This window comes from Aquila chrysaetos, chromosome 26 (genome assembly GCF_900496995.4).
Source record: "Aquila chrysaetos chrysaetos chromosome 26, bAquChr1.4, whole genome shotgun sequence".
Classification (NCBI taxonomy): domain Eukaryota; kingdom Metazoa; phylum Chordata; class Aves; order Accipitriformes; family Accipitridae; genus Aquila; species Aquila chrysaetos.
In genome coordinates, this window is record NC_044029.1 from 6,162,476 (window position 1) to 6,234,564 (window position 72,089).

Genomic DNA, 72,089 nt, shown 5'->3' on the forward strand with positions numbered 1-72,089 from the left:
CCTTCGGGGTGCCTGGTGGTCCCTGAAAGTGCGGGGATCCCACCCGGCACCAGGCAGAGGCCATTTTCACCCAGCTCCAGGCCCATGGGAACGCACCCACCACCTCCTGGTCGTTTGCTGGTTTTGACGCGAACAAGGGAGGGTGAGGAGCACCACCCAACCCAAGGCGCTTGACCAGAACTTGGTTTCTTGCCGAATCGTGACCTGGCGCACACGTAGTGCCCGCAGTCACTGCGATTTCACGTTTGTCTTGCGTGTCAGTAGGGTGTCTCAGGCAGGCTAATCTTCCAAAGAAGCCTTCTAGGGGCGGAAAAGCCACTTTAACAGTAATTAAAATATAGATGAGCTAGTACAACCAGGGAAGAACACATGAAAAATGACACTTTCCTACTTTCAGGCTGTAACTGTGGAGAGGGCCTGACAAAAGTCTGCGATAACGGGCCTAGAGCCAGAGGAGCCAGAAGACCTGCTTTTACAGCAATACTGAATCGAGTCCTAGTCAGGAATAAAATCCCATAGTCCCGGTGGCTTCAGACACACAAAACTGAGGAAGAGAGAGTCCCTACATGGGATGCTGCAGCCCAATTTAAGGCAGGAATTGACAAGGACATTGAACAGACAAAGAGGGGGTGGCAGCAAGAGGAACATGTGCTAGCACAGATTCATCATGCTTGCCGTTGCCAGGCTAAGCAAAAAAAAAAAAAAAACCAAACAATTAAAATTAAAAAAAAAAGGTATGCCAAATCAAATCTGTTTGCATTTACTAGGTGTCCCTTCCAGGCCCGTTCTCAGCAGGAGGGACGTGGGGATGCAACTCAGTGCCCTGAGCCAGGCAGGAGAACGGGCTGGGGCATCTGGGGTTCAGGGCTCCCTCTCGGCGGGGAAGGAGCTCTCGAAGGGGGCTGTTTTCTTTGCTCTGATGCCTTAAATGTTTACCCACCAGTGTCTGATGTTTTTGGAGAGGGAGGACTGTAACTAAATGTGAGCTACTTTTGTTGTTCAAGATATCGTACCTGTGTGGCAGCTTTACAAAAAGGATATTTGACTACACGCTTTCGATGCTGAGGATAAAAAGACCATAATTGCTGCAGTGTTGTGAATTGTGTTTGTGAAGGAAAGAGTTTACCAAACAGCAGCCAGGAAAGAAGATAAAGCAGGGTAGGTTTTATGGTTAAAATTAGATCGAGTTGAGCTTAGATTATAAATGTCAGAAAAAAAGTAAATGTGGTTTGGAAAGGGAAGGGAAAAGGTGTTTCCAGGAGACATGCTTCAGTTTCAAAAGATGTCGTACTTTTCGCAAAGAAACAGTCTGTGCCCAAAATATTCAGCAGCTTTTCTCCCTTGTGCTTGACACATGCTCTTAAATGTAGAGCTGAGATCAGATGTGAGGGAGGGCAGGGGAGAAGGTTCCCAGCAGCAGGTGAAGCTGAATCAACAGAGTCATCCTTTTGTATTTCAGTAAACTCGGCCAGGGACTGACGGTAATCTGCAGGCTATTTCTTCCATCCCTCTCCTCTCTCTCCCTTCCCTTCCCCTTTCCTCCTCCCCAGCCCTAGCACTGCTGTTCAGCCTGGTAGCGAGCTGTTCGAGCTGTTAAAGCTGTTTGCTGGAGCTCTGGGTGCTCTCTTTAAAACTGAAAATCATCCTGCCATCATCCACCTTGCTTTAACACCCACCCACTTAGGAAATCTGAAATCTGTGTATCTTCTCAGAGGCTGCTAATGCTATTAATTCTCCTACCTCAACAGTCTATCCAAAATGTGAAAGCAGGTTTTCTGCAGATTCCTGGGCTACAGCACATTCTGCTGCATTTCCCATACACATTTCAATGTCTGTTTCCCATGGTTAAAAATAAAAAAGCCTAATTCAACACTCTTATTTCATTTTTACATGACTGAAACACCATTGTTTTTTACCTGCATAGCATAAGCCTTCACTCCCTAAACCTTATTGTGATTCTTTCCCTGTTTCTTGCCAGGCTAAATTACCCTTTCTAACGACAACCAGACCATTTCCCAAACTCCAGCTAGCTGATTTAGAGATATCCTGGATCTCTCCAGCTTGCAATGTAGACATACATGTGTGAGGGGCACAACCACTGTTAAATGTACTATCCAGTTGCCATGGGTCTCACACAACTGCCTACCTAAGCAATGTTAATGATTTACCTATCAAATTAAGGTAATTGCTGAATGATCAGACGCTTTAATTGCCCACCACATTTTAACTCTTTTCTACATGAAGAAAATAGTCTTAAGGTGCCAAGTTTAGCCCCACCGCCAATATCACCAGCTGGAAATGGAGCAACACCTGCCTTGCTCTTAGAAATTTTTCTCTCACAGCTTGATATTTCCTTCCACAAGGCTCTGCTGTCCCAAGGGGATACAGAAAAGCACGTACTGAAGCTGATTTGCAGTCACACAAGGGTCTTGCTGTTGAACCCTGGCTTCAAAAGGGGCCTTTTAAGAAAGCCAAAAAAAGGGGACATCCAATTCCTATGAAAGCAGTTTCAGCCATCCTAGATTCTATACAAGAGCCTTGGATAAGTTTAGTCCTCTGTGTAGAAGAATGTGGGTCCGAGGGGAGCCAGAAAGGATGAAGGCAAGGAGCAGGAAGATTCTTCTCTGTTGGTGACACTCTGCTCCTCGGGTGTGATGGGGGCAGTGAAAGCAGACTGTGCTTCAGCACAGAAAAACTCAGAATGCTATAGGTATAAATGAGGCAGGCAGGCCTTGGCACTGCTTCAAAAAGGCCTCAAAATGGCCTTACAAACCCAGTTTAGCCTATACCTCTTCCCTGAGTGTTCTTGATTCAAAGCAGAGAATCTTGCCTGAGAACCAGAGCATGGGGCCAATACTCTAATGCAGATACAATACAGTATGCAGCAAGGGCTCCACCACATTCCCTGTGTAGAGAGAGATGAAAATATTGCAAGAGTTTGATTGAGACAGCTTGAGCAGCCCTTACATTATAAATATCCTCAGTCCTAGAAAAACAGCACATTTGACAACAAGGCAGAAGAAACTACGTCGGGAGCCACGTGTGTGCTGTTCATGACGTGGCCAATGACCGTACTGAGGTGAGAAAGCTGAGAAGAATTTGATTAAGTGAACTGTCTTCATGATTGTTCTGATCTAGGGAGACACCTGACAATATTGATCAAAGTTGGTAAACCATAAAATGCTAACTAAACCAATAAAATGACCAGATGAAACACAATAGCATGGGAATGGCTTAATGTTTCCAAAAGGTTTAGTTAATTCGAAAGGTAACTAAGACTCAAGCGTCCCTTGGGAGCCAACACTGTAATACTCCATTTCATTCCACGCACTATGACTGAGACAAGATCTAAGGAGGTCATGAGCAGCATAATAGGAAAGATCTTATTTTAAACCTCAGCCACTGGTGGAAATAAACGTCATTCTTCTTTGGAGGAATGTTAAAAAGTAGGTTAGAGGTTTGTTTGCAATGAAAGCTTTTTGTTTGTTTTACCTGATTTCCAGTAATAGTGCCTTGCTCTGTGTTGTAATAGCATGGACCATTCTTTCCTTCTGTGGTGACTTCATTTAAGCAGCATTATTCAGCTTAAAAAGCATTAAGTAGCTTTATGAATAGGTTTGATGTAGTGGATCTTCTTCTATACATTAAAAAAGAGGAAGCTACTGAGTGTACAGGCATGGGAATTGTACCAGGCTGGGGAGGACCAGCATAGCTCCGTGGTGGTGCAAGGAACCAGAAGGAACATGGGTGGCTGGCAGAGCAACAAGCCCCGTTTCATTGCTTCTGTCATGCCTAATATGCTGCAGCAGAGCACTAACTAAATTCACAGCAGGCCCATCACTATAAAGGGGTCTTAAGAGTGGATATAAACGGTCATGTCAATGAGAGCTAAGGCCTTTATTTTCTGGCAGTCAGGTCAGAGTCTTTTTTCCCTTTGTACAGCTGACTGTGAGGAGCTCTTTTAAAGTTAATGATGTAAATGAGGAAAAAATTAGGCTCAAAAACCCAGCTTTTTGTAGCTACAGATTTCAAAACGATCCAGAAAAATTACTGTGAGCTGAACTGCAGCATTTGGAATATCAGCTGAAGACACACATGACTGCAGAAAGCAGATCAAGTAGCTTGCTTCCTGGTCTGTGCAACATAGGCTTTCGAAAAGCTAACGGCATGTCTACGCTAGCACTAGGGTGACAGCCAAGCTGGATCTGCGACAGCCGTGGTGGTACCCAGCCCTGACCCCATGGGGACTCCACAGCCACAAAAAATGTGGCAGCAATGTATCTCAGAGCGTGAGAGCAACATTACCTGGAGGGGGATACTCACTCCTCCTACTTCCCACCTTCACTTGCCATCTGTGCTTGAATTAGCTGGAAGCAAGATGGTCTCAGGAGGATATTATCTGCCTTCAGCCCCAAGCTAGTTGCTGCTGACTGCAGCGTACTATGTGTGCACTAGCCCCAGTCTGCCCTAGCTCAGGGATCTCTTTGCTGCATTGCATTCGGGTGTACATACACCCTAATTATCCCTTAGCTTGCACCATCCCTTTAATGCCAATGCATCTACACTCACAAACTCATTAAGGGCTCGACACTGTGGCCATGAAAGAATAAATAATCCCAAACCTGCAGTTGGGTCTAAAGATGCTTAAATAATTTTCCTGTCCCAGATGAAGTCTCTGCTTTGCTCTCAGGGTTGCACACTCACTGCTGAGTGCTGAGGAACAACTCCAGGGCTGAGGGGAGACAACTTTTGAATGTCGTTACAAGTGTCCTGAAATGCTGACAAATCAGAAATCCACACAATTATAATTTAAATATTTGATCACTGGCAGAAGAAAACATGCATCTTGGCAAACATCAGTCTGTTTCAAAAACAATCCCTTCAGGTAAGCCCCCTTCGTGCCCTGAGTCCCTACTTACTTTAATAGAGTGTTTTGGAGTGCCATGGGCTCTCCCTGAACCTAGCTGGAGCCAGGCTGCTGAGCCATAATGTTCAATGTACCCATTTTTCTAAATTAAAAGGCCTCTAATCATCATCATCGTTATCATTGTACTTAGTCTCTGCCCACTCTACAAGGAGATCATTCCTCTTTCCCTGTGGGATAGAGATTGTTTTTCTTTTTTTTTTTTTATCTCCAGGGACTGAACAAACCAACCCACTCAAATGATAGGGACTATTATTTCCCCAGATAAGCCTATCATGACTTTATTCTTTCTTTTCTGGAGAGCACCCAGTGGTCTTCCAGGTTATCCTCTCCTCACCCTACCCTCTTTTACAAATATTTCACCATTTGTTTTGCCTCCATGCATTTACCTGTAAGGCTCTCCAAGGACAAAAGGATGGCAGCTACTTGAGCATAAAGGTAGTTTAGCTCTACAGGCAAGGGCAAAAATGGAGATGGAAATGAGATCAGCAAAAGCACTGCAGGTCTATTTCCCTAATGAAGCAGAACTCTCACACGGAGCTGGGCTTACTCACTGTAATCAAGTACACTTCTCACAATGCTGGGGTTATGGAGAGCCCTGCGCAGACCAAGGTAATTATCAGCTGCCACGGCTCAGAAGGGCTCCATTCCCCTCTCCATTTTGCTCAGTTGTCAGCTTATAGTCAGGAAGAAAATGAAAAAACCCTGCCTTTTTGGAAGTGTCTGTAGCAGGAAAAAGACATAAAAGAGATGCTCAATACATATGTATCCCCCCCACCAAAAAAAATAAAAACAACAAAAAAACAGCGGTTGGGAGAGGGGTATCAGAAGATGCAGCATTGTTACTGCGGTCACCTTTGTGAAACATGTTTTTGCAAGGATGAGCTAAGCCTAGCTCTCAATCCCATTTCTGAAGGACTGCATTGTGGAAATGACTTCATAAGTGATCAATAGCACAGAGTAACTTCAAGTGTTTTGAGAAGGATTTTCCCAGTACTGAAAGGCAGGGGCTGGTAGACAGCCTAGAGGAGAATGAAACTGATGGCGAGATAAAGCGAGGCAGAATACGAAAAAAACTGTGGACCCCCAGAAGGCTTTGGAAATTTTGCTGTTCATTTCACCAAGATTTTATCTTGTTCTTTAGGAAATCTCTTCCCACTGGTTTTGTTAAAATTTCTTTCTTTCTCTTCCTTCCTTCTTCCCTTCCTTCCTTCTTTCCTTCCTTCCTTCCAGCTGGTGCCCCACTCCCTCCTTCAGAGAAGGAGATGAGATTCACAGCCACCCACATAAAAGCCCTGACTTCCTCATAGGGAAAGAACATCAGTACAGATACAGGGGTGTGGTTCTGATGTCATTTAGGTAGTGATGGTAATACAGAGTTATTTTCTTCTATCCAAATGTGCAGAAAGTGCTCTGTGAAGAGTTTGTTTCGAAGCTTCTGTGGGACTGCAGGACCCGAGACAAAGTAATGCTTTGATATCTGTATGTATACAACTTTCCAGGCACTGCATGCCATAAAACCTAGCCAGGCAACCCATGCAAGCAAAAGGAAATGTCAGTGAGAAGCAAGTCAGAAAATTGCACTGAGCAAATTGTTCTAGAAAAATGAGATATATTCAGTCCAAAAAAGCACCAGAAAGCTTGATCAAAAAGAATTTGACTTTTATTTAAGAGCGTAAGCAGATGTGAAAGAAAGAAAATCACTAGGCAAACTGTTCTCAAGATGTGACCTGTGGCAAAACAAAAGGCTTGTTCCAAATCACACCAGCATGTGATGTACACACAAAGCCTCTTGAGCTGAACAGTCTCGGAAAAGCAGACCATGAAGGCATGCAAAATGAGAAAAATGTTAGGATCTTATCGGAGTATGAGGGAGAATTTCAGAACCACAGAATGGTTGAGGTTGGCAGGGACATGTGGGGATCATCTACTTTAACCCTCTGCTCAAAGCAAGGTCAACTACAGCAGGTTGCTCAGGGCTGTGTCCAGTCAGGTTTTGAAAACCTTCAAGGATGGAGACTACACAATCTGTCTGGGCAAACTGGCCCAGTGTTCAATCACCCTTACAGTAAAAAAATGTTTTCTTATGTTTAAATGATTTGTGCCCACTGCCTCTTTTCCATTCATTGAACACCATTGAGAAGAGTCTCGCTCTGTCTTCTTTATCCCCCTCCATCAGGTATTTATACACATTGGTAAGATCCCCCTGAGCTTTGTCTTCTCCAGGAAGAACAGTCCCGGCTCTCTCAGCCTTTCCTCATATGAAAGATGCTCCAATCCCCTAAACATCTTTGTGGCCTTTTGCTGGACTCAGTCCAGTATGTCCATGTATCTCTTCTACTGGGGAGCCCATAAATGGACCCAGCATTCCAGATGTGTCTCATCAGGGCTGAGTGGGGCAGGGAGGAGTCAGTGTACTAACTCAAACGGAAGAAATCACTGGTAAAACATACAATAAGTTGATACTGGGGATAAACTAAAAAATATCTGAGAGCAGAGTGCTGCAAAAGCCAGATTTCCCCAAAGACACTGAATCTGGGTGGTGCCTAAAGGATTCCAATGGTAACTTAATGAGCCCAAGAGAAGAACTCAAGATTTTTGTGCTTGTACTTCAGGAACTCCACAAAAAATGAACAGCTTCTGAACTTTGTGAATGTGGTTGGCTCAAAAAAACTGGTAAAGGAGCATGAAGTTATTACGAAGTCAAGATTTTTCTACTTCTAATCAGATAAAAATTATCATTGAGCAACTCTTTTAAGGCAAGTTGCAAGCCAGAATGTACATGTGTATGCACACATAGGAAAATATATGAAAGCACACAAAAAATGCAGCTTCTGCATGAGCTTCTCAGTGACCTGGAAAGAATGTTTTTGAGAAATATTTTGCCTGATGAAAGCAATGCTGTCAATGCTTACTTCATCATTGGCAAGGCAGGGTGGGCAAGTGAGATTTTCATTTGACTGAACCATGGTACAGTTAATGGTCAGGGAACTACTCTCAAAAATACACCAGCGCATCCCTCCAAATCCATTCCCATCAGAGGATACACACAAGTTGTGACCTGAAAGTACTGTAAGACGTTAACAAAATATGTAATCGGCTCCGTGTGGAAATTCAATTACCTCCATCAAAAAAGCATTTGTTAGTCATGGTCCAAATGCTAAGACATAAGTTTTCATATCTGAAAACTGAGCAAAAGTGGAGGGACTAGAGGAGAACTGAGGTCATTTACCTCAGGTCTCCTCTTTTAAGAGGCTAGCTGGAGCTCTGCAATTACACTGGAGTTCTGTATTACACTCATTACCCTATAATACATGTATTCACAGTCCCGACCTTTGCCATATGTTCTTAGGACATCTGTGTGCTCCTGACTTCCCATGTACTTTCATAGTAGCCTGATTCTACTGTTATTTCTTAGAAACTTCCTTTCCATGGCAATTAATGTAGCTCAGTTTTTGCTTTGAAAAAGAATGTTTCAATGCTTTAAAAAAAAAAAAAAAAAAATGCCTGGAGAATCTAAACCACTTGCCAGGAATGAGAATTTGGTGATGAGTGGAGGAAACGAGCAGAGGTCTGTGCACACAGGATGCTGGAGGCTGGAGGAAGGAATCCTGCAGGGAACAGTTTCACCCCACTTTGGTTTGCAAGTCAAATACAGCTCCAGAACTGAATCATAATTAGGCTCCTGCTGAAAGTTTAACTCTTGGTTTCTGAATTGGGTAGTGAATGCAACCAAATATGAATAATGATGCATCAACACATCCCTCATCAAAAGCAGCACCAAGTAGCCAGCAATACTGAGGACCCAAACATTTAAGTGGGCTAAAATAAATATCCTCAGAACTTGACCTATTCAATCTGGGCAGGTAGCAGCAAGGCCACATCACCCTACATTTTCTTTGATCATCTTGGAAGAATTTCTTCTCCAGATGTATATATTCCTCAGGAAAACTATTGGCATTTTATTTTTATAGAAAACAATTTCTGGCAGAAGTCCAACAATATGAATTTAAGCCTGGGTATCTTCCAAAGAGTGGTCTGGTAAACATTCAATCTTTGTTTCAAGTTTCCAAGAAGCTGTTATTTATAATTCAACAGTTCCCACTAATGAGACATGGCAATAAGAAAAATCAGACTTAGCACTGAGTGGGGAGAAGCCCAAACTAAGAAACTCTGCTTGAGGATCTGAGTTGGTGGAAGTGGGCTGAGAAGGAGCTAGCAGCAGCCCAGGAGAATGGCAGAAGACAGTAAAACTGTGGGAGGCAAGGAAGCAGAGGCACATTGCTTGGGGACAGCAGGATACCCAAGAACTGGAAGGAAAAGGAGAGAAAAGCAGAAAGCATAGCAAGGGGAAAGAGTAAGGAAGGGGTGAAGAGACAGAAGATTGAAGTGGGGGCAGGGGGGGGTACACAAAGGAAGAGGAAAAAGCAGTGGCAGTGACACCTAGCCATAGAATCATAGAATCATTTATGTTGGAAAAGACCTTCAAGATCATCGAGTCCATCAACCGTGCCCACTAAACCATGCTCTGGAGTACCTTGTCTACACGCTTTTTGAATACCTCCAGGGATGGTGACTCAACCACTTCCCTGGGCAGCCTGTTCCAATGCCTGACAACCTTTTCAGTAAAGAAATTTTTCCTAATATCCCACCTAAACCTCCCCTGATGCACCTTGAGGCCATTTCCTCTCATCCTAGAAAGGCAGGGAATCACTTCTATAGGTAACATCGAGAAGAATGTAGTATTGATTTTAAAGCTTTAGAGATTAGAAAATAGTAATAATTTTAGCTAAAATATAACTCTCCTAAACCTCTCCTCAATCTCTAAACTGGGTGAAACCCAAAAGGTGAGCACATTGTTAAATGAATGAAGAATTGCAATAACAATGGTATTGAAGGTGAATACCAGTCCTGCAAAAATATAAAAAGTGGTTATTAAGAGCAGCTGGGGAATGTTTCTGAAATGAAAGGCAAATGCACTTAAAATTTCTTCCTGATGAACCATTAATTCTATCCAATCAAATAACTTGTTTCTTTCTTTTTATTACTGTATTTCCTCATAACAACCAGGGGGATGCATTATTTCCATCAATGTGTATGTTATGATGTTGAAGCATATGGAATCATGGCTTTGTGGGCTGGGAGAACTGGTATTTTGCTATGATAATAACACCATTTCTGCATAACTAGCCACTGACCTTTGTTCTTCTTGTCAGCAAATAGACCATCTTTGTAACAAAAGTAAAGCCGAGGGATTTGAAAATGTCAAAATAGCAGAGCAACAAAGAGCCCTTGGCCCATATAAATATTTACGTTTGAAATATCCATTTGCTGAACTGAATATTTCAGCTGTTGAGGGCAGCCTTAATCTCATTACATCAGCTCCACAGGCCTATTGGTGCTCTTGCTTTGAACACAGACAAGAGCAGCACTTTTATTGTGTGATATGCACATTCCAAGCACCCAGCACACTTACAAAGTGGGTTGTATTCCAGCAATGCCATGTCTCTGCTATTCAATTTTTATGATAGCATCCAGACTCCACAGCTGTGTAGCTTTCTAATATTGAATACAGATCCCTCACAAGACAGCTGTCTTGGATTTATTTTTTTTTTTTTTATTAACAAGGAGGGAAAAAAAAAAACCTTCTAAAACCAGCCTCAGCAACACGTTGCCTAGTGGAAAATCCATTTTAATTCACTAATTATTCTGATCTGGAGCTGCAGTGAATAAAACACTGTCCAATCCTTTCAATTCAGGAAGATTAGCGCATGCAGCCCTTCGTCTAGATCCAGCCAGCTCAGCCCCCCTTGAGCCAGTCTTCCTCATGAAGGTATTCAAAAAGCAAGTGGACGGGGTACTTCAGGACATGGTTTAGTGGGCATGGTTGATGGTTGGACTCGATGATCTCGAAGGTCTTTTCCAACCTAAATGATTTTATGATTCGATGATTCTATGATTGACACATAGAGAAGAGCCTCTGTGTACAGACCTGGTCCTCCATCCTGCCAGAGATCTTTCTGCCCCTGTGCCCTTGTGAGGCACCACGTCTTTAGGATAAGACTAGAGGAGAAGAGGGAAGAAGGAAGATGAAGGTATGTCTTCTCCCTTTTGACCTTGCCTTGCAAAGAAAACCCATGCAAAAGGCATCCCAGCTCCTCTCTGGGAATGTCAATATAAGCAGACTGCAGGTACATCTGCCAGGTCAATAGTCCTTGCAACCACGGCTCCGTTTAAAGTCTGCGTCCCAGGAGAAAGTCTGGGGGCAATAGGCCACAGGTGTAATGCTGGGGACAAAGGGTCTCCAGTGGGGTCAGCCTGGCCCACCCCACAGGTGTTGTCACCCTTGCCCTTCCACTGGAGGCAGCCGGCCCCAGGAAATAAAACAGGAGAAGCCCAGGAGAAGAATGCAGATGCATTTCTCTCCATTATGGGTGTTATTTGATAGTCAGAGACCCAAACTGGCATTTTTCATGTAATACCATGTGGTTGCTCTATAGGTCTTCCAACTTCAGTGTGTATTTTGCGTTGACTACTCCCAACTATACGTACATTTACCGTTCCAGCTCATTTGGAAGTGTTTTGTATAGGCTGCTCTGTTACTTCTGTAGATCTCAGTATGCTAAACAAATAGCTGCGATGCTGCTGTGGGCCCCTTTTTAGTATCTGCCTGTCTGTTTCCATACACATGTTAAATATGTTCACTGTGCTGCCTTCACTTCAGGAAGGGCTCTAAATCAGGCAATACTGGCTTGAGTAACTTGATTCCTCAAAAGTCCTGCACTTTCACTTATTTCTAATAGATTTCACTCAATTCTTCCTGAATATCCTGGTAAAAGGTGGAGCTAGAGAAGTTTCCCAGTCTTCAGTTTTATATTCCAGTTTTTGTTTTCATTTCATCTTACTTTCTGGCATTTCTATGACAAATAAATTCTACTGTTCCCATTAATATTTTATAAAGCAACAAACAGCTGTAAAACAAATCAAACCCAAGTTTAGTGAGTCTATAAATGGTAAATAGGCAATATATGTAAAAGTTGGCCTAATAGTGATATTTCCATCTTTTTCTAAAGTTCTTTATAACCAACATTATCACTGAATACCTCTTAAGGGAACTGTGTGATAACATAATGATCCTCAGAGACTTGTGGCTGTGACGATGTGCCAGAACATGGAGTACGTTTACAATGAAAGCATCATTCTGGCTCGGTACAAGTAACTATGAAAGCTTTGTAAGGATGCTTTGCCTGGGATGTAATGGACTACAAATAATTGCCCGTAGTGTGCTTTAGCTTTGTCCAGGTTCTGTGAAAACACTCTCTTCCTTTAACTGAGCTGATTTTTTTTCTCATTATCATAGATTTTTTTCTCACCACTACCTAACTGATTGAAAGAAAACATACACTCTCAGATGGAAAAACACAGTGGCTGTGATTAGGACTAAAAAGCAATCTACAGCTCACTCTAGTCACCAATAGATGACATTCATAATAAGGTTTACCACTGTGTCTAAGTACTTTTCTATTAAGCCATTACTTTATTGTCTATGTTTAAAAGTATATAGTTATATAATGGAAAATCCTTCAAAACCAAAGTTCAAATGTACAAAGTTGCCTTTATTGCGGCAATTAAGTAAGTTTTATTACTCATACCAAATGCGTGGTGTGTGAGAGCTAAAGAAGAGCTGGTAATAATAAAAACGTACAGGGGACTGTTGGTAAGTGTTATAATAGCCAAATAAAGGAGCAAGCACCTAAACACACATACACACACACACACCAGCACACATGGGGCTACTTAGGTACTTTAACACAAAGGACAATTTTGCAATTCAAAGGCTAAAGTTTATGTATCTGCGAGCAACTATTTGAAAGCTGTGTGTCACGGCTGTAAAACGTAACAGCTGCTTGCAGTTCGCACCTTTGCGAAGCCAGAGGACGGCGGTGCGCGCACCCGTTTACACACGGTTTTACAGTCCCGCGTGCGGAGGCGCAGCACAGGCCAAGGTGGAATTGGAGGTTCTAGCGGGCATCGTAGTCGCAACCGCAGATTCATGATGCAGAAGCCACAGCTTTTACAGCTCGTTGCTATTAATAGCCTGGGTTATGTTGTTCTTGACCTTTCTCTGGGAGGGGGTGTTCGGGACACAGTGAGCTTTTTGTCTTACCCCCTCAGATGCTTTCACCGGGCAGACCGGGACTTCCTCGCGTCGGTGGATCGGGAGTCCCGCCACCTCCCGGCTTCCAGGTGGGGAACCACAATGAATGTTGTGTCTTCCAGCCTTCCTATCAGCCCACAGAAGGCTACAACAGCAGCATCTCAAAGCACGTGCTTCCTTACAAAGGGGGTAGTCATGGACGAAAGGGGTCTTTTGAGGCACCACCCGAGGGGAGGAACCTGCACAGTGTCCCAGCAGGAAGCTAGATTCGAGACATCACTTACCCTGCTCCTCGCCTCCCGTCAAGGCACTGAAAGACACGTTCAAGCCAGCTACAACAGGATATCCCCATTATTGTCTGGAACCTTCCCCTCACAAGGACTGACCCAACCTCACTCTGATTAGCCTGAGAGATCTGGTGTCACATGTGTACATGAAAAGCATCTAGGCACTTATTAAATATGCATTCCCCTTCCTACTAACATCGTTCCATCAATATTTTAATGCCATGTTGCCTTTTAGATTGTGTTCCTACTGTAATACGAGGTCCCTGCTGGGGCAGACGGACACCACGGAAATGGATGTGTTTATGGAGGACAGTTGTTTCGGTATGAAGAGTTGTCATCGGTGGTGATTTTCTGCTGCAAGCACTTGCAGTTATTTCATCAGGAAATACCGTCTCTATTCCCTGCTACCAACAAGGCCAATGGAGAAGCATGAAGGTGTGCAAAGTAGGGCTGAATGTATTCAAGCAGCGAAAAATATTTATTGCCAAAGAAGAGAGCTAACTTGTGATCAAGCTCATTAGATTAAACTTAACCCAGTGTAAATGTGCTGACTTTATTGGCATATATAAGGAGTAAATTTGATCATTGACTGTTTCTGGAGTGAAATTCATGTCTATATGAAGTTTGTCTGTGGGTTTTATTTCCTGGGTTTTTTTACAGTCTCTTTCTCATTTTGTTTTGTGTTTTTCCTCTCCTCTGGTTATAGACTAATCATCGCCAAGTCTCAGTCATTTGCTTGAAAAACAATAGCTGGCAGTCATTGTGCTAAACAGCCCATTTTGTTATCCTTGCCACAATCTGCGGTGTTCTCAGTTATTGCACTTGATAGGCGTCGTTAAGGTTTCCATGTTGTTAGTCACTTTCCTGATCTTTCGTGTTTCTTCTGCTCAGGAAGCAGCTTTTCCTGGAAACTTTCAAAGAGAAAAAGAACTAATTACAGCCAGCACCTTGGGGTAATGGCATCTAAGATCCAAATCCCACACTTTTATTTTTTTTTAAGCTGATAACTCCAATTATAAATGTGAAAGGTCAGATTATGCCACTTGTGTTCACACTAAGTCATTCCACAGAAGACTACAGAACCAGTTATGAGAGAAACTTTGTTCAGCGTTAGTAATTTTTAGATAGCGCAGTCTAAGAGTTTGTAGCACACTGTATTATCATGAGCTGGGATGTATTAATAGGACATTAGACTGGCATAGACCTGCCCATCTCAAATACTGTGAGGTTACTCTATGCCACCCGCAAAAAATCAGTGAAGGTGCTGTGTCTCTCAGAAGGCTCTCAGACAATTTTAAAGCTTTGTTTGAGGGATGGATGTGTAGCACCACACGGGGAAGGAGACGTTCCCATTTGCGGGGTGAAGGCTCTGTCTTTCCTGTTGCTGCCAAGAAGGTCTCTGGCATCTCTTGTGCAAAGCAAGCGAAAGCAGTATAAGAGGGTGCAGGAGGCTGATGTGGGTGCAATGGCACCCATGTTCGTGTGGAGCCAACCAGGGTCCGAGCATGTGCTGGGATCCACCTGCCCATTGCTTCATCCTGGTGTCTAGATTCCAATGCCGAAACCGGAGATTTGCTGAATCAGTTCAAATCTAAACTACTTAGAGCACATGAACCAGGCTGCCCTTCCTTTGGTGGGAAAGCACTAACTACAAGGAGAGTCGGTTCCCCAGGAAAAAAGTTAGGGGTCACAGGAAAGAAGATTCAGGCTCATATCACTTCGGCAAACACTCTCTCTTCAAAAAGCGCTACAGGTTTTTAGTACCAAAACAGGAAAAGCAGATCTTGGATTAGTTTATACTGTTTCAACTCCAAGCTTTGCACACAGTAAACTGGACCTAGTGTAGCAAACTCTAAGGGTTCAAACTAAAGTTAATTTGCAATCCTAACATGAGCAATCTCTTCCCCGGCAGCAAAGGATCAAGACTTCAGTTAGGGTCTTTTTGATGATTCAGGCAGAATATTGCAATTTGAAAAGAGAAATTCCAGACAGCTGAGGTTACTTCTTACCTCATTTTTTTTTTTTATATGAATTTACAGGTCTCAAGAGTGTCTTACAGAAATGGCAAGTATACGGACAAAACTTTCATCTTTGCTACAAAGCTGAGAAAATAGCCCATTTTTAGTTAGTAATGCAATAATGAGATATAAGTGTTTTCATTTCTATTGCCATTTATATCCCAAACAGCAGTGGGATGCCAAGCACTGCATTAGCATGCACCATAAAACAAGTATACATTTCCTATCCTCCTCTACCATTAATACTCAAAAAACCTTTTCATGTTGCTGTAATCTTTTTGTGCCCAGTTTTCTTAGGAGGTGACATTTGAGGAAGAATGAGGGAAAATCCATGCCATAATTTTTGAATTGGGCAAGACTGTCAAAGAGAAAAAAAACCACAAAAACTCTTCAGGGTGAGAGAGTAACACCATATCTTTCTCCTTTCAGGCACAGATTCCTCCAAAAATGACATAGCTGTGAAACTAACAGCTCAGCACAGAAACAGTTCCTGGACACCTCCTGCGTATGCATATATATAGTACACACGCAGTTAGGGACATACTTATGGGGAGTGATACATAAGCAGCAGAGTCACCGTCAGCTGAACTAGTAATTTCAAAGAAGGTGAAATACTTCTCCAGAAGAGAATATTTTAAAGGGAACGTGCAGCCTTTCTGTTGGCCTTTTTACTGGAAGAAGCCCATCTGGGAGGCTCAACAGAACAGGGATACGGTTTGTATTTCACCAAGAAGAGAGGGGTGAGTGGTGTGGCTGTGGAAAAATCGTAATCTTACAAGGCTGGGAAATATTCCCTCAGTTCCTCACTGGTTAAGCCTCTTTCTGATATAAGTGTAAATCATCATCTTTTTGTTGGGGGGGTGGGAGAAGGGAGAACTTGCACTCAGATTTCTCCTTGAGAATCTGCCAGTGCATTTGCTGTTAGGAAATGACTAAAATAAGCCTCTGCACATATGTCCTTAAAAACACTTTGACTGCATTCCCCTGTAATTATTAAGCTTCTTCAGAGTCTGTAAGCCAGTGAGAAAGGGATTAGAGGGGTTACTTTGTGCCTCTGTGCCCATAAAAATCCCTTGGCTACTGCAGCACACTGCTCAGAGCGTCCTGAAAGCTTTCATATAATCCCTGCCTCCCAGCCACCGCCACCACTGCATTCCCTTTATTTAGACACATTCAAATTTCATGCTGTAATCCAAAAGCACTCCAACACGGAAACAAGATCCACATTATAAATCACATTTAAAAACTAACCTGCCAGTTAGAGCGGAGCAGCAAGGCAACTGTATGATAAAGCTACCCTCAATTTTATGCAGGAAGGAAAACCAGGAGATGTAAATTGGCAGTTAGCATCTGCTGACATTTCCTATTCTCCTGGTAGTTCAGGCTATGGATCATATTCTATACCTGGCTTGTAGGAGAGGTCACAATACGACACTGATCCTGGGCTGGAGTTGCATGTGAGTATAAATACAGGATAGCAATAGTAAAAGAGAGATCTGCTCCCTGTCACCGTTCCGGGGATTTTCCCATCAGAAGAGAACGTGCAATGCTCCGTGGTGTTGCACTGAAGATAAGTCATGTATCGTAGGCAGCAGCAACACAGGACTGCAAGCTACCATCTTCTGGGTCAGAGCCTGGTTCTAGTGCCAGCATGCTATTATAAAACCCCTTTCGCTAACTCATCTTTAAGAACCCTAATTTTTTTACAGGCAACATTTCCCCACAATAAATTCAAGGCGGAATTCTGGGCTGTGGAAAGGTTTGAATGAAGCAGTGCTGTTAAACCCAACAACAGCTGTAAACATCCAAAGTGAACAGCTTCCAGATCATGATGTTAAAGCAGAGAAACAACTGTCGAATGTGCGTTAAAACAACATCTGCAAGACAGAATCGAAAAATCTCTTTCGTGGAGCCAAGCAGTAACAAATACTTCCTGGGTAAACAGGAACCTGGCACCGCTTGGCAGAAATCAACTCCGAAGGCAAAAGCGGGGCTGGAGCCGCTCGAGAGGAAGCTGCTCGTCATGCTCTCCGGTCCGGGAGCGGAGGGAAACCCGACGGCTCTTGGGATCGCGGCGGGAGCAGCGAGGAAGAGTGGTCACGGTCAGGGCAGCCTGGTAACCCAGCTTCAGCGCTTGGCTCGCTCCCTCCCTGCCCCCTCACGTTTGCGTGTGTCCCTTGGCACATCATATCAGCGTATCTTGGTCACCATCTGTGAAGTGGAGATAATAACACCTCTTGTCTGCCTGGCTATTTAGGTTGTAAATGCCTTCCAACAAAGACCGTCTCTTACATTGTTTACCAACAGTATGTAGTACATGGGCTCAGTCTTGTATACAGATCCTGGTCACTAGTAATCAGTCTTTTAATAGTGGTGATAAACATAGTAATTATCCAATATGAATCTAACAACAGCAGTCAAGCTGCTTTGGTTTTGTTTTTATCGGAATCGTTATCCTAAGTACACGAGGCCACAGGAGTCAGAAACACAGAGCGGTTTTGCCTGTTGCGGAGGGGCTGCTGGTGTTCTCTGCCTGCACACAGGATGCACCTGAAAACACGGTACAGATACATAAGCGTGCAACGAATACAGGAGTGTTCAGACGCTGACCGCGTCTGACTATTTAAAGCTATCATCTTCTATGTACTGTCTCTTTGCAGGGTGACCTTCATATGAAGGTCCGCAAAATGGGATATCTGAAATATTATTTTATGACAATGTCACAGGACAAATAAGCAAAGAACATGCATTACAAACAGAACAGACCGTATCTTTTCCAGATTAATTCACTCACCTCTTTCACTTTAACAATAGTAAATGACCAGGAATACCAATTCTTCCTTATTCCAATACAGGATTTGATAGATCCATGGTGCAGAGCAGAAGTTAAAACAGTAGTTAAGAACTGCAGCCTGATACTAAAGCCCTCTGGGGTTTGAATAAACTCAGCTGGCACTGCTTGGCTAATTTTAAAAATTGCTACAATTAATTTTTTTAAATAAATGAGCTCCCAAAGTGACATATTTCAAACATAAAATCTTAATATTCCTTTCTAGTGAAGTGTGTGCCATTGTTCATGGGGAAAGAGAAGAAAGCTCTGAGCTAATTTTTAAACCCAGGGGAATATCAACAGCCAGCCAGCTGCTAAGGGTTTTTGCTTGATCCCTTGCAAATTCTCTTCAGCTATTCATGGCCAAAATGTGCCATGTGCCAATCTGAAATCATGTTGGAGGAACTGGTGGAAAGGGTCTCCTTTTCATACTCTCGGCAGGCTTATGTCAGAAGGCTGTGAGGGATAACCATTGCTATTTATAGGTAATCCCCCTTTTGAAAGGTCACCCTTCATTGTGTGTTCATTTCGACCCATGTCTATCCAAAAATCATTCTCCTGCAGCTCATCCCTAATGAGTACCTTTTAAGCAGATAAAAATAAAATAAATCATGCAATAAAGCGGAAGATAGCGTCTGTTTTACAGCTGACAGCCCAAGGAATGCATAGCACTCACATTATCTCCTGTGGTTTTAATTACAACATAAGCAGTTTTATGTTGTTGGGGGTTTTTCTAACAACTTCACTATCTTCATCCAGGAGCAGGCACTTACTTTACATGTTGAACATTCTTGATAATAGGGCATTTGGGCACTGAATCACTTCCCTTGTCATGAGCTACTCATGTGCAAGCACAGAGCCACTTATCAGCCCAACAAACTGTAGCTTGCAGCAAGCCGGAGAGCAGAACGGCGCCTGCTCTGCATTTCTCAGCACTTCTGATTCTGAAAAAAAGAACAAACCAGCTCCCATATTATGAAACTAAGCTTTTGCTCTTTCCATGTATTTGAGTGGTCATCCTGAGCTGAAAGCTGACTGCCTTTCCCACTTTCTGCTGGGCTGCGAGTTGGGGGAAGCAAGTAAAGCGATGACAGCACTGAGCGCTAAAATAACAGAAGCGTTGAATAGAATAAAGAGAAAAGTGTATTTTTATGGAAAGTGGTGCACAGCAGTACACCAGCACAGTGATACTTTCTCTATTTCGACACCATCAAAGTTCAATTAATGGAACCGAGAGGATCGTCACTGCGGCAAGAGGTCGATGCAGAGAAGAAGAAATATGGGAGGGGAGGGGAGATAAAACAGGGTGAGGCTTTGTGAAAGAAGGAGGCCAGCGTCACCTGAAAAGAAATGGGCAGGGGATTTAAGAAGATATGACTTAAAAGCACACAGATAATGTATAATGTTTCTTTCAAAAAACCCTCTCTCATGCTGCTATCCTTCTTAAAAGAAAGAGGTAAAGGTAATGAGTGAAGCCTTCTCATCACACTTCTAAGAGTGGGAAGACAGGGATGTGGGTTGGCTTTCCTCAGGATCGACAGTGCTGCCTTTTGCTGAGCTTAATCATCATGTCAAGCAAAATGGAGCACGCTACTGCAGGGAAGGCAAAATAGCTTCAGGTTATGCAGGGCTGCGCCAGAAGTTGTTCTCAGTGCCATTATTGTGTCTTTTCTCCTGATTAAATTTTGAGTATAGATGGCAGGGTTTGTTCCACGGAAAATAATGGCTAGACTGCAGAGGTGGACAAGGGAATTGGTGATCTCACCAGGGCCACCACAATGAAGCTAATTCTGTAACATGTACTGCAGCTTCTTTGTTCTTGCTGTTCATTAAATAGGGCCTGGCTTAGAGGCAGTCTTTACGTTTTCAAACTGTTTAAACAATTAAATCATTAATCAAAGCAACAACTGCGTTAAAGAAAACAGAAAGCACTGAAGTTGTTCCTCAAAAGAAATTGAAAGGATTACAGAGATCATGTTTGAACAGGAAAAACAGGACTATAGTTCTTGGACTATTCATGTAAATGACTCATCTGCAGGGGAAAAAAACCCAGCCTGTAAATGACTGATTACTGAATGATTGTTTTTGCCAGCTTCCACTAGGTAAACTGGTATTTCCAAAATTTCTTTATGGATCCCCACACCCAAATCCCATCTTATTTCAGTAGGTACGTGGGTTTAACTCAGACACGTTTATGGATTAACGTGCTTTTCTAGATACAGTGTGGTTGGAATTCAAGTTTAGATAGGGTTCACCTCACCTAACTGCAGCCCTGTAAAATTCAAGCATCTAGTCTGAGATTGTCATCTAGGTTACTTGAACAGACAGTGCAGAGAAAATTAGTCCTCTAGAGGGTTCATCTATTCTACACACTTAAATTTTGATTATATGAATCATCCTTTGGAAATGCCTGTACCTCTCAACTAACTACAGAGGGAACATATAGTGCCCTTTGAGAAGACGCTTGTCTCTTAGAGGGCTGAAGTCTCATCTCCTGCAGCCACTAGTAAACCGATACACTCACATCAGGGTTGCCTGCATTTTGGATCCAAGAAGAGCGGGGAGAAGGATGCTGTATGCCCAGTGTCTCCCATGCCTGAACTGACAAGTAGGGTTGAGAAGGGAGGAGACGACTGCTCCCACCTGCAAACTGCCTGCAGGAGTCAGAGGTCAGCAAGAAGGAGAGGTGCTCTGCTGTACACGCACCTTATCTTACCTCTTACCTCCCTGCAGGTGGGAGGAAGGAGGGAACAACCTAGAAATCTCTGAACAAAGCATCAACCTAGTTTTCATTTTTTCTGAATTAGGCTTGATTTTAGACAGCTCATTATTGTGACAACCATTCCTCAATGTTAAGGGAAGAGAATAGTTGGAGACTGTGTCACAAAATGTGTTATCACCCAATAAGAGCACATGTGACGAGCAACAGGGCCTTGCCCTTCCAGGCGCTGGTATAAAGCTTGTGGAGAAGTTTGCAAGACAATTTAAATAGACAAATAAAGTCATTAACTGGCACCCAATCAAGTTAATGTAGACATAGTGAAGCTTCTCCTCTCATTAAGATCGCCGTCTGTCTTTCATTCTGGAAGGGTTTTTTTCAAAGTGGGTGCCAGGCATGACTTCAGGAATTATGTCTTCATCTTTCCTTTCCCTATTAGGAGCTCCTTGCAGACAAGGGAACCTTCCTGGGAATAACCCTCAACTAGTCCCCCAAGATAAGATTGTGTGACTAGTCAGAAACCTACCCTATATGGTTTTGCCTACATTTAATGGGTCAGTAGATGTCTTCTTCCATTGGAGTAGTGGAATAACATTATACAGGTGACGTCTCATACTCCCGGGTGGTTCTTAGTATATACTCAGCTATTTTTGTATCCTCTGTCACTCAGCCTTTAATACCAGTGGGGTAGGAGACACTTTCTTTTAATATTGTTTCCAATTTGTTATCAGCAACCTCACTTAGAATGAGGTTGGATGATTGTAGGATTTTTGTTTGTCTTCATTTGATGGAATAAAACTGTCTCAGAGACCTGCAGATGGTGTTTGACTTTGAGCTGTTAAAGCGCCTAACAGGGAGTCCTTCTCATCAAGAATACAGTTTTGGTTTCCTGGTGTGGTACAGCAAAGCCTGCTTTCAGTTCAAAATGAAGCATGTTTTCTCCCTTACCCTATCAAATGGAGAGGAGTATTTAACTGAGAATAGCATAGTTTCTGGGTGACATAAATATTTCAAATGGTCCAAAGATTTCCATACGATTGTACTCCTCAGCAGGCAGACAAAGCATCTGTCACTCTTCCATTACTGTCAGTTTAAGCTAAAATCACCAATGCATTGTAGGCTTTGGCATAAGTAACACCCAAATATGCTGATGGTCACCTAATTGAGAAGGAACCTGTAAAAAGTCTCTGCTGGTTTTGTTAGTATTTTGCAGAAGATTGATGGATTTTTTTATTCTATAAGTATTTTAGGCCCCTAGATTCACTTGTTTTGAGATTTTGTGCAGCCCTCTGGCTGTGCCCCCTTTCCCATGTCCAGTGAATCAGTTACAGTCTCAAACTTGGAGTTTAGTTTCTTAATATATTCTTCAGAGCTAAGCTGTGATTTGGTCTTTCCTGTTGAACAAAACATCAGCACTTCCCCAAGTCTTTGGCCTTTTCAGCCCCTGCCCCTATGTGGGCACCTTACATATCTGCTGTCAACACATGGGAGGATACACAGACACGATTTTAAGCTCATTAAATTTGCCATATGTGCTATACTTATGCCACGATACAAGGTTTCCTTTGCCTATCAGTGTTACCAATGGGCAGATAACTGCTATTGGAAGCCTATTCTTACCAAAATTGCAAATCATTCTCATTCTATCATGAGAAAGATTTCTGTTTAAGGAAAGGATTACACTGCTTTAAACCCCAGACCATTTTAATTTCATGCAAGGAGCTTTAATCATTCACTCTGCTGTCCAGTGCTGAAAACAAGCAAACAAAAAAAGCTGTACCTCACCTCTCTGTAATCCCAACATTTCTTTTGATCTTTTAACAGGAAGGGAGGGGTTAATAGAACTTTAACAAAAACAAACAAACTAAAAAAAAAAAACCAACCAAACAAACAAAAAAAAACCAAACCCAAACTTTCTAAGGTCTATCTGATCTGTAGCTCATACATGAAGGAGATTTATTTCATCGCACTTAATCTTCATCCGTACTTCACAGCATGCCCTACAACGGAAATGCATACCTTTGGTTGATTTCATATTATGTCTCAGAATGCCTTTAGAGTGCTGGAAATGTACTGGCAATTTTTCTAAGTCTCTGCAGATCTTCTTGGAGTGCTTTTAGAAAATACGCTGGAGCCTGGGGGATGATTCACAGATTCCTAAGTGTTTTCTTTAATACATAGCCTCATGTCTGTACAAGGCTGAACACTGCCCATGATTCCTCCAATCTCTACAACCATAGGCAGCACAGAACAAAATTTTGATATCCTGCCTCTCTATAAACAATACTCCTCACCTTTCTATAGGTCACTATGAAATGAAGAAAGGAGGAGAGAGGAAGTTCTTACATTTTGTGCTGGCAAGAGGTACAAGCAGGCAGAAGCTGACTTATATATGGGCCTTAACATTTTGTGCACCAGCTATAAAAAAAAAAAAAAAAACAAAAAAAAACCAAAAAAACAAACAAAACCCACAGAACTGATGGATTTAATTTTAGGCTTACCAGTGATCTCTCTTTACAATAAGAGGCACAAAAAGATGTTCAGCTCACTAGTAAATGGAATATTTACTGTACCAGGAATACAACTATTTTTAATAGGCATGGCTCTGGAACAGGACAAAGAAGCTGTTGTTTGAAGCTTGATCTTATGGACCACATAAAAGAAACTGGGACACTCAATAAATATCTAGCCCAGATCAGACAGTCATCCTGACCCTCCATTGGCTTATAGTCACATTAGCAACTGTTGTCCTCATCGGAAACATTTTAAAAACAGTAGCTAACCAAAAAAATAAAATTGCTATGGAGAATAAGCCTCAGTGAACAGAATTCATGACATCTAAAGTTACATATCCACAAGTGAGCTGAGGAAAACGGGCATTTGCATCCTTGCTTGTCAATAGACTGCCAAAGGCAAATTAATTCATCAAGCCTATTTCAGATTTCTGTTCTGGGAGGAGATGAAGTGAACTCTAAAACTGGCTATGTCTCTCCATTGACTATACTTACCACCTGATGTGTAGCCTCCAGCACTTGGGAAGCAGGGAAACTCGGTCCTATGCATCAAGGGGCAGGAGTCCAAAATGTAATGCTTTTGGTCAAAAGATGTATTGATCCACAAAGTAAAGTACTACAGAGTTAGGTAATACAGGGCATCAGAAAAGAAAACAAAGATACATGCAAGCAGCCTAAGCAGAAAAAAGAAACTAAACAGGAACATAATTATACCCATGGACAAAACATTTACTCCACACCACTGTATAATTGCTACTAACTTTGGGCACATAGCATTGGGATGGTATAAAAGATGCTAACAATCTTGTCTTCAAGTCTTTGTCAGCTTTTTCCCATGAAAGGATGAAGGAATAGAAACATCTATTCTCTACAGAAATATAAATCCTTACTAGAAACAGAAATCAGTATCCCGTTGATTTTTAATAAAACTTAGTCACTCACGTGCTTGACATCATGTCTATATTGTGAAGGGAACTCAGCTGGGAGATCCCTAAAGTAGCTCCATACAAGTTGCTATATCTTCACAGAGCAGCACGTTGCTACATGAAGATACTGGCTGAGGTCCCAAAGCCCAACCTTGGGTTGTCCCTGCACGGGGTGTCACAGCATGGAGTGTGCATGCCCCAACTCCCTTTAAAAATAAGTTTGATGATTCCCAAGTCACTGAGGCAGTCTTAAAAATGTTTCCTTTTGGCTTCACATAGCAAATCACATGAAAACAGAAATGAAATTGTACTCCTTGTCGTCGATGCCTAAATGGCTTCAGGATTTTTATTCTTTTTTCAAGTTTACTATGTGAGTCATGTTGAATGAAAGAATTAGAAGCTCTCCCAACTTACATGATCTCCTGTTGCTGTCCAAGCGGAAATAGACTCACTCATTTCCTAATTCAAACAGTGATAAAACAAGTTAAGTGGTTAGTTGGTGATCTAATCACCAGGAGAAAGCTGAGAGTAAACTGCACGTATTTGTCACCATTTAAACAATTCACATTTTGCCAGCAGTAAAGAATAAGTATTTGAGACACTGCCAGTAAATCCTGTTTTTTGTTTAGGAAAGATGGTGTTACTTTGGATGCTACAGTTAACTTATCTTTAAAATAATAAATTGTATGTGTAAATGCAGGTGTAATAATTCTGCAGCTTTACAAGTATAGAGCTTTAACTGGAAATGTTGGCTTGTTCTAAGAATTTGTCTTAAGTTAGTCCATGTTTCTGAACAATACAAAATGGTTTGCGTGATATTACAGAAATACAGTCTCCAGTCTCTGGAGAGCTGGTTGAAATTTCATATGTAGTTTCAATCACAGCAATAACAAGAGACAAGCTAGAACAATATTCACTCAGTGCAGATAAAAAACATATCATGTGGAAGAGAAATTCTGCAAAATACAATCAGGAGAGGTGGAAGACACACGATCACTTAGTCTTCATCCCAACAACGCAACCTCTGTAGCACAGAAGCAGCAGTGTCACAGCCATTGCTGTGGTACACCAGATCTCTTGCTTTTGCCTCCAACAGTATTCAGGATTGCACAACACCAGTTTGCAGCAATATGCTTCTGCTCAGGTGTCTACACCGGGTCCTGCCAGCTCTGTAACTACAGCATACACTAATCTACAGCGGGAAAGGAAAATAAAAATATTGCAGAGAGGGCATGAGAGAGTGTGAAACATTCATGAGACTTCTTTTTTTCCTTCTAACTTGTTACCTAATTTTACTAATGTGTTGGCTGTTCACAAGCTTTGAACTGGACTTGTCACAAAAGTCAAACGTCGTAGACTTGGTCCCGGAGCTGGAAAGATTTTCTGCAATATTTGTTTTTTATCACTTCAGTAGCTCATAGTAGTTAACATTTGACTGAACTTCCTATAGCAAAGAAGCTGATTAAAGAAATATTGCAGCAAGGACTAAAATACTACACCCCCTTTTTCTTTATTGACAAATTGTTACAGTGATAAACTCTGGCAGATATATTGGAAAGCATCTGAAGGAAAGGAAATGTAGTGTTTGCACAAAACTTCATCATTCTGTTTAGTCTTAGAAACTAAAGAACGAAAATCGGAGGCAATGGAAGTGAGTGCAGCTGTTGTATTTATTTAGTCCCATGGGCAGTGCCATGATGACAGACACTCTTGTAGCGCAGCTTTTGCGCAGCATTTCATGCTTCCCTGGAGTCTGTCATTCCCACACAGCAGTGCAGGCACTCAGCAATTTTCAGAACCAGATCCTTACCCATTTTCACATTCTGCGTTATAATAAATCCTCTGTTATAATGTTTTGTTAACTCACTAGTAAATAAATTGAAGTGTGGTCTGCTTCCTCTGTGAAGTACTTGATGCATTCAATGCACTGTGTTCATATGAATGTATTCCTCCGTCTTTATGCAGGTGGATGAATTCATGAACCATGATGCTTACATAAAAGTTGTTTGAAGCCTCCTGCAGAAAATAGTAAGACATACAACTATAGACTTAAAATCTTACATGGAAGGTTTTGTTAAGATTTGTAAACTCAGGGTTATGTTTTTCATATACGTGACTCTAGCCATGATGACATCTGCAGCGGCACTGGCTTTAACTAAGTTCAATCCTTGCCTCCTGCCGTAATTAATTTTTGTTAACCTTACAAAATACTGCAAAAAAAATTGGTCATTCTTACCAACTACTCACCACCTCTTGTCAGTACCCCTTCATGACTAATGGCTTTGCACTAAGTTACAAATCTATTAAATCTGGCCCAGTAAAGCAGAGATACAATATTAGAAACAATACATGGGACACTCAAAAGTATGTAAAACAGGGTTTGCATTTATTTGAGCTAGGACTGATTGCACCCATCAAAGAGCAGGAGGTCTTACCTTTTCTGGGACCCCTTTATACCCAGTAGAGAGAGGCACTTCCAGAGCAGTACTCTGCCAGGATAACTTAAATACCCAGTTTAGAATAAGACAAATTGCCAACTAGCCTTGCCTCCTTTCTTTTGACAGGGAGCCCAGCTGCCCACCTTTTGGCATGACACTTAACTGTATATACACTTAACTTTATATGGGGTGAAGCTAGTCAAGATCACTCTTGTCTTTTGTGAAAAAAATGTCTGAATTCAGAAAATTCAAGAGGTGCACAGATCTATACGAGATCTAATTTTATGCCAGAAGGCTGATAAAAAAGTATACATCTATATATCTTACAAGCTTTTTTGCTAGATCTTTGGAAATGGTTCTACAAAGATCAAAGATCTTAATCATAGTTTAACTTGTCCATGACATTCTAAAAAATGTACAAGGCTTGACACTCTCAAATACTGGAATATTCTGTTTGGTCTTAGTGATGATTATGCATACCACACTGGAGCAGACATTCAATGCCCTGTACAAGCACCCTACTGGAAGAAGCACAGTGCATGCTATTTACTGATGTAAAGCTTACTTTTCTGACTGTCACACCGCCAGTAGACTGATTTATCTGTCCTTTGGGAAAACTCTGGGACAGGATTTGAGAGGTCACTGGTCTCAGCGGATGTCTGTGCCACATTCTGAAGCACAAAGAGCAAGAGATTTTGGAGGATCAGAAAAGAGTTGCGCAACAAAAATTTGGTGATCATTTCTGTGGTAGCAGAAATCTTCTACATAGACTCCTTATACGCTGTCTGTGGAGTTACGACCTGCACAGAAAGAAATAAAAGCAAGAGATAACAGGACCGCATATCCCTTAAAACTGCACACCTTGAGTCGGCACATCGTTTCTTATTCACCAATACGGAGACGGCTGGACTAGAGCCTGGAGCTGTGTTCACGACTCTGGGGAGTTTCCTCTGTGAAGTCTGGGGCAGCAGGGCTGCTGTAGGAGCGTGCTGGGAAGCCCAAGGGGGTTGTCGGTGCCTCGGGTCCTCCTCGTGAGGGTCTGGCAGCCGGTGCCCTCCTGGGAGCCCATCCGGACCGGTGAGCTCCGCAGGCTCTGCCGTGCCGTCCACCGTGGCCCGCAGCAGGTCCTTCCCTATCCTGAAGTATTGATGAAGCAATCCAGCAGGAAGAACCTCACGGGGAGGCTCCTCTCTTGTTTGTCTGTGCTCCTTCCCTGATGAATTTGCAGGTAGGACAGATGGTGGTTGTACAGGTGACAGACTCTGCTCTGCACTTCGGGTGGCACTGGTGCCAACTCGAACCAACCTCCAGCGGGAAGAAACAGAAAAAGACACCCATGCTATTCCCACTGCTAGGGAACATTACCTGCTATTACTGTTTGTGTAAGAATGATAACTTGGCTATTAAAAGAAGTAAATAAAATAGAAATGCCTGTGCTGAACAGTGTGTTGATACCATCAGCCTGGATATCAGGAAATGTCAGGTTAGAGTCAACAGAAAATATGTGGTCAAAATCTGTGCTGCTGAAGGTGTGATCTCAGAACAATGAGCTCTATATCTAGGAAACAGAGAATAAAAATAACCTCATGTCAGCTTCTTTATGAAGTAAGGCACAAGCCTGGATACAAAGAATGCTCTGCCCATGCTCGGAGTAAGTTTGCTCTGCCATTTTTAAGCAACGGTCCTACACTGAATATAAATGCATACATAACTCTGAGCTCTTCAATATTGTCCAAAAGACAACTGCTGGCTGAGTAGAAACCTAACAGAGAGTGACAGAGCTGGGGAGCAAGTAGAGCAGAACCTCTCTCAGCAGGCCCCATCTGCACTGTGGGGACTGTACCTGTGGTGTTGATTTGAGTCAGCAGACCGGGGAAAAGACAGATAATAGGATTTGTCTTTTGTTTAATAGAGGGAATAGTGAGGTTTATGTCATTGGGAGGGAGATTTTTCCAACATTTTGGAATTTACAGGCCATTGGACAGCAGGAGTTCTGAGGTTTTATTGAATGAGATACACAGCAAGTAAAATGTTCTACATGAATTAGATTTTTATCTGAGTCCTGATTAGTTACGTGTTTTGAATATTCTCAGGCTTGAGTAGAATTGGTTTACTTTTCCTTCTCACCTTCCATTACGTTGTCTCCGTATACTTAGTGATTTTCCATACTTCTTCCCAAGATTCAACAGTGTCCTCTAAACTCCCCTTAGACATTTTGAAAAATGTTTCTCCAACCCAATTACCCTAACGTAGAAGTAAGGACAAGACTTTCCACCACCTTTGGTGAAGTGATAGAGCTGTTCAGCTCGCCCCCACCAAACAATGTCATTGTTTCCCATTAGCCAAAAATGGCCTGTGGAGGGGGAAAGGGCAGAGAATTATAAAGGAAGTTTGGAAAAGTATCCCTACAGGACAAAGAAAGGTTCCGCTTCCTAATGAGACCGATGAGCAAAGCAGCTGCTAGAACAGTATTGTACCCAAGAGGCTTGAACTACACAGAGAACCCCAGCACTTGTGGAATGCAATCCACCAAGCAACCCTTCAGTTCTCTGACCAGTGTCAGTTTCTGGAGCTTAAACCCTTGGGGGCATGTGCCACAAGGTCATAAGCATCCAGCCTACGTCAGCAGACCTCTATAAATTTTACTCATCTGCCAAATTCTTACTGTATAAGTCAATGAGGTCTGCAGGTTTCTAAACAGCTTTCAGCTTGCTTGCCCTCACATTAAATGCAAGATAATGCATCTGACTGCTTAAAGGTTTTATTGTCAAGGCATAAAACTTTTTCCAAATTATTGCCTTTTATTTTCCAGGTTGTAAAGTGTTCAAATAAGCAAATCTGATTTGATTTTACCATATTCTATTGCTCCATGACTAATTTACTTTTATTGCTTCATAAATGAACTCCGTGGACGTTTTACTTAGTTCCGAGTGCATTTTTTATGAAAGTACTCTATAAAGTTTTGTTTGTAGAGTGATAATATTGAACATGTTGGCATAAGCTACAAAGTCCTAAATGGTCTGGGACCTGTTTTTTTCTTTCCTTTATATTTTAAGCCATTGAGTTTACCTGGAGCGTTTCTGTTGTCAGTTCCAGTTTCACTAATGGACAGGAAAATATTTGCTGTGAAGAATGCTCAGCTCTAGAACTTGTTTCCCAGCTGGACTGCTAGTCCTACCGGCCTTTAGGGCACAGAGCAAAGCTTATCTGTTTACCTGCGCTTCTTCCTAAGAAAAATCCATGGAGCTTGTTATCTTTGCAGACTTAGTGGGGAAATTGGTTAGACCTGAATTTCCTAGAGGGCTTTTGTGCTCTCGGATACTAATTAGCTTCGGGATTCTCTTTTCTCTAGCAGTTGTTGGTAATATGTTGTGAATTATTTATTAGGCTTTTTGTGAATGTAAATCCACCCAGATGCTTGGGCAGTGGGCACATGTTTTATAGATATGAATGCAAATCAATAAATAAATAGCTGTGAGTGCTTCTCTGTAGAGGAGAATCAGGAAATGATCAGAAGAATGGGAAAAAAAAAACAGAAGGAGTATTTTGACACTGAGAGCCTTTTTTGGCTGGTGTCATAGCTTTTTTTTCCCTCAATATCCTCTGACTTCTATTGTGGTATTATTTCCTAATAAACCATGTCAGCACTGTAAGGGGCAGGTGCCATGGTGCCATTTGCAGAAGAACTTCAAATGGATTGCATTTTGCAGAGTGATATGGACATATTGATTACAAGGACACACCCAATAAAAGTCGTCTCCATTCAAAATGTTTTACCTTCAAAGTCCAGGTGCAAGGCCTTGAGCTTTATAAAGAATATTTTATACCACAGACATAGCCTTCTTTTCTCTGTGCAAATGATCCAAGAGCAGATATGGGTACTTTTACTCATCATTTACAGCTGTCCAACAAATATTCCCTGTGAATGTATTTCAGACTACAGGTGGTTCATGAACTATTCAACTATTTTTGACTATAAGCTTCTCTCAAGGCTCTGACTCACATTCACTAAGCAAACAGCTGTGGTGGCTAAGACCTTACTGCTTCTTCTCCCCCTATCCCAGCTGTTTGTTACTGACCCTTTGCCAGAAATTCTTGCTCCTGTTCCAGATACAGCAAAACCTGCTGCACCTCAGCTGCTCCAGTTCATAATCTGGCGTCTTACTGCAAAACAACTTCTATTGCTAAGTTAAGCTCATGTACAGGACTGTAAAATGGAACAGCTGAGGTGCAGTAAAATGCTCTATTCTGCCAGCTCTGCAATTGGAGGCCGTACCTCCTTGAAAGAAGTGCTGATTTAACTAGTTCAGCAAGACCTACCAGAGCTTGTCTGTCAGTGTTCTCCTGACCATGTACCAGCCACCGCATTTCTTTTAGATGTCTAAAAACATTAGAATCAAAGTTAAGAACTTTTGATGCATGTAATAACGCCAACTACAGTAACACCACTACAGCATTTGACAACTTTTGTCACCTGCATGGGTGTTATGTATGTATTTGTTTAAAGAGTAGGAATTCTCTACTCTTCAAAGAAACAAACACCCCAAATTCATTGAGAAGCAAGGACATATGAACTTATGAACATAAGATGGGGAAAGTGAATCAGAATGTGCAAAACTATTCTCAAATTGTTACCCACATCTACCTCAAGCTTAGTTGAAATATAAACTGTTTAAAACTGGCTGGGGGAAAACTAGCAAATTAAAAGAGTACTGTGGAAATAGAAAGGGCATAAATCCTAGCCATACACTAACAGTAAAGTGAAACCATACATTTGTTCATATCAGGTTTCTGAATGTAAAATATTAAAGTGAACGGGAAAAAAAATCTTGGTGGTTTTTATCCGTTCAGTGTAAGTGAAACACGTAAAGGATGTTTGTGCAAAAATAGCTACTCTGATTTAGGTGACTATTAGGTACAGTACATATTCTCAGGGATGTTCCATTTAGATTTGCTCTGTAGCTACCTGTGCACAAGGGAAGGTCCTACGCAGCATGTATCACTCTTGTTCCCTTAATGGATTGCACAAGGATTAGAGCAGCGAAGAATTCGGTCAGATATGTGTGTTTCCATGGGAAGAAAATAACTTCAACTCCAACTGAAGTCAATCTCTTATTATACTTCAAAAGGTGGAAAACATCCAGACAGAGAATTCCCAGGATAGGAATCAGTTGTTCTTTATAAATAGGACAGTAAAATGCAGCACTATGTTGAATTAACACTCACCAGACAAACAGGACAATCACTGAAACACAGCCCAATTTGCATTGTTTTACAAACATAATGTGCTGTGAAGTAGACTAAAGCAGCTGTTACTTAGAATCAAACTGAAGAGAAATTCAAATGATTTATACTGTTAGACCTTTCTCCATTAACAGCTGCTTCAGACCTTTTGCCCTGAGGGAAAATACAGATGGATTTTGCAATACAAAAAGCACAATACATTGGACTTCAATTATTGGAAATAACAAAGTTTTTAACAAGGAAAGATTAATACTGATGATGCAGCTTAATAAGATTTTCATGAAAACAAATTACTTTTTCTAGCATGCTCACAGCTTGGGATATAGGCATGTTGGGTATATAATTACTCTAATTACAGGGAAAATTGAAGGAATTTGGCTATAATTGCCCATTATCTGGTTGTCCTGAACATGATAGTCACCACACCTATTTTTGCAACAGCAGATTTCCAAAGGGCAATACCATACTGGTGACTCTCCATTCTGCTATATGGTTATTGATTATGCTTCCAGCTTACAAGAATTAGTGCTTTCTGAATGTAGTCCCATCCTCCAGCACTCACTTCTTCTGATGCTGTGCCTTTTACTTCAACTAGGAGATACATGAAGAAAGGAAAAGGTGTAACCACATTTATTATTTACCTACAACACGTTTTCTATGTTGTGTTACTGCTGCACTTCTTATTTACAACAACTTTCCACATAAAAAGTCCACAAAGCAAAAGCTTTTATTTGTTCCTGGAGCAAGGTGGAGCCTTTAAAGCACAAAGTTTTAGAAAAGGGTATATTTTGTCTTTTCTTAAACTTTCCTTTGGACCCTGAAATTACAGAATCACAAAATGGCTGAAGTTGGCAGGGACCTCTGGAGATCGTCTAGTCCAACCCTACAACTAAAGCAGCTTGCTCAGGACCATGACCAGTTGAGTTCTGAATATCTGTAGGAATGGAGACTCCACAATGTCTCTGGACAACCTCTTCCAGTTGTTGTTCAACCACTTTTACAATAAAAATATTTTTTCTTATGCATATAGCTACCCACAGTAAATACAGATTAATGAAAACATGTAATATCTTGACTACTGTTAATAGAGTAATCTTTCTATTGAGTTTCATTTTTGCTTCCACAGCTTATGGACTCAACCATTAGTCTGCTTTTGTTACCCTCATCTATAACCCTCAGTGGATCCAGTCAACCCTATTTAAGTTAGACACTCTTGCATTTTATTCAGTGGGAGTGAGATTTTGTACCAGGGAAATAAAACCTAGAGCAACTATTCTGCTTTTTACACTACCTACAAATAGAATTTGGCTGGTCCTATCTAACTTAAAACATGCCTCAATTACTATCAAATTCTTAGCTTCAAAATGTGATATGCTTCATGGGAAAAATAGGCAACAACTAGCAAATATACCTAGCTACAGCACGTTAGGGGTCCTCCTGAGGTCAGTTCGGAAAAAAGAAGTACGTAACTAATGTATTTCTGTAAGGAACCATCTGACTTCCTGGTTAAGTTTTCAAGTCACTGGAACAATCCCATAAGGAAATTCTGGACATTGCAACAGCTTTGCTTACTGTGTACCCTTTCATAGCATCAAGCAGTCCAGACAGTAAAACAAAATCAGACCCGCAGAAATGCCAAAAATCTCATCTCAGTTATACAAGACTACACTAGACTTGGAATAAAAGAATTTGGACTTTCAAACTCATTTTCCACCATGTAGCATGTATCATTCAAAACAGCAGAAGGGCCACAGGTTAGGACAGGCCTGTGAAATCTTTCTATGAGCTCAGAAGATGTGCCATCACTGTTGTTCTGTCTCTTAGAAGGATTGTCTGGAGGTACAAATACTCATGTATTTTCCTAGAGCGAAAACCTACCATTGCCAATTCCACGTTGCCCAGAAGGGATCTAAAATTTGCCATCAAAAAAAAGTTGGATCACCTTGATTAGAACAACTGACATTTATTTATTTATTAAAAATCAGGAATGAGATTCAGCTCCCATAGAAGCTCATCGGTGTATCTGCATGGTCTTTTATGGAAGAAGTATAAGATCTTAAATAAACTCTTGATGCAGTAGACAGCTGTCTGAAAAAAAACAGGGAATACCTGGACTTTTTATTAGACAACTATAGCTTACTATTTCAGAATGTGTTGCACCCCCAGTGATCGGAAGGACAAACAAACTGACCCAAGAGATCCACTTTGCTTCTCACTTCTAGGACGAGGCTGCTGTCACACAGTGGCATGGATTTGCGGTATGTTTAGAGTCAGCACACCGGGCGGGCATACAGAGGGTGAGAAGACAAGGTAGCACTTGATGTGTGCTGGGCTCCAGTCATCCAGAGACCCAAGCACTAATATTCTCCAAAAGAAAGGCAAACCTATGAAAAGCGTATGTATTTATACAGCAAGCGCAGCTAGGGAAGCCAACTGGCAGCTCTGCCTGCATGTCTGCTCCCTGGGAGAGCGTAACCAGTTAGGCAGCTGCAGGAGCCTGGCAGGCTTTTCCCCCCCAACCCTATCAACACCATTCTCACAGGAAAGGAGAAGAAAGGAAGGAAAATTGAATAATTGAATATAGCTCTCTCCATAGACCTGTGCCCTGAGCAAACGGATGATACCTCTCTGCCTCCTCCCAACCTGCTCCTTGTCCCTGGAGCAGCTTTCCTGGGTCAGTAACAGACCGTGCCATCTGCCCTGGCTGGGAGGAAGGAGGTGGAAACCCCAGGGGAGCAGACATAGCCTGGGAGGAGGTGAAACTGCTATGTAAAAGCCAAAATGCTGGGGGTGAGCTCTGGTTTGAGTCATGAGCAGAAGGACAAAGCAGAGCAACACGAATGTTATTAAGGTGGATACACGCCCAACGGGAAGCAGCCAAAATGCCCTTTTAAGTGTCACTGCACAGTAACACAGCTGGCCAGTACCTGCAAGCCAGTTTCACAGGCAATGATACCTTTATCCTTTACAAAGCCTGCAAAGCGTCTCCTCCGAGGGCTTTCCTCCCAGCGCCCTGAAGGCATTCAAGCCACTGCTGCGTTCTTACACTTGTGCTCTCTTCCTTCCACCTTCCACCTCCCCAGCCCATCTTAGGCCTTAGGAGCTATAATACAGGTATTTGTTTAGTGGTTTGGTTTAGCTCTTCTAAACAGGCGAGAAAGTAAACCTGAGCTTTTAGCAGCATGACTCACTTGAAAGCTAGTTTTCGTGCCCAGCACAATAGCTGAAGTCAGGATCCGTTTTGCATGTGCTGTAAAAGAGGGTTCACAGCTACTGTGCTGTAGGAGGATGGTAGGGGAGCAGGTAATTACAGCCCACACGTACAGGTATCCTCATGCCCTGCCAGGCTTCTGCAGAAGCCTTTTTTCTGGGATTTCTGTGCTCCTGCAGATGGGAATGATGGAGGATTTATAGCAGTCCTCGGGAGGGGCATGGGGCTTGAGGATTTGGAGACATAAGGACAAATTCTTCTCTTCAATCCACGTGGTGGATTGAAGAGAAGAAATTAGCCGTATGAAATAAAGACAGGTACTGTGACTCTTTCTCGTAGGTAAATATTTCTTTAATCTTTTTTTTTTTTTTTTCTGAGGGTTATTTTTTGGTACATCCAGCTGTGGCCTGTAGCAGAAAGGAATATCTCATAATGAGCTCTGTTATAAATGGCTCTGAAACACAGAGTGTTGGAATGCCACTAAAAATATTTTGTCTGTGGCTTTTGCTAAGGCTCAGCTCCTCAGGAAATACTTTCATTGTTTAATGCTGTCATTTTGTACATATCCAATATTTTCTTAATCTGTCACTGGGAATAGTTTATTTATAACAAGCTTATTTTCCAATTGCATGCTGTAAATATGTCTTAACAGTCTTGCCAAAAACACTAACTATTCACTATAACTACTCAGTTATAGACATTTAACCAGTTTATTAGCTTTTAAAAATACCAGAAGTATGTGTCAAATCCTCCCTTACCCCCCTTTTTTTCCACTGAAATAGTGGACATACAAGTTTGGGTCAGGAGTCACTCTGTTGGTTAAACACAGTTATAAAAATGAAGGACTGATTGTGTCTCTAGATTTGGCCCCGAGTTTGTCATTCACATCTCTCCAGAAGTAATTCCAAGGGGCAGTGGGACTTAAAGCCACTTACTCCATGTTTCTTCCTTGCTCCTTAAAAAATTGCCACTAGCCTATAATAAAAGCAACTTATGGCAACTATAACACAAGAAGTCCAGCTGCTCTTGATGTGAAATTCTGGGGGAGACTCCAGTGCCATCATTAGGGCGTCTCTTGTTCTCCCCTGGAAGATGTGAAGGGAGAGAAAAAGGCCCTCTGTTTCTTATGTCTCAGGGTTATTAAATAGATTGCCTGCTGAATTTTACAGCTGGCAACCAGGTAAGGCTTATAAAACGTGTTTCATAAGCAGCACATCCCATAGCATGTATTCTGCAACGGGATCCTGTTTGTTTGGAGGAGCTAACTGATCAAAATTAGCTCTTTTTAGAGTCTTGTACTCTTTGAATGTTATTAAGTCTATATACGCGTGTGTGTGCATGTGTGTGCGTCTATGTAGAGAATAAAAATGAAGCTATGTGGAATACAGAGAACTTGTTGAAACATTCATACGTCTGCCAGCAAGTCTGCTGACAGTTTGGGGTTTTTAAATATATTTACACAGCTGTAATATATATACTTTTATGGGGAACATTTTCCATCATTAGCTTTCCAACAGGTTAAGAAGGTTATTCATAGATATATCTACACACAATGAGCCTAATTCTGGTCTCAGCTGTAACAGTGTAAATCCAGAGTCACTCCATTAAAACCAACTGCTTTTGCTTTTTTTGTTTGTTTGTTTTTCGTTTTTTTCTTTTAACTTGTACCTGGTAACAGAGAGGAATTTGTCCTCCCTGTATTCCGAGATCCCAGCAAGACTGCTGACCTTCTGTACTGGAGCAGATAATCTACCGGTCATTTCTGTGTCATAGCTGTGGAAACGGCCTGCCAGCTTTTAGTGCGTTCTGCAGTCTTATGCTTCGGCTGATAAGGTGATAGGAATCAATCTTTCTGAAAGCAATGTCCAAAGGCTGTCTCTAGGACTGTTTTTAATTCACAAGTGCTGCCTCTATCTCACCAGTGTCTTAAAAAAAGTCTAGAATTTCCCCAGGTATTTATTCCTCCTAACTAAAATCCATATACACATTTTAGCCACACCTGGGGCAAATTGTCATTAAAAGGTCATTAAAACATCATTAAAATGTGGCTTGTGATATGGGCCCAAAGCTGATCTTGCCTCTACAAGTGGAAAACTTTTGTAACTGCACTTCAGTCCTTAGAAAGTAATTCCAGATTTCTGCTGCCTTCATAGAGACTGGAGTATGTTCTTCTTCGTCGAGTCGCTCTTTTTAACTAATATAGTTAGACGAGTTTTTAGAGCAAACATTCTTTTTTCGGCTGTGTCAGGAGATTTTTAAAAGCTACCTTGTCACTTGTCTTAATGTGGCAGCTTTATGGCTGTAGGGATGCTGTCTCCTCTGAGCAGCTCCTGCATTGCCGTTTCTTTCCACTGCAAGAAAGTCGATGGATAAAAAGGAGCTGGGAAGGACTAAGGCGTGCTGGAGCTACAGGGCTTTCCACGGAGAGTAAACTGCACTGTTTTCAGGGTTGCATTAAATTAATTATGTGGGAGGGAATAGTCAAAGTCATCTGAGAAACTTGGGACACACTCCTGTGGTATATGAGCATATTAAGCAGGCTGTAAGGCCTGGGTAAAACTTGGACGCTGCCTAAACTGAATGATATCTCTATCAAAGCAATATTTTTTTTGCAAAGCTAGTTACAAAACAATAAGTTCCCACACAACGTGGCATTCCATCTCATTGCAGGACAAGCTGCAAGACAAACACAGAAATCACTGAAGTGAATTAGACTGGAAACTATCTTCTACAGGGGCCAAACCTTCTCCCATATTTCTACTCTGCCAGACAGAGCTAAGCCCTGACCCCTCACTTTAAGTCTCTCAGCAAGGCTGGAGGAAGCCCCAAATAGGTTGCTACATCTCCGATTTGATATGGGACTTCCTTTCAATACAAGGACATAGGCTGAAATACGGGGACGACACCTCTTTCTGCATTTTCTGTACGTTTTCAGTAGGAGCCGCTGAATTTGAGACTGAAGTATGGGCAGCCCCCCAGCCTCCCGCACCCCGCTCTGCCCAGTCCGCCCCTCGCCACCTCCAGCCAGCCCAGGGACAGCAAAAGCAAGGGGACGGGCACTGGGGACCAGAAAACCATTGCTGGGTGCTGGGGGCAGTACGTGGGTGGCAGGAGGGGAGCGATGAGCGGGAGAGAGGAGGGGGGGTCCAGGTGGGAGATGGGTCCGAGCGGTCTCATTGCTGCCCGGGGGGCTCTGCATGCCAAGCTGCTCCCCAGGCTTGGCTGCGTCCCCTGCCCCGAGCTGGGACTCCCTGCGAATCCCAGCTGCCTTGGAGGTCTCTTACAGCTTGCCTGTGTAGAATAAATACCCTGTGCAAAGTTATTCCCGTGGTCTGGTTACACACCGATTTCTGTCACATACAAAGGAAGGGGGAGGATTTTTCAAGGCAAGGTTATTAAAGTCTGTGATAAGGCGCTAAGAAACCCAAACATAAACTCCTTCAAAAATAATAGTAACTGTGTGAGAAATTCTTCAAGTGTTTGTATAGTGTAGCCCTATATAACGTTACAGACTGCAGTCCTGAATGTCGTAATCTTAACCATACACCAGCATGTGTTTTTAAATGTAATGCATTTTGATGTCCTGTTTGCATTGGACTCACTACTGTAGGTCTCTGCAGGACATTCTGTTTACAAAAGAGATTACCAAAAATAAAAATTACAAAACAAAGTGGTGTAAGTTACAGAAATGAGAGTAGGAATGCCTCACTCCGGAAGTTTTTGCCACAAGTCCAGATACAAACAAGGCCAAAGGGACTCAGTATAAATCAAGTTATTTTCCTATTACCTCAGTAGGACAGGGGCTCAACAGCTATCCCGGCCTTATTTTACAGGCTACAACCTGGAACTAGTTTAAATCTACTTTCATTCAATTCGTAGTTCATGAAACAGCTGTATTGAGATGGAAAATTTTTGTGTTGAGCTCTTTACCTTCTAGAAGAAAAAACCCCACTCTTATAAAAAGTAGTTTTGCTTATGAATTATTTGCCTCTGCCTTTCTACAAGCCTAACAAGAAAAGGCAGCTTTTGAAAATTTAGCCCCTTTCCAGGCCATCAAAGATGGACTGAGCTCTGACTTTTGCACAGACTTACAATTATACATATGTTATCAGTGGGGAGAACACTGAGTTTTTCTCTCTGTCTCTCTCTTCCACTTTGTTTCACTCTTTTCCCCCCTCCAACCCCAAATTTCCAATTTATTGCACTACAAGTTTACAGTTACATATGTGCCCCTCTTGCTTTACCTTTTTTTGTTTCCTATCTGTTTAGTTACTCCCCCAAGCTTAAACCCTCTTGGACCATGAAGGTGTCACATTTGGCATCCAGGGCACTGCTGAACAATTACTGCTGTTCACCTTATTCCTTATCCCTGCTGTAAGTAATTTGGGCACGACTTGATAATGTCCTTAGTTTCTATTATAGTAGTATATAGTAGTCCTGTTCAACATCAGGGTCCCTTTAGCCTAAATGCTGTTCAACTAAACAGGCTGTAGCTATATGGCGCAGCAGAGTGCAAGAAACTAGGAGACAATATAGCTTTGTCAGTGTGCTATTTGCCCAGATTAATTAGCTTCCACAACAATTTTAATGGTCAAACACCGTGCTGGTGTTACTATACGGATTCTGGTTTGGGGCATTTACAGAGCTGGTGAGGACTTCAAACTAATGCACCGTGGCACTCTGCATATTGATAACAACAATCCCTGCCCCAAAATTGCTTATAGCCTGAATAGGCAAGACAGACAAAGGGTACATGGAGAACAAAGGCACAGAAAGGAGAATATCTATGGCCACAGCCACAGGCTTGCTCCTGCGACGGAGCCCCCGCACTCAGCCGGACTACGCACCCGCGCTGCCCAAGTAGCAGAGGCAGTCCTGAGCACACAGCTGAGTTGTGAAACGTAGTCAGGCAAGCTCACACCCTTCCTAATTACTTTGCGCAAATAGTTTCGTGAGTGAAGCATTGTTCACAGCAGCACTTGAAGGAAACAAATATAAAAGCCCTTCTTGTTTCAACAGCTCCTGGCTATAAGCCTACTATGAGATAGCTTTGTGCAATAGCTGGTCTAGGTTGCCCATGAGGACCCCTGCATTGCTACAGAGCCTGACTGCAGGGAAGAAATCTGCTAGAGCAAGGATTTACTGCCCCAGACAGGTGATACACTCTGGTTCATAGGTATAAATTCCTGCAGATAGGAGAATTATGTTGTCCCTCAGCCATAATACACGCTGATTTGTGTCCTAGCTGGGATCTACTGTGCTCCTTGCTGATGGCTGGCTGTAAAGCATAAGTGGATCCTGTGCTGGCTGACAATATTGCAGTGGCAGATGAGTACTCTGATAATCACAAAGTATTGGGTAATCACCACTCTGTTACCTTGCCTTGCCGCTCAAGGATTAACTCGCCTCTTCAGATTAAGGAGTAAATTTTACTGCAGCCAAACTCCCTGGTTTTGTGCTGCTCCAGACAGGACTCTGACCTGAACTTGGCCCTACAGATGTTTTCCTGAAAGGTTCAGAATAATATAAATGTTCAGAATAATATAAACTTCATTTTGGAAAAATTGCCCATTGAATGTAGGTGTTCAGTTCATCTTCAGGAAATGTGAGCCACAGATCAACTGAGCTTAATGGTTCTCATTTATTACCCTATAACAATTAGTGCTGTGTGACATGACCAACCACATCACTGGGATTTTTCACTGTGACAGGAAAGTCTTTTTGTAAGGGCCTAATCAACAGTTACCCACAAACATATATATACTAATTTAAAAAAAAAAAATTGAGAAAGTGAAATACTAATTTTTTGTAGAACAAGATGCTCGGTTCGGGTTATATGAAGCAGCAGGAGAAGAAACAAGGGCAGTTTACTACAGCACACATGTCACAAAAGCTGCTTGTACTCAGCTGAGCATCTGATTTCTCTGTTTGGAAGAATGGTCCACTGGGTGCAGTTAAAATGCAAAGGAGAATATTAAAAAAAGTGCAACCCTGTGTGGGTGAATAAGCAGTTTCTTTGAAGCTTGAATCTGACACGTATTTCAGAGCTCAACCGAAGCAAAAATCAATTCTCAGATTACTCTTCTTTCTAGCTTTGGATGAACTTGAAAGAAGAGCTGACATCAGCATGTACAGACAGGTCCACAACCATTTCTGGGCCCTTCGCATGTCCAGGAACAGGCAAAAACAACCGACACAGAGGAAATCTCCTGGCAAACAGAGCCAGAACGTTGTCTCCATTTCCCTACTCCTCTCACCTACCTCGAGGGACTGACCCCTGGGAGACCATTACTGCTTTGTAAAGCTCCCGACTGAATAATTGTCCCCTGGGGGATGTTAACTGCAGATTCCAATGAGAACAGAGACAGCGTGGCTCTGCCTCCCGCACCAGCAGCTCCAGGATCGGAGAAGTACAGAGATGTGTGTTGTTCCTCCCCTCCTCGTCTCCCCTCCAGCCAACAAACCCTCCCTCTGCACTTGACAAGTGGGGGAAGAAGGAGGAGGTGGAGACGGAGGTGCGAAAAGAAGAGCTCTTCTTTGCTTACCCAGAGAAATCCCCCAGTAGATTAAGGCCACTGGATCACCGCTCAAGCAAAACCCGGGGCTGATATGGAAAAGCGTTAAACCGTGTGGCCAGCTTTGCAGATGGAGCCCGAGGTTCTGCCGACGCACGGGCTGAGGTCCTGGTCCAGCACATTGCTCCACAAAGAGCAGTGGAATCCACTGGCAGGGGCACAGCATCATCTACCCTTGGCCATGGGATACTGAGGGCAGGCTCCTGTCCTTACCCATCCTATGGGCCATACGTCCAGCAATCACACCTACCCGTCGGACCCAAGCCCTTACAGAAAACGTTCACGCGCCTGAAGGCTTTTGAAGACCGCGGGGCAGCAATTTTCAATACGAAATGCCATGCTCAGTGGTGGAAGGAGTTTCGTGGAAAGTTTATTCACAATTATTCCTGTTTAACTGAAAAAGAAATGCGTAGTGTCATATTTTGATTACCTGAGTGCTGCAGCTGCATTAAGAAAAGAGATTTGCCCAGCAGCAGGGGGTTCACAGGCTCTTCCCACCGCTTTACATTCTGCTTTGAGCAACGTCCAAACTGAATTCAATATTTGTGATCCTCTTCCTAGTGTTGTTATGAGGTAATGGTTCTCTTAATCTAAACCTTATCTGCCCAGCTGCAGTTTTTATATTTTTCTCTGACTGTGCTAGTCACATGAGATCGAAGGACATGAGAATTTAGTAAATCTTTTAGAGCTTAAGATTATGAAGGGTGGAATTTGTTTCATCAGTTGGCTTTATTAATGCTCTGCAGTCTGAACTGGATTTGAAATTGAAGTGAGTAGCACTCACTAACAGAAATAAAATGCACCGTGAGAAATATGTAGTTTATTAATGTCTATTAGTTTTCATTTAAAATAATAGAGATTGATGAACTGTATGACAAACAGTGAAAAAAATAAAGTCTGTCTGTTTATTTCTCTCCTCCATCCTTGCTCAAATAAGATATATTTAGGTATACATTGTCCTTTTTTTTTTTTTATGATCTTTATTCAAGCAAAGCTCCAATAAAGGCAGAGAAATTAAGTTTTTCTCAGTTGGTATAAATCAAATATCATTGTTTTATATAGATCACTTTTCAGGTGGCATCAGCTGTGGAGTTTATTAGGTTTTTAGGCATGAACTCTATCTTTACAGCCCGGGGAACAGCGAGGCCTGGACCGTGGCTGACATTTCTGTGTGGTATGTGAATGAACACGTGTATGGATGTTTACGGACATGCAAGTGTTCCTCTGTAAAACACATCTCGCCAGAAACTTTTCTAAGGATTAGGCAGCTACCCAGCCTCTGCAAACCTGTCATCATTTGCCCAACCTCTCTGGAAATTTTCTTCCCAGGAAACAGAGCACTAATTGCTTGCCCAGAAAGGAAATTAATGACTCAACAATTGTGACCAACAGGCTGCATTTTGGAGATAGCCAATCCTGAGAAATGTCATCTTTGTCAGGCTGTAATTTCCATTCTCTACTTGAGGGTTTGTTGAGTTTGGGTGGGTTTTTTTTTAATGGTGGAAACACATATAAAATGCCACGTGAAGCTGTATCACAGGGCAGCTCACTCCCCTCGCTGGTGGGTGTACTGGAACTGCTCGTGCTGGGCAAGAGGCACCGCTTTGGCAACTGAGGTCCCAGCCCTGCCTCTGCCCCTTATCAAGTCCACGTCAGCACTAATTAGAAGCCAGAGCACAATTTCTACGCCATGGTGTGTTAAAGTTCTGCTTTGGAAAATGTCCCTGCCAAGCAGAGCTGCGCTGCTTTGATAATCCATTACTACACAGAGTTTCAGGGCAACATCAAGCAAGGAGGCAAGTTTGGGTTTTGCTGTGTGTTACAACAGTGAGAATGTGAAAAGGAGAAAGGCTTAATTTCTAACAACCTTCCTGGAGGTGGAGAAAACAAAAATGGGCAGTTGCCCTCCATCCATGACAGATGAGTCATTAAACATGAAGATATGTTTATCGCAAAGTATTTACAACGTATTTAACCAGATCAAATGGCCCATTTTTAAGGGCTTGGACACAGTCACAAGTCACAGTATTCTTCCACTTCTCATAAAAGTGGGGTAATCGTTCTGTGACAAATTTATTCTATACAGGCAATTTTCTATCATCAAAGATATTTTGATACTTGATCGGTACAGATCCCATTCTACTTATAGAGTCAAATGAACCTGCAGCCTGGAGTTGCAATGAAGACAAGTGTGTTGCCTTTTGCATGGCCCTTTCAGTCAACAACAGTCCACCAGTACAGGAAGACAACATAAAATGTACCTGTGATGGATCACATTAAATCTCTGCAAAGATAAGAGAAGTTGCAAGGTTTCTTTAAGGTAATGATAACTAGGCTACAAGCATCTCTGTGTAACTATTTTGGTGAAACCAGGGCAGTGTCCCCATCAAAAGCTTTTATGACCATATCCAGCTCACTTTTACATGGCAAAATGTCTCTGGCTCTGATTATTATTGTATGTATTATAGAAGAGCCAGCAAATTAACTCAGTAGGAAGACAAGAGAGAAGAGAGCAAGGAAGAATCAGAAACAGAGCCAGAACAAGTACTCATAGCTATACTTCAGAAATGCCTTAAAAGACTTTTATGGGATGAGTGCTCCAGGAGGAGAGCTTAGAAGAGTCACCAAAAAAGTGGTTTCTAACAAGTTTCTACTGCGTGAGGGGGAACGGGACTTTGCATATTCCTTTTAAATAAACAGGATGGCAACAAAGATACTCAGTTCCACAGGGAGCTAAAATGTATTTTCCTATTGGATCCTATCCAAAAGCTATTTCATGCCATGGAAAGATTGCCATTGATTTGAGTTGCAGGGAATGTTGTCCTTAGGCCCCAGCCAGAGGCTTCCATTGGACCCCTCTTAATGCAACGTTTGCAGAGGAAGACGTAGCCTGGCCTTCGTCTGCCCCACTGCAGGTCTGACTTGCACTTAACAGCAGTGGCTCCCAAAGGTACAGCAGGGAAACAACGTAATTTCTTGCACACTTTTTGCCCATAGGGGTGAATCTAGTTCAAGAATTATTTTCCATACAGGCTGTAAAGTATTCTAAGGCAGCGATTTTGAAATCAGTACACTTTCTGTATCAGTAACTATAGTTTCCTATTTACAGCTCTACCCAGAGATGTCAGAGGTGAAGTACTTACTTATATCTTTAAGCTGAACAGCAATTCTGTTGAATTAAGCACATACGCAAGTGCTTTACTAGCTGGCTTCTCTAAGTAGAGTACCTAAACAAATAATATATACAACAAAATAGCTACAATATTCAACATAATTTGCTCTCAGGCTCGGAACTAAGCAAACTTAGAAATGTATGAGGAAAATAATTCCTGGGTTTGACTCGCCTTTTACTGGGGATTAAAATCCTAGTAACACCCAGACAGTGATGTAAAACAAGAAACACAGTGTCTAATTTAGGAAAAGATATCAGACGTGAGGAAAACAGTTGGAAGGAATGTGTTCAGGAAGAAAGGGTAATGCGACAGACGACTTTAAGTCTTTTCGTGCACGTTTCTTTTTGACATTTAAAGCTAAATCAAGCAAGTAGCAGCGATCTCGGGCAATGCCCTGAGCAGCTGCAGGGGCTGAGCTCCGGCACGTCAGGGGACGAGAGCCCGCAGCCCGTGCAGCAGCCGCACCAGCGTCAGAGGCCGGTACAGCTCCGAAGGAGCAGCCTCATCCCTCGCGCCGTGAGCTGTGACGTATTCGTGCGGCGGGCCCTCACAGCTCCGAAAGATACCCCATGTAAAACCCCATCGTTTAAATCCTCCCATATGTATGTTTACTGAAGGGGCTGTGAGCCTTTAAAGGAAAGGGCTAGGAATCCCTTATTGTTTTGGAGGAGGGGGCTCTGTGTCCCAGACAGCTTTTTCCAAAATACGAAGGCAGACACGTAAACCTCAAGTACTGAGCTGGCCGACAATGCCTAGGAAATTCAAAGTCAAGGCTGCCACCACGTCCTTGGGTGACCCTTTGATACCCTGGGATTCAAGAGCTTCAGCTCAGTGTGTGGTCTTGTGTATCATATGTGTCACAGCTCTTATTAACAGGGGTGCAAATTCTGCCTGCCTGCAACGCTACTGCTTTATCCGGTGTGCATCCAGGACGAAGCTGACCCCCGGCACAAGTGAATGCCAAAATCCTGCCCTTCATGTTGCAGGTTTGTCCTCTCATTACCCCTTGTCTTATTGGAAGCGGTCTGTAGGGACTGATTTAAACCTTCTTTTATCATGTGACGAGAGACACAGAAATGATCAAAGAAACCATAAAGCAAGTGCTTACTAAGATGCCTGCTGCATCTGACCTACATTTCGCCCATCTGTTACAAACCTGATTTATGGAAAAACTGAAAGTGTAACACTTCCTGGAAACATAAACACTTGTAACTTGGCCTTATTTTGTCCAGTCACATCCTTTTTTTGATACCTATCTGTCTTCTTACTAACCCAGGATACTTACGCATAAGACCCGCAATGATAATGTTCCTAAGCCACAGCTGATTAGCTTCTCTGATGTCAGACACGAGAGACATATAACAGCTTAGAAGTCAGGATAAGGGAATGGTGGAGCAGCACCGAACGGGAGAAATTACAGGCTTTGCTGTGTGATTGCCAGCTAGGAGCCTTAGCAGGTCAGCGATCTGAATGATTCTTTATGCAGAGCAGATTTGCAAGGAACCACACATGTCTTCATGCTAGTCTCAGTGTCAGAGCCATATGATGCCCTGTCATGTTAGGAAAAGGAGGGGAAGGAGCAAAAGTGCTACAGAAAAGGGTCTGGGAAACGCAGTTTTAATAAATTCTGCTGCAGTGTGCCATCTGTTCCAATGGGAAATCTATGCTGTCATAAATCTGAGTGTTGTGGCTAGGAAGACTAAGGGCACGCAACCCAAATTTGTAGATACCGTGTTGTGAAAACTACAGAATAAAGCTGAGGCACTAATGTGACAAAGTTGGATTCTTTTCTGGTTGGGAATACTTCCTGAGAATGCTTTTCTCTCCTTTAATTAATTCATGACATAAGCTCTGTAGGTGACAAGGTTTGTTACAAACAGCTACCACAAATATTGACAAAAAATTGACCTGCGTTCATTCACTGTGAGTGGTTATTGAATATAGTAAAGTGTTTTCTACTCCTTTTGGTGGGCAGAACTTTTACAAAGGGAGGGGACTGAAGAAATCCCCAGACCTTGGACTGTCTCTTGGAGGAAAACCAAGAGGGAAGCTGACAATAAACAGGACTAAAGTATCTGCGGATAATCTGAACCTTTCCTCTCTGTGTCTTTCAAGTCCTACCTGACTGAACAAAAGTTAACAACAAGGTGCAATTTAATTAATTATTTTTTAATTAAACTTCCTAGTGCCCACAAACCACATTCATGAACAAGGACTCCTTAAAGGTAGCAAAAAGAGACCAAAAATGAGTCTCTGTTCTATGGAATGTCTAATATAATCTCTTTATTTCTATTTTTTATTATTCTCATATGCACAAAGTACCTGCTAAATGTTGCTTAGAACAGGGATAATCACATCACAGCCAGGATAATTTGCGTGCTCTGTGACAGAGCTCTTTTGAAAAGGGTTTCTGTCTTTCTTCTTGTCCAACGTAACACAAACCTGTTCTAACACAAATACCAACGGACTGTCAGCTTAACATTTGCTTTTTGTCAGTACCATTGATGTACAGTTCAGTCACAGAAATGCTGTGGAAAATTCTGATATCCTTGCAGGATTTCAGAAAAAAGGTAACCTATTTTTGCAGAACAGCCACTATTCAGAAAATGTTGTAGCCCACCTAGAACTGGGACAGGAGCTAACGCATATAGAGCATGCAGCTACTTTTGTTAGCGTTAGGTATGCAAGGTCTCCTAAGTTCCCTTTAAAAAAGGCCTTCCTTTCCATATTGTATCTGTTTCCACAGTTTGCAGCTTCACAGTTTGAAAAATCCTTTATTCAGCCACGGAGAAACCTTTTTTTGGACTTTGTATATATTCATATATGTTTGTTGGAACAGTAAATAGACTAGATAAGCCTATTAAAAATCAAGCCAAATCTCTAAGCAAGCAAGACTTGAATAAACAACGTGCAGACCAATGGTAAGATCAGAACTTGCTCATAGCTAGTGAGATAAAATAATAATGTATTATATGCACCTTCTAAAGTACAGATAATTGTGTGTAAATGTGCATAAAAATCCACTAGCTCATTCATGTAGGACAATTTCAAAATCAGGAATGTCGAATGGGCTGGAGGTGTAAGTCAGGTTCTTCACATACAGATGTTAGCAAGACTCTTCCAACATATGACATTGCTTACAAAATCAATATCCTTTCTAGATGATCCTTATGACTAATGTCGTAAGACAGCGGGGCGCAGGGTTACTGATCGGAAGTGGCTGACTTTCACACCCAGTGGTTCTATTGGATCAAATCCCTGGATGGCTTCTCTACTCAGTACCCACCGCTTTTGCATTTATTTAGCCCAGGAACCCACTATCACCAGATTTTACTTGGAAGAATGCTCCTGGAATAAAGACGTCCTCTCCATTTGGTGATTCCAGGACCCGGCCGCTGACAGAAATGTGGAAGTCGAAGACTGTATGTCCAGCTGTGCTGGGGTTTATCTGCACTTTGGAACTGTGATTTGCCCATGCCTCTCAATGCTGAAAGCTCCTTGTCAAGGTGTAGTGTTAAAAAAAAAAAAACAAAAAACAAAAAAAAAGATGTCAGTGTTGACATCTATGAGAAGTAGATAAAGTATACATTCTTCAAACCAGACATGGGATAAACTTTCTCTCTTTATCCTCCCCATGCCTTTTGCCTTCAGGTAGAAGAATGGGGAGGACACTGTGGGAGGCGGCAGAATGGAAGACAAGGAAGCTCCAGCAGCGCTCAGAGGAAGGAGGGTTGCTACAGCAGCGAAATGTTGTGGAAAAACTTTTGGGCTGCTTTGCTGCAATAACAATCTGAATTTACTGTCTCCTTTGAAATGCATTTGCAAACTGAACAACCTGCAACAGCCCCGCGAAGTAGTTAAGACATAGCAAGTTGGAAATAGCCACTGATTGTCTGCTGGAATCGTACTAGGATGGTCTCATACTGAGCAGGAGGCTTTGGCAAGCACACAGTGAGCTATGACAGGGACGGTTCAAGCTTTTGCTTCATTCTGCAGGACTCATGACCTCAAAGAAAAGGCTTGCCTTGCTGAAGCAAAAGGAAGGAACAGATGCACATATGCAGATTCTCAGTACACATCAACTGGTGTAAAGAACACAGTGGAATCACAACAACACACAATACCTGACAACATTCACTTAGGTATTTCACCTAAAGAGCTGAGGAAAAATTAAGAGATGCATAAAGGTGTCTTCTAGAAACTTTATGATAGGTTTTCACTGTTAAAAGGTAGACTTTCCTAAAATCTGAATTTGGAGAGGATGATAGCCACTGAGGAAATTATGGGTTTATTTATCATTTGTATTGTGTAGGAGAGACAGAAACAATAAAAATAAGAACTCTGCCCTGTTCCTTCAAAGAAATGTAGACACCTATCTCTGTGAGGTAGACTCTGGGCACTAGTTGAATGAATGGAGACTTTTACCTGCCACCCTGACTCAGGCATCGAAGGTCTCAAGTGCATGCAGGCATCTAAATCTTTGTGCTTAATAGGAAAGCTATTTTATACCTCATTTATAACAAGCCACTACATAGGAAGCCTAACTACTATCAGACACAAAGCTCTGCACTCTGTACACCTCAGCGCTGCATTGCAGGGCACTGAAGTCCTGGATCTAGACTTATTCAGTATCCCAGCAGACATGATAGGTATCACAAGGAATTGAATTCAGGTGTCCTGAATCCTAAGCTACTAATACGTTCAAATCCTATTTCTCATAACAGGACTGCAGTGGCAACCACACAGAAAAGGAACGGACAGGCTATTTGTTGTTGGTAACGTTACGCTGCCCTACCCACCCTCCTTGAACAGCAGGCTTAGGTTCTTATTTTGAGGTCATCACCTGTCTTATGGACAGAAAATTGTTTCCTTCAGTCAAAAACTGGAGGCTGCCTGTGATTTACAGAAGTGCCAGGACAGTGAATGTCCATGGTGTATCTTAGGGATTGTTTTGATCTTCAGGTGAAGCAGTCTGGAAACACAAATGAAGGCTAAGTGGTTTCCACTGGGCAAGAAATGCACCATTGATTGGAAACACTCTGCTTACTGTCTTACTACTATTATACAACAGAAATTGTGAAAAAAAGGGTATAAATACCAAGTTTGTTGAAAGTCATTGTGGCAGGCTGACATCAGAAAAGTCATCCATCAAGCTGCCTCTTTGGTCTACATAAAGATTATCAAATACATGGCACTTCAAAGTGCTAATCTCTGCCTAAGTAATGAGTTAGGAGCTGTACTGTATTCCTAAGAGAAGAGTCCTTATTCCCAAAGAGCTCAGGAAAGCATCCCACTCCTATGGCATGTTTTCATATTCTTATGCTGATGCTGGACTGTTTTTCTCTTACTCTGTTGAATCCATAGTCAAAGTTGAAAGTCTGTGCATATTCCCTCTTAACATCTTGTCCAGAACTTTGTCTACAACACCTCCAGAGAAGGGCAAAGGGCGATTGTTACATCTGACTCAGGGAGGAAAGACTGAATCAGCTATGCAAACAAAAAAAGTCTGTATTAAGGGGTAAAGAGATTGACCTTTAGACATAGCGTCGATAGGAGAATGGAACAGACGTAAAGCTGTTAACCAAATGATTTGGTCTGACAATCTCGAATCAAGATGAAAGAAACTGTTTTTATCTTTCATTTTTGAAATCCATTGTTGCTGAAATAAAATTGGTTTATGTGGACAAGTTTTAGTCAGGGGTCTACACAAAATGAAAAATCCCACATTTGTCACATAACAAGCCCAGAGCTGGTTTAGGGTTGGTCACCTCCTGGACTTTATTTTTTTTAATATAAATATTAACAGTAAGTCTCAGAATTAAAGTTTTATAAACCTGGGCATTGTGATAAATGATTACAGGCTTGAAAATGTGAACTTTAAGCTAATATGAAAAATGCCCTATACACAGCAAAAAAAGTACCTCAGTAGCTGCAAAGCTGGACCTTAAAAGCCAAAGTTATAACTCTTTAGGTCTTTCCAGAGTATCAGTGATATATGGACTGGAGTACGTTTTTAGTGCAGACAGACCTGAGTTGGTTCCATGGCACTAAAAGCATTGTGCAGAGTCTCCCCTTGAACCTGCTCCATACAGGTCACTTAAGATCTGAAAACAGCATTGAAAATTAACACGGAGTAAGATCTGAAAATTTTAGGCATTGCACAGACTCTTAGTAGGAAACGTGTCTTGCTGTAAGAAGTCTGCAATGCAAATAAACAAGATAGGGAAAGACAGGAGGAGATAGCGTTGAGGAAGTGATTTATCTAAAAGAACAGTGGCTGGCTGCAGTATAGCATCTGGCTCCCCTCACTTTGTAAGTTCAAATCGCAAGTGTTTTGCTCATTTTACAGGCACGTTATTTGCCCAAACACAATTCTGATACTTACCTTAAATGCAATATCAAAACATGATGTCGTTAGCTTCCCAGTAAGGTTAAAACACCTTTAAATGGTTTACATCTCAAATCTTTTCACCTGCCCAGTGAGCAAACCACACTGTTTACAGACTCTTGTGCTCCAGACACCATTGGACTGGCTTTATTCTCTCTACTAGTGAGTGACCAGATGATCATCGTAAAGAGGCACGTATCCTGTCGCCTGGGAAACCGTGTTCTTAAAAGACATGTGCCGCTTGTTCATTTGGACACTATTTTATTTGCCAGAGTACCAGTGGGCATGGAAACACTGGAGCTTCCCAGTATAAAAGGGGAGAGAGAGTGTGTAGCTAGCACATCGAGCTAAGAGAGCTTGTGTCCTCTTTCTGCCAAGGTGCAGTGCAGGACGCTTTCAGGAAAGGTGCCAACCCTCTCATAATGGATAATTATTTTAGACTATTCTGTTGTCTACCAGTGCTGAATCTCATCTTAATGGCAGCTTGAGAGATCTGTGGTCTGCTACATAATAGGGCATTATCTGAGACGTTTCATTCCTCTTTTTGTATTCTCAATAGGCTTTGGGGAATAACAGATGCAGCCAACTGAGAGGCAAACTTTTTACTTCCTTTCCCTTCCCTCCCCTCCCAAAAGAACTGCTGGGAAGATATCCATTATCTCAGTCAGCAAACACACAAGCTCTTCTGTACCCATACCAGGAATGACAAGATGGTCAACTGAGGGAGATAGAGAGGAAACGCAAGGGCAACCCAGGAGTATGAAACATAAACTGTCCTTTCTCTGGCTGGCTACTTGGCAGAGATGAGAAGCTGCCTGGGAGGGACATGAGTGATATCTCAGCATCATGAACTTTGTGGTCATTGTCACCTCTCTAATGCACGTTTACAACGCACGCTGGAAAGCTGCTGTCAGTGATTGAACAAGTAAGTCCAGTGCAATGGGACTATTTCTGAATTACCGGCTCAAGTCCAGGAGAGAAATATTTCATCCTGAACCTATCTCCTCTTCTTAGCCTCTTGCCTCTGTTATGCCTTTAAGTTGCAAACTCCCGCTGAGGAACTTTTCTTAGAAAACATGTGCACAGTGCCCAACACTTGTTCCTAAGGCCTCAAATTTTTAGCTCAACAGAGTATCCAACACTATGAGTATCATCCTAATTCAAAGAGAAGCATTAAATGTTGGTTGGTTTGCTTTTGTGAGCATTTTACAATCCTTAAGGAAAGATGTCAGAAAATATTATTTTTATATCAGTATTTTTCCTAATGCTCTAGTCTTCCAAGGTGGTTAGAGGTGCTAGAGAACATTGTGGGCATGTCTAGAGCAATGCCAGCAGCGCTGGAGAAAGAAGCACATCATCCAAATCAGCAGACACCATTAATCAAACACCTGAGGCTCTTAACTGTGAGGAATAAAAAGCTGGAGGCATGATATTGGAGCTGACAAGGCTACTGAAGGCATCCTTGGGGATGATCTTTTGTATTCTCCTAGGAAATAAAAGACTTCCAATGAAAGGAAACAAAAGACCTGAGCAGCAGGAATATTTTGGGCCTGGAGCCAGGGAAAAGAGTCAGTAACAAAGGCTGGTAATTTTGCATGAATTGCTGTTTTGTGTTGTTGAGCACCAGGACACAGCTGGTGTACTGGCGAACCTGAGGATTTGTGTTAACTGTATTGAAATGATAACGAAGTTTTTATTTTATGATTGCAGATGTTGGTGGATTATTGTTATTAAGCCTATTAGTGTAATAGTACAAATATAAGTTTCTCATTGTTTACAGTCTTATTTGTTGTAGGTTTTTGAAATTAAATTTAGATAGCTATTAAATAATTTAAAATAATGTAGAAGGTCAATTGAGGAGATAAAAGCACAGGGACGAAGGTAAAATTGTTTGACAGATCCAAATTCTTGAGAGTTTGGAGTGAACTCACTGCCTTCCTCTCTTACACTCTGGGCGTGCACTTACCAGTTCTGTATGGTGATACATACTCAGCAGTACTGAGGGTACAGCAGAAGCAAAAGGGAGATCTGGGGTTGTTTTATGAGCCACTGAAAGAGCAATGCTCTGTTTTGCAAATTGGTTTCTCCCTTTGCCTCACCTGAAAAAAAACCAAACCCACCAAATATCTAATTACTTGGGACATCTAGATTTCTGGCTGCCTAACGTGGAGCATCTCAAAGCTGCCCCGTTTTCAGAGAGAAGGCTTTTTGTGTTCATGTTTTCAGTGAACTAGTCTTTGAGTATTTCAGTTGAATACCCAACATACTAACCATGGTTGTAAATACTAGTTTACTACATAAGAGATGCATGTTTCAGTTTATTCAGTATAGTGACTAAGTTGTTTCTTTTTTTTTTTTTTTTTTAATATAAAACATGAAAATGGGTGTACTATGACATTTGACTTGTTAGGTATGATTTATGATTTAGGTATATATTAAGACAGTTCACTACCTTTATGAACTTGCAATCTCGCTGGCCATTAAACAATAGTTAGGGATTTCCCCAGCACAACCCAGTGGTTGCCCCTCCCTAAGCAATGGGATTTTTGGAGACAATACTTACTGCCAAGTCACACTTACAAATGTAAAGCTCTAGTTTTTTAATATATCTCTCCAGGCTGTGGCAAGCAGCCTTTGGCAGCTAACCAAACAGCCAGTGACAGGTGGTGGGACGCCAGAAGAAAGTCATGCCGCAAATAGAGCGAGCGCTGCGCTCTCACATGAAAATCTAGCATGGGAGTCCTCAAATGTGTTGAGAGCAAAGAAATTCGCAAAAGGATCATTCTGTCCCGCTCCTTTGGCTGCAGGCGTTTGGATATATGCTGTGGCTGATCCAGTGCCCGGTGGTGCCCCGAAGCGTTGGCTAGGGCACAAATTTCGGACAACGTGTAAGTGTTATCATGAGCCTCTCTCTCTGCTCATGTGCGCAATTGGCCAGCTTGGCTACAAAATCACAATATCTGATTTGTCCTAGAGAGTACTAAGGTTTAGACACTTCCCCTGAGCTGTAAGTTAGGCCTTTGCTTTCAAAAGGAGGAATAAGCCGCTGGGTTTGAAGACCTTGGGAAAGAACATTAAACCCTTGTCTGTCTACGTGCATACTTCAAGACATATAAACAAAACAGCCATTGAAAACCTAGTCCTTGGAAATGATAAAATAAATATTTTCCACTTCCTTATAACTATAGTAATTCTGCAGATGTTCTTCACATACCACCCTCTCATGCAGAAAATTCATAATGATAAAACTCTAGAAAAACATCTGCTTAGACACAAGGTTTACAATTCTTAATGTTCCTACTGTGTTGTTAGCCATTTTTTCTTATTTTTATTCACTTTGCAATGAAAAAGTGTCACCCCCGAAAAAGTGAAAAAGTTGATTGAGGGGCGATAGATGTAAGGTGGAGAAAGGCTGGCGAAACTCTGTGTTTTTTATGTGAATCCCTGTAGCAGCAGAGCCATTTACGTTATGAGAGTCTGTATGTATGTGTTGTGCACATGTGTGTGTATGCATGTGACATGAATTGTGCTTTTATACAGAGATGCACACACAAACTTTTAGGCATTCTTAAAGAGGCTGTAGCACAGTTTCCTACTTGAAGGCAGTCGGAATAAAATAGCCATTAATCTTCCAGCACAGCCTAGGCAGTGACAGGGTAAGCTCCCACATTACGCTGCCAACAAGCTTCCTGGGCTGAGAAGTCCGTTCCTCTCTTGTCCTCTTGGCTGAGCCTACCTATACACACGCCAACAAGCATTAAGAGTTATAGTGCTTTCTGTTATGACACCTGACTCATCAAGGTACTAAGCCACCTGCTTGATTTCGAGCATGGGAAATATTTAATTATTCAGGCACATTCTCAACTCCCATAGGTGCAAAGGCACTGGATTAGTCAGAAAATGTAACTGGCAGCACTTACTATCTCATTTCACACAGACTACCAAATGGTGACAGCAAATAGTCACTGCTTTCCTGGCCTCTATCAGAACTGGTGCTTTGGAGCTAGCAGGCAAAGAGACATTTTCTGTAAGTCCTGTGTTCTCAGATTTTTTTATACATTCATTTTAATTCAGGGCAAATTTCTGCTTCCCTTATGTACAGGCAGTTCCTATTGCTTTATGAAAGATTATTTTTGCAAACATGGAAGAGCAGTATTTTCTATCTCTTCAGTGATGTTGAAGCCACACTATTAGGGTTTGTTTGCAATGGAACAATATTCCATATATTTCCCAGATATAGTACCAAAGCTTATGGCTGTTTAGCAGAGTTCCAGGTCAAAGCCTAACACTAAAGTACGGTAATCTTAGTGAGAAGATCATGTTAAAATGCAAGTGGAAATAGGAATGACCCTTTCCTTCAGAGTACAGAAAGCTACATAAAAATGATTGACTGCAAAAAATGCGGACAACCTGCATCTTCCCCTGAAGTATATGACTCTCAAGAGACAAGTCTGAAAAAGATTGTATCAATTTATTTCCTTCACATGACTCAGCACTGCTTCTCAGTGCAATGCTCAAAATGGTTTCACAACCAAGTAGCTTAGACTCCCCAGATTCTGCAGAAGACAAAAGTAAAAAAATTTGCTAGATGAACTACAAGTGAAAATGAAGTGCTTCTGTTCAGTACTTAAAGTGATCCTGTATTTGTATCAACAGAGTACTGTTGATTTAGCGTGATTATGCTGATGCATAATTTAGTTGATGGTAGTTTGGAGCCAAAAGTTCCGTGTGATTTCAATGCATATCAGAGTATTGAAGTAAGGCCAACAGAAGATTCAGATATCAAGCAGTTCTGAAAGATCAAGATATATTTGTTCATTTTGGATGCCTAGATAGACATTCACCGAAAATATGATGAATACTTTCTGAAGTTGACCTTACATGACTAGAAACAACATGTACCTACTTTAATATCAAGCCCGTGCAAAGGTTCTCTGTCACCATTTAAAATTATACTGAAAAGCAAGTGAGCAGCTGCATGGTGCTTAGTTGCTGGCTGGGGTTAAACCACGACAACAAGCCACGACAACAAGCCAGGAAAAATGCAGTGTACTGTGTTTTTTCAGGATCCAGGGTTCCTCAGAACAGTGGCCAGCCAAACAAGGTGTTACAGCACCCTGAGAGGCCATGAAGGTCTGTATTGACACTTTCTCTCTTTCTGAATAGAAATTTCACACTGGATATGAGTTGCCCTCTTAGCAAACCTTTTTCTCAAAAGAAATGCATTTTATGGAAATTTTCCTATATTGGTAAATTAGTATTTTCCAGTATAAAAGCATTCCACTTACCTCTCAGAGGTTCAGCAAGGTTTCTTACAAGCCATTCCACCACAGTGGCATAAACCCAGCCAAACAGGTAACCACCACGTCAACACGGCCCCGGACAGACATTCCTCAGGCCAAACTTCAGCAAGCAGCTTAGCTGAAGTCACTGTGATGTCTAACCTTTCTTCTGAAAAATCACCTTTACTTGGAAAAATAGAGAAGATGATAATATTCTACTCAATTCTCAACAACTTGACAATGACATTGCTCTTCAATTTTTAAGTCCCAAGTTTTCGTAAAAGCATCTTCATATCACCAACGCTTTGGGAAATTTTAATTTATTTGCAGGTATCCTATACATTTTCTTATATAATGTGTATTTCTTCCAGAGGTGATGCTGACATAAAGTGACTGGATGTGTGTGAATTTGTTCTGTTTTCTTTGAGCAGTTTCTGAAGGTTGAGTTTATTCAGTTGATAGCAGACTGAGCATGTGCAGATGTTCCTCTCTTATATGAGTAGCAGCTTTGGAGTGTTAAGTCTAAATCCAGTTGTGTGAAGGATACAGAGAAGATAAAAGAAAACTGCATTTTTTAATTCACTGCAGGAAAATTGCTACTGACCTCGAGAAAACCACAAGAAAAATGAGTTCATGGGAAGTCATTTTTACTTACACACCATGTGTACTTCTGCTTACACTACTGCAGAACCCTCTGAGGAAGTCAACATGCACCAACATTTAACACACAAGCTGTGAACTATTAACATTTAATTTAGGATTATTCAGTATAAATTCATTTTATATCAACAGTAATGAGTGCTTTTTTTCAGATTGTGGCAGTATTTGTTCTTCGCTGTGCACTGACTGTAGGCTGATTGACAATTTCAAACTAAATACCAGTAGCTCAAAATAATGTACTCCCACTCTCAGCTTGTGCTTGAATATTCAAATCTGCAGATGTAGGAGTAAAATAGAAGACAGAGAAGTGGAAAAAAAAAATTTAAATCTTACTGTGATTCCAGGTGCGGGATGTTTGACATTGGCTCACCTCAATAAACGCTCTTTCCTTAGATAATTGGACACCGCTACCATCCCCCCAGAAAAAATTCAAATTTAAGATTCTAGTCTTGCAAATTCTTGTTTAATAATAATTCCCACAGAGCGAACCATTGAACTACTAAGCTTTTCTTACTCATTTCAGCATTGCTGGATTAAATCCTGAACGTGCATTTCAAAAAGATTCTTTTAAAAATAAAAGTTCTGATTCTTAAAATCAGACAGCTCAGTGAGGCTCGTTTCTTCAGCGTGAGCTTTTGGACCAGAACTGTATCAGGAAGCTACTTTGGGCATATGCCTCCGCATGTCCAAAAGGCTGCAACCACAGCGTTTAGGCCATGTTAGTACGTTAATATTAGGCACTGTACATATGTGCAAAATGAGTTTAAGGGCCTATTATCTCACTTGCATAAACAAACAATTTCCTTGTGAAACAATTTAGCGTCTGGCTTTAGAGAGAGAATTAATTATTCATGTTCATTACTGCATTACTGCTATGGATAAAAAAGGAAAACCCACTTCAAAATGAAGACAATTCGTAGTTACATCTTAACAACCTAACACTGTTCTCTTAGCACAGAAGAATCTGTGATACTTACCACTTCTCTTGTGTAAAATGGAGGCTACTCAGAATGAGAAAAGAATTGGTCCCCCACCTTCTATACCCAATCAAGGCTGATTGATACCTGGAGAAAAGGCTTAACAGGCTTAAATTTAGTAATTCCTGTTTGTGGGGCATCAGTCAAAAGCTACAGCCTCCCCCCACTGAAAATTAACTAACAGATCTTTTTCACATATTCAGGCTGCTAGGCTTTGCAGAAGATTGCAGAAATAGTATCATGTGGCTTTAGAGATTCTGCAGACTCCATGGTCATGCAGCAAGTATGGAAAATTTGGGTCTTTCCAGTCCTTAGTTAAGCTCCTCTCGAGGCAATAAATGCTACTCTGTAAAAAAAGGATGGGATCCAGGAAGTACAGTGATGTTGCCATGGTTTGCTTCTCTGAATTGTTTTAATCATGTTACGGAGACTAATAAGGCAAAGTGAGCCCCATAAAAATAATTTCCGTCAACATATTTTTTCACTGCCATGAAGTATTGCACCTTTATGATTAATCCCTTCATCACAAAGAAAAAAGATTAAAATGCCGACTTGAAACATGCTCTTAAGATTTACTGGTTTCTTTGACATATCAGTATGCGAGTAGAATAAGAATTGGTTTGCACGATAAGAAAAATGCCAGACTCTTTTTATTTCCCTCCTACTTCCGTCCTTCATTCTATGTGCAGGATGAGTGAATGTTCAGTATACAGAAAACAACCAAATTACAGGTCACATTATCAGTATATGTAGGCTGGCATAGCCCAGCAGAATTGAGGGTCACTCCAGTTTACACTAACTAAAAAGTCCTGTAGGACTTTTAGATAGGTAGAACTATCTAAACCATTGCTATGTCTGGGTCAGTGGCAAAGCAGAAAATAAATAACACATGCAAAATGGATTAAGTGTTTCTCAGACTTTTTCTGACATGTAAAAATTTAGTGAATTAAACAGAAAAATGTTTCAGGATAGGGATTTTTTTCACTTATATTCAGGGCATCTTTAATGTAGAACTAAATGAAATTTGGAAACCAGGCTAAAATTACAACAGAAGAAAACAGAAACTCAGAACAGGGAGGTGGCAGAACTACTGATGTTGTGATAACTCCTCCTCTGCAGCCATGATGAGAGCCTAAAAACCAATCAAGCAGGAAGTGGCTAGTGTTCAATGCCTTAGCCCTGTGAAAATCTTATGTAAACCAAGGCGCTCTTCTCTTTTTCATAATTAGGACTATAGTATTTCCTCGCTTCACAGGTATGCCGTGATTTGGGTGATAGAAGTATGAGTAGTCTGGGTAGAAAAACAGGAGAACAGTCAGGTTGATTTTTCTCAGGAAGAAGTTGTGGGAAACAAGGAGATCTAATAAAAAAGTAATGGTGTTGCCATAGAAAATGCCAAACTGACAGAAAGTTAAGCATGAGTCACAGCATGGCACAGAGTCTTTTATGTTTATAGTCGAAGGGATGCATTCCAACTGTTGCAGACACACCTAGTGTAATTTTAAACTTTATTTCAGGTCCTGATTTCAGTGGTAGAAGAGGCAGCCACAAGCTCAAAGGAGGCTGCAAAATCTGCCCCAGAAGTAGATAAATACAAGGGCAGCTAGCCTGAGGTGCCATGATGATGCTGCTAGCAGGTCCCAAATCAGCCAGTTTATAGCAAGATCAGTTGTCTGACGACAATGTAAATATATCTACAGCATCTGAAAAGGCCAACGCAGCTGTGACTCAAAAGCCACTAGGCTACAAAACAAGTTACACAAGTCCCTCTCTTGTGTAAGTACAGTTTTATATTTTACTTAGCTGTACACTTTTTGTAATGTTATGTAGGAGGAAGCTTCCAAAAGGGCAAAAAAAAGATCAACTTGGGGAACTAACCTATTAGGTAGGATTAAAGACTTGATATTGTAAATTCTTCCCAGGGCTTACAAGGGAAGTTCAAGAGATTTATATCGTTGGGTTTCTCTAAGTAACAGTTCCTAAGCACATGAGTTAGCATGTATCTTTGCCTTGTGCAGTCCTGCAACGATTTGTGCAAGACAAACGATCTGCAAGTAGTCCATGGGTTGTACCAGGCATGAGAATCCAGAGGAGAATTTGGATGCAATAGGGTATGGGAATGCTAGAATTTCTGCATCTTTGAAGCCCCACACCAGTTCTGGGCCAGTACCATTTGCAAGGAAAAACAGCTGGAGAACATGTGCTCTCCTACACTGTTAAGTTTATTCTGAAAATCCTCAATTCTTTTTTTCCCAGGATGAACAAATCAAAAACTCTCCAAAGTGATGAGCTATAGGAACAAAGCATGCATGCCTCAGGAATGACCAGTTTACAAATAGGAAGAACAAAGAACCTCAGAGACTTATGTATACATAACTTTAACAAACAGACTCTTATTCAATCCTCAAAGTTAACCTAGCCTTGTCAGTGTACTTTAATTCTTGGGTAGGAGTGTGTATCAGCTCTCTTGGAACACACAACCTGACTTAGTGCGTTTGAAAATTAACACTAAAGTACTCAGCTAACTTTTTTTCCTGTTCTTAAGAAATTTTCACTTACACATCTCCAGGAAATGTGACCAGATGTCTTGAAATAAACATAATTCATCATTATTACACTGACAGGTTGACTTTTTTAATGAGTTTGTTAATTCATTTCCATGAGTCTGATGTGCTGAGAGAGGGTATGTCTCATCTCTATTTCATAGAACAGGGGTCATCATCCAATCACCGATACATCCCACACATGGTTAAATAAGACCACCACAGAGCTTTCTTCTATAATTAAAATGCAAGGTAACTATGGTAACAATAGTTGGCAAATCTTGTCTTTTAAATGGCTTCTGTTGCACAGGTTTTTATATCTTCTTCCCCCTCCCCCTTCCCACACACATTTTCTTTTTATTATAACAAGAAGATATGGGTAACTATTACGAGATGTATGGATTCCTGTCCTCAGCACTACTAAAGATCATTGCTTCATCGAGATTGGCGATTGCATTTAACCCAAAGTCAGCTTGGAATACCTTCATATTTTGTGTTCGCAAGGCTCATACAACCCAAGATTCCTGCTCCCTCACACCTTCACTACATCAATTCATACTCTCCTTTTTCACCAAATTCTAACATTACCCAGAAGCATTAACGAGCTGAAACAGCTTCAAACACGGTTAAAAACATGACATTTCATGCATGTTTGGCACCTCCATCTTAGAATTAAAATGCATAGAAATTTCCTTCTTTATACTGTATATAGCTATTTGTACTCATACTCTGTCTGAGCTAAGAATAATCTAAAGGAAGGCTACTCAGTTTCTGTAGAGAGTGTTGTCATTTACTAGTATTTTGACCTAAAAAGGAAGACTGTGGTAGAAAGCTGCTTGACTCAAAGGTTTACGTTGCCTGTGAGCTGACTGGCTGCATCTCCCCTCTTAATGTCTTTTTTCCATTGACTCACCTTTGATTTTTGGCAGATTCTGAACAACCTGTTCATTATAACACTGGTGATGTGATCATAGTATGTCTGGCACTACTTGTTTTATAGAACAAAACAGTACTTTGTTCCTCTGACTAGCTTAAGATGCATTGTGTTTCTTCCATCCATCAAATCACTTCATTTTAATCATGAACCAGATGTCAAACTACATTTAAACACTTGGGCTGCACATAACTTGCAGCCAAAAGTACAAAAATTCAAGGGCAGAGTTAAAGGGCTTTCTCTGAGAAAAGAAGCACTGATCTTCTAATTATAATATGTAATGTTATCTTATCAGTTGTCAGTACAATGTTATCAGTTCCTTGACTACTGGAAGAGTAAAGTTTAAAAATAGATAAAAATAAAACTAGAGTTGCAATATGCAAAGAGATACGGAAAAAATTAGGTACGCAACTTAATCTGCTAAACTATCTCTATATTTGAGGTTTAAAAATGGCTTAAATCACAGTGATAAAATTCCAATGGGTTAAAAAACTGAAATCTACGGGCTAAATTCAGCTCTGATATAAATCTAGAGTAATTCAACTGTAAGCAGTGGTGGTGTTCCAGATTTACACCAGCGTAATCGAGACCAGAATCAACATCATTTATTAAACTGTAGAGGCCATGTTCGTCTCTCAGTATGTTTATTTAAGTCTCATTAGCTACTGAGAGGGAACTGTATACCTGATGGCCTGCAATGGATAGCGGGCATAGGAGCAGGGAAGGCAAAGGGATTTTCAGGGCTCAAGAAATGCAGTCCATTCCCCAGGAGAGGGCCTGTTGTCCCTCAATTATTCAGTTATCTTATTTACAGAGCCATAGAAAAATAGCATTGACCACATACAGGGGGATTATGAAGTTGCAATTATTATATCTGCATACGCAGTCCATCCATCCCATTAAAGTGTCTCTAAAAAGTTCTAGCTAGCTTTGACAAGACAGCAAATGGTGTAGCCTTTTGAGAGGAGGTTGGTCTCTCCTCCTACCTATACCTGTTTTACTCAGGCCTGTAGACACTCGTGTTCACGTGTGTAAAAGCAAGGCCTTTTGGGAACAGGACAAGAAATATAATATAGCAGCTGCTTGACAGGCTCCATACTTTTGGGTCATGCCACTATAATCACGGCTTTTAATAAAACGAATAGAAATCATTTGATATCTGTACTAGATACAAATACAGCTACAGTAAAAAGTAGCCTTCCTTCTATTTGTAGAGAACCCAGGGAAATGTAAAATTAACAAGCCTATGTGGCTAAAGAAATACTCCATTTTATCATGAAAAATAGTGCATAGCCAGTCCAGAGCTTCTTCTTTTACGTAGCACATACACAGAGACCTGAATTCCTGTATTTGTGATGTAGGTTTCCATACACTGAAAATCATTCTCTCTGAACTTTGTATATATACATTTTATAACACAACCTTAGCACGAAATCATGGAGATAGGGAAGCCTTATATACCCATTTTCTTCTTGATCCTGAGATCATCTAGATGTCCGTCTAAGATGAGTTAACCAAAAGATCCCTAGATGCTGTTACAGAAGATACTTCAGCCCTGCTCTTTCTACTACACCAACCAAAAGATCACCATGTGCTGAAAATCTGGAAATCCCTGGGGACTAAATTTTTCTTTATCTGAAACTCCATGTTTCACTATAACAAAAATAACAAGTTCATTTTTTATTTGTTTGTCAGAAGCAATAGATATGCCTAGGGAATGCAGTTCTCCTTCCTTGGCTTAGATTACTTTCTCCTTCCTAGTACTGGCCATTCAAGAAGACTCATAGTTCATTTTATTCCAAGTAATAACTTGCATGACCACACTGAGGTTTTAAGTATATATTCCTTGGACGCATATAACTCCTTATGCATGAAAATTACATGTAGTCACAGAAGCCAAAACGAAGTCTTACAGATGTAAATTCTTTGAGGAGGGCATTTTACTTTGCTTTTTATACAAGCACCAAAATAAGAAGCCCCAGCTTTCCTTTAAACTACTCATATTGGTAAAAGTTCTCAAAACAAAGAAATCTTCATATACATAAAGGTATTTTAAATCTTCCCTTTCCTCTCATCCCCTTTAAAAACGGTGTTTCTGAGCAGTTAAGGCCTCTTGACAAGAAGTGGTGGAAGAGCTACCTTTTAGATTGTCTTCTAGCAAGACCCAGTGAGCAGAGGAGTCCTGGAAAGACCATCTTAACTGGCCCAGCTCAGGACAGCCTTTGGTCCATTCTAAGTCCTGAGCTACCTGGAAAAAAGGATAACTTTTTTCTTCCTATTTCAAATTCTGCAACAAGTACAATTGAGCTAATATGAGAGTCTGGCTGAAGAAGAAATATAAAGGTTTTTTAAAATACAATTCCTCTGCCAAATGGTTTGTCAGAGAAAAATCTTTTTGTAAGAGCCCTTCCTAGATTCAAAATCAGCATCATGCTTAATTCAAGCTTCTTTTTAGATTTTTAAAAGCTGAAATGATATATAATAATGAGAAAGACTATGGATCTCTGTGCGACATATAAAAATGTCAAAGCTGATATTTTGGTTTTGAAATAACAGCATGGTATCTTAGCATAAAGCTGGTGAGTCATCCACATGCTAAACATTTGGGAAGTCCAGATGCTCTTGGGAAATTTGTTTTTAATAACAAGAAAGATTTGTTTTTCTTTAATTTTTTTAGAAGTACAAATGACAATGGTTCCCTTACCTCCAGGTTCTGAACCTCGTTCACTGAGTTGCTAAATATTTCCTGAGGTATCCTACACACCTTCCACTATCACTTGAGCAGGAGCTGAAGTCATGCTGAAGTCCGCTTCCCAATTGGATTTTCTCACGTTCGCTTTGACAAGAATGACATCAGCATCCAGACTGAACTAAAACAACATCACTATTTTGCTGTCCTTTAGGCAGTATCACTGCTTAATAATAGGGAGTCATAAAGTTACAATTATTCCCAGGGAATGGCTCTTCTGGTGTTACCTGCAACACTCTCACTTCAGTAATCGGTCTGATGACTTACCACACATCTTTCACGTTGCCAAAAATGTAACTGGAATGTTGAAGGACTCACAGGTTTTAGGTTAACTTACCCAATTCTTGATTTGGCAGTTTACTCAATTAATATCAGAGATGCACAGATAACGGATGGTGGGAAACAAGATAAACTTGTTAACCTCAGTACCTACACTGTACTTCTGTTACCTTCATCATTAATTATTTCAGCCTTCATTAATTACTTACTCGAGAGAGAAACACAGCGTGCAGTATTTCGGGTGCGCAGACTCCATACAAGCAGGTAGGCACAGGACTGTGCTCGAGGCGTTACACAACCAGCGCGTGGCTTCCTCGCGCGAGTCCCGTTCCGCTGCGCGGCGTGCCGTCATATTACGTTACGTGGCTGGTGTGCGCCTGGCACCGCCAGGAAGATAAAGAAATTTGGAACTGAATCATTTTCCTGTTGCCTTTATCATGGAAAGTTTATTGCCTCTGTGGTAAACTATTTCTTAGATGACAAGAAAATAGAAAATAATCCAGGTGGAGATATCTTTTCGGTGGAACAGAAGCGGGACACAAGCTATCTAGATTAAGGACAAATACTGAGTAGTTATTCAGGCGTGGTATTGTCTCACTCATAACTAAGCCTTGATTAACATTAACTTTTAAAATGGATGCTTTGTAACCATAGCCCCGAGAAACACTTCAAACAGTATTTCAGGATTTACAGACGTTTTATACTATTTGGAGGACTAACATACAGCACATGAAGAGTTTGTTCCAATCCATTTTGAAAAAATAATGCACAAGTCTTTCAAACAACCTTTAGACTTTCTCAGATTACTAACAACTATTTTGGTTAACACTCCAGGACTTAACTCAGCCACCTATTTATTAAGAAGCCAAGCCAACATTTTTTAAACTAACAGTAGACAAATGAACCACGTTCAGAAGCTCACCACCACTCACCTTTTGCATTACCAAATTAGCATTTTGGAAATTAATGCAGAAGAGAGCACCACTTCTATACAGTGTCATTAGACTTAATATCTTTGAATGCCAAAGATGAAAATGAAACCTTATCTGCCAGAATACACTGTAAGTGATATCAGTATCTCTCCAGTACCCTTAGCATACTGTTAGAGGGAATTGTTTCCCCTGTTAAGTATGAAACATAGTAAAGGTTAAATTGGTTAGTGGCTTGAGGTGACACATTTTTCAGACGTTCTGGATGAGATCATCCCTGAAATTCTATTCTAGAGGTCAAAGTCCTTCTTTTTTTTCCTTATGGTAAATAGGCAGTGACTAACTGAAGCACAAGGAGAACACACAGGTTTATTAGGTGTTTCACAACTACTTGGAAAATGTTTACGGATTTACTTTAAGTGAGTTTGACAGGGGCTGAAGCTGGTGATCAAGCAGAGGGTTTGGTAATTCAGAGTGTGCTATGAATGAATGCACTGAAGGAAGAACAGCACTGGCTGGAACATAAGCAATGACTTGTGATTCTAGCAGAGGAACTGCAGTCATCATTTAGTCAATGATGTTTATTATTAACTGTGAAGAATGAGCTTTAGGCAGCAGAGTGGGAAATCACTGTGGGTGCAGTGGAAGTAAATGAAGATTTTTGTCCACTCAGGTTAGGTTCTTACTCGTTTAAGATAGATATTGATTTTTATCCTGAATAGAATACATTATACTAAATTCACTCTGGTTTCCTATAAATAATATAGCTGCTGCATGTTTTTAATCCTTTCCTTTATCAGCCCTTTGTTGCTCACAAACTAATATGCAAAATAGGATTGACACAGGAAGTATAGCTGTTATGAAACAGTAAAACAAGAAAAACTTTCCTGACCGTTACTGTTAGCATAAGAAAATACAAGATGGTCTCTGCTTTGGTGACACTGTCAGCAATTTACTGCAATAGAAATAAGTTTTGGGAAGATATCTTTGGTTTTTGCATCTTTCTTAAGCCATATGTTATTTACGTCCAGTGCACTCCAGTGCAATCCATGAGTCTTGGAGGACTCCCCAAACAACTCCGGAGAGTAAAAGCAAACCAACAAAGATGATGTTCCACACTTCCCTTGAGCCTCTGTCCTTAGGAAGCATGAAAGTCAAGTTGTGCCTGTGTCTTGTTCAGAATCATTTTTCTTTTATGCTCCATTGTACTCTGAACAATTTCAGTTATAATATGATACATTTGCTCAAAGTCAAGGTGACATAAAACAGTAAGCTTGTTTCATAACAGATAAATCCTGCCCACTATTATGTCATATTAAAATTTTGGTCATCTACCTGAAGTTCAGGGACTTATTTAAATTGAAATGAACCACCTAACAAGATATTAATCAGTGAAGAATAGATACCAGGATCTAATATCATTCCAATGATTTTATGTTATAGCAGCTTTTTTACACGAAGTATTTTAACTGTAACAGTGACGCTCTCGGCTAAAGTCTTGTATAAAAGTTTTTCTGTTTATGCTTCAAACAGGAAGTGTAAGTTCATTTTACAACGAAGGTGATAGCATTACAGCTTCACAATGACTAAGCTGCCACGGTGGCAGATATCCTAAAACCATACAAAAGCCACAGAAATGCAAAAAATTATAAGGGTCAGCCCTTATTTCTCAGTTACTCATCAGAAATTCAAAGTGATCTGCCACTTTAGGTTTGTGTAAACAAATACAGCACTGACAGGAGTCACAGGATTTGCCACTGAGTGCTGTAAGTGTAACTTAAAGCAGATGTCTTCTCTACGTTTCACCCAAAATCATGAGTTCTCATGCTAGCATGTGGTTCTCTCACAAAAGAACAAAGCTGGATATTTATAAAAAACTTGGGAATTTCTTACGGTCTACAGTCTCAGGACGGACTTAGAAGCCTCAATCTTTATACCAAACACATGATCAGAATAAAAATATATCAGACGTTTCTTAAGCACGTGGTTGACAGGCACCATATGGGAAGTGGGCTCACCCATGTTCTCATTAGCTCAATGGGCGTTTTGTCCCTGGGTTTCAACTGCAGCAGGAGCAGAGCTTGCCCTAACAAGCCTGAGGAGCACAGACGCAGCACATGTCCTTGGGATGCTTGTCGGTGCAGCCTGGTGCGATGAAACAGTGACCTGAAAGTGATGTCAAAAGCAGGAGCCCGAGGTTTCTCGGTCACTGCAGCTGCTGATGAAGAACCACGGAGCAGATACTGACGGCGAGCGGCGATAGCCTTCGGCAGACCCCTCACGCCTTACACGCCGTACAAGTTTTGCGACTGACTCCTGCCTAGCAACACGACGTGCTCTGTCCCATTTATGCAGCACAAAGCCAAGGTCTCCGCCTCGCTCCAACACCCTGTGCCACTGCTGACCAGCCTAGTCGTGCCTTGCTGACCAGGTACTGGTGTCACCGAGCAGAAGACCACAGCACTACGCAATAGCCCAAGGATGTGTTAACCAGAAAGGCACCCATACGCAAGGGATAGTCCCTGGAGTCACATCCCATGCCATGTAGCCCAAAGAGGCCAGGTACACCGCAAGTCACACAGCCCAGTCCCATGTTATCTCATGCCTCAGTTCATAAGAAATTCGAACGGTCCAGTTCTCTCCTGAAAACAGAAGTATGAAGGCTTGAGAAATTAGTGTGCATAAAAAAAAATAGATCTCAGTTGTCTTTTGCCTACAAGACATGTGGACAAGGACTTCAGTGAGAGAAAGGACAGAGAGTAAGGGGGTCCCTTTTCACCCTAATGGTAACCACAGAAAGTCAAAACCTAAATAAAGACACCAGAGAGGTGTCAAAAAGTCTTTTGGGAGGTATCCTTGCGTCTTTAGAATAACAGATTTGCTTCTCAGCCTAGCAAGTGTAGCCTCCCTCAGGCAGAGACAGATGCCTTGCACTGTAAAGGGGACGTGCTGCCCAGTTTAGTGCGTGCCTGGACACCTGGACAGAGTGCCTGGCAGGCAGCTGTGTGGATGCCGCCTTACCTGTGGCCACCCATTAAATATAGCTGACGTTTTCCATATTATTGAGGCAGAACCATTTTTTTTGCAGGATGCACCAGTGTGCCAAGAACCCTGGATGCAAACACTTGAAATGTGCCTTGAAATGCCAGCTTTCATTCCATCCGTCAAAACATTACGTATAAACAACTTCATGTTTTTCAAGATGTATAGCTGCAGTAAGCAGAACTTGCTTGGTTTGCCAGAAACAGCTCAAAGCAATGAGAGCAAATGTGACAAAATATGTTTGGCATGAAAAGCAAAGTCAAAGACTAGAGACCCTAGCAGACCTACCCCTTTTTCTCAAAGCTATCGTAAAACACTTTGCCTTGTTTTATAAATTCATTTAAGTATCAGAAATGTTCTTCCTTTCCAGGAATAATGCTGTTGATCATATAGCTGTTGAGCATGTTTTTGCCTTCAGTTTGGTCTCTGAGAATTATTGCTTCAAATATGAGCGCTAGACTAGAAAGACTGTTATTTTTATAGGCACCTATTGTTTCCCTCCAGCTTTTAAAGAACAGCCTGTTGAAAATATATTTGGCTTCCTTTTGCTTGCACCTTGAGTGCTTAATCATAGAGGAAGCTCAGGTTTTATTGGCCAGCTTCACGGAGGAAATAGTTTGGTACAACAGAGTCATAAGGGGATAGTAGGAAAGGGACAGACTTTATAGCATTTTAAGAGAACTGAGACAGCCACAGTGAGTCTCAGATACTTCCACAGGCAGGTTCATTTCCAGTTTCACCAGCTCAGGTTGTTAAAAGTCCTGCTTCTGCAGCTGAACTCACCTTGGTTTCTGACCCACCGTTCTACTCTCCACCTTTCTTGATCTCATGCGATTGTGGTACCGGGTGAGGGGACTTCTGGTCCACAGGCTGTTTAAGTTCTGTTATATCTATCTAACTGGGCTGAGCCAAGGCACATGGGCCAGGCAGGAACCACACTTCAGGAACGTCAACCTGGTCTGCATTTTGAACAGTCTTGAAGTAGCATACAGAGGGCAAGAAACAGCAAACACAGCTTTTGCGCACCTACAGTTGTCTGCATGTTGTGTGGCTTCAAGCCTGCAGCAGCAGAAAAGCTTAAGTAAACCTTTCTGGTTTTGGGTCCCTTCTTAAAGTGTAGGTACCTCTGCGTTCCACGGGAGGTGATCTCTTCAGCACAGGGAGACTCCTCAGGAGACTGACTGCGGTGATTCTTGCCAGCAGGTCCACGTTTCATTCACATATACGCTAGCATTGTATTACATACATGCACATCTCATACATCACTGGCTTAATTTTTTTTTTTTTTTCACCATTCAGCATTAATGGAGATGTATACCCTCTGAAGTCCCCATAGAGCTGGAAGAAAATCTTTAGCTGGAATGCAAACTCCTCGGGTAGAAGATAAGCAGTTATAGTGCAAAGGAGGTTTCTGGAAGGCTGCCAGCAAAATAACACCACGGCTTCTTCCTGTGCATGTGCTTAGATTTGCTTCCCACAAGGCAGTACAAGCACTGGTGGAGTGGGCTGGTTTAAGAATGAGCAACAGTGAGTCACTAATCATTGTCAATTCACTGATAATCACCAGAGCACCACTCCACAATGACAACCTGGCACTGCCATTGATGTCTTGCTGTTGATGAGGGGATCCTTCACAGGATTGCAGGCAGCTTTACTGCAAAAATCAGGTAGCTGCATAGTAAGACTAAAAAAAAAAAAAAAAAAGACCAGCACTTTTTTCTAGCCAAATACAATTCAATTATAATTGGTTCACTTTGTGTGCCATTGCTAAAGGAAGGAACAGTCTGTAATGTGACACATGCTGTATCCTACTTAACAGCTCGAGATTTCTGGTTAGACAGTCTTCCCTTCTGATTATTTTTTTTTTTTGGTCGTTTACTTTGGCTTTACTGTAAGTGGATGATGAATGTACCCCAATTAAGTACTTTATAACTGCCCCACAAAAAATTAACCACTCTTTTCAAACCAGTTTCCTGGGATCCTAGCCTTTATCCACTCTGAATTTAGCATAAACTCTAGTCTTCTCTGATGTCATCGACTAAACAGTGTCAGGCTGGGTCAATGCTTTAGTGAGAAACTTCCAAGAAAAATCTAAGAGCTGCGGTGACTCATTCTCTTCCCTCTGACTCAGTACTAAATTGCTCTCCCAAGATGCTCTCCTGGAGGTGTTATCTTCCAGATGAGATATAAAACTCAGGTCCTGATCACATACAGGAATTTTTAAACACGGGGAGGAGATGCATGCTGCTTTTTGCTATATACCCCCCAGACACCAAATAGACATGCACTCAGAAAGTGGCTGGAGTGGATAAGACACTATCACTCCCAACTCAAATGTTTGTTCCCACCCCTCGTTGGAGGGTTAGTGGACAGAGGGATAGCGCATGTGGTCCTTAATCTGCTTCAGCCAGAGCCAGTTTTAAAAACCAGGAGTAGATGGATATGAGCTATCCCAGCCGACTTTGGCTGAGTCAGATAGGAAGACAGCTCACAATTCCTCCAACCGAGGGAGCCGAGGGCAGGATGACCCCAATGCTCCTGTGCACTGATAACGGTGCAGAACGGTGATGTGAGAGAGATGTGGAGAGGAAGGTTGCTCTGGAGTCTCCTGGCTGCATCCCAGAGGAGAGCTTCTACTGTTTTTTATCTGTTTGTGATAGTATGTCACACCGTTCATGTCATTTCTTTCCACAGGCAATCTGTCAGGGAGGAGTTGCCCAATCAGCTAAATCATAATAACTAAACAGATCTTATTTTTGCCTTCTCAGCCTATCTGCCTTTCTTCCTTACCATTTCTCATTTGCTTTTCACCTTTTCATCTACTAAGCCCTCATAAAGTGTTTTGCTACAAACCTAAGGCTTCCAGCCCAGACCTAATGAGCCAGACCACAGAACATCAATGAGCTGGAGTTCAGTGAAGCTTCCATTTCATGTTCCCAGATCTTTTCCTTAAAAAAACCCAAGCAACCTTTTCTCCTCCAACATCCCAGAGAAACTCAATAAACCTTAGTCCTCAGAGTTATGGAAAAAAACCTCATGGTCATTTTAGAAGTCAACTGATACCTTTAATTGCTGCTAATATGCTGAAAAAAAACACCCTGAAAATGAAATGAGCTACTCAAGCCATGACAGTGGATGGTGATGATAATGTTGACTTCTCAACTTTTGTTAGCTAATCATTGTACATCGCTGCATGTGGGAAGAAAACAAACAAACAAACAAACCCCACAGGTGTGCACAATCTCTAGCACCTCCCAGAACTTTTTTTGCTTGGGTAAGCGTTACCATTC

The 72,089-nt window shown here is 41.5% G+C and overlaps 2 long non-coding RNA genes across 2 annotated transcripts; both read right to left on the reverse strand.

Annotated features, from left to right (window-relative positions):
• Positions 1 to 13,824: 13,824 nt before the first annotated feature.
• LOC115336338 lies at positions 13,825 to 18,258 on the reverse strand. Its single transcript, XR_003921720.1, has 2 exons — positions 18,182 to 18,258; positions 13,825 to 14,273 (listed from the first exon to the last, which is right to left on the reverse strand). It is a non-coding gene; the product is annotated as an uncharacterized LOC115336338 (long non-coding RNA).
• Positions 18,259 to 31,874: 13,616 nt separating this feature from the next.
• Positions 31,875 to 48,454, reverse strand: LOC115336339. The gene is made up of 3 exons (XR_003921721.1): positions 48,351 to 48,454; positions 44,987 to 45,070; positions 31,875 to 32,648 (listed from the first exon to the last, which is right to left on the reverse strand). It is a non-coding gene; the product is annotated as an uncharacterized LOC115336339 (long non-coding RNA).
• Between the last annotated feature and the right edge of the window lie 23,635 nt (positions 48,455 to 72,089).